Here is a 72,089-nt window from a genome sequence, read left to right as displayed (position 1 = left end):
GGAATAGTGCAAATTGGTGATATCAGTGTCACTGATACACTTACAAAGACCTCTTTACAATCCTTTTAACTTTAAATCAAAGATAAAGTTGGCTTATCAGGGATCTACAAGTTGGTCCTTGAATTTTTTTTACTCAAGTAAACTTAGCTAGTAACCTAGTATCTTCAGAGTGTTTTGAATACACCTCAATTTATGGTGACATTTTATTTAAAATCGAGTGGTGATCAGTAATGACTTATTTATTGGTGATTTATAACGTGTCTTGGTGACTCTTTATTTCCTGTGGTGATTAAGATTGGTTCAGGTTTTGGTTTATTACTTTGATTTTAATCATATCATGAAATCATCCACTAATATTAACCTTCAATCATAAACCTTATTGTTAAGACAAAAAGAAAAGGAACAATTTTGTATGCCCACACAAATTGTAACCAAGAAAGGACTGGGTGGATGCTGTCTACCAATTGGTCTATGGAATATTAACCCAATGCTAGAATACTCGATCTCCATTTTTTACTTATAATTTAACTCATTTGAATGAACTGAGTTGCAAGCCTTACCAATGAGGTTTTCTAAAAATTTTATATGTTTCAGGGACACTGATAGTATCAATTTTCACCATTCTATTTTTCAATCAGATGTCTGTGGTTCCTGCTATTCCACTAAAACTAAAGTGTTTGATGACATCATTTATTGCAAAAGTCTTATGTGATACAAGCGTATTTTGCGATATGTGACATCATAAAACACTAATATTTTGTTGAATTGCAGGAACCACAGATATCTGACTTAAAATTGGAATGATGCAAACTGATGCTATCAGTGTTCCTGATACACATGAAAAATTTAGAAAACCTCTTTACAATTCTTTTAATGTTATAAACATACAGTCATATTACATGAAGTTCAAGGTATAATGATATTTCATATTACACTCAGTGTTCAAAGGGTTGAAAGATTATGAAATTTATGGTTTTCAGATGATAGATCAGACGCCAATTAAATATTGTCAATTTTTTTAATTTATATACAGGGTTATACAAAATATCTAGCTACAAGTTTTCAGTACGCTGACGTGCGTGAACACTCTACTGTCATAACTCGCGATATTCGAGTAAGCTTAGCATGGATTCCACAGTTCAAATTTACAAACCGAATGACTTGTTCAAGGCATGTAATTTACTAAGAATGTTATACTTAACAAAGTTCTTTTATTTTTTTCCAAAGTTTTTACTAATAACAGTTAAAAAAAATTCAGTTTTATTTCAGCTAATGTGATATGGTACTATTTTTTATACCTGGTCATTTGAATTTGTTTTCAATGAATATTAACGGCAAATCAAATGAAATTTAAAATCTAAAATCAAATGTCTGTGATTCCTGTAATTATATTATAGAAATGTTTTACAGCATATGGCGTCCCTTTGGCAAAAGCTGCTAATAATGTCCAATACATAAGGGGTTTTGCCAAAGCTACATCTTAAAGCCTTTTTCTTTAAGTGGGGTTGACAGAGCAACAGACATCTTGCTGAAAATTGGAATTGATGCTATCAATGTCCGGACCCCAATATTTAGAAAAACCTCTTTAAAAAAACACATATAAGATCATCTGATTTAGGTTTAGGACATTGCCATGCTTTTTTTTTTTTTCATTTTTATATCGCCTATATATTGGATTTCAAAAAAGGTTCTGCAAAAGCTTACAAAATTTAAATATTTACATCTTTGGAACTCCTAGAATTAGACCAAACTTTCGTTCCGTGTTTTATCAGCATTTATTTTCTTTAGTTAGGGTCTAAAGGCTGGCCTCTTGAACATTTGTCAAAATAACCTTTTGACCTAACTTGATGACCCTGGTTTATCCAATCAAATTTCTGCCTTCTTGAGCGGTGGCATTTTGTGAGAAAGTTAAGGAATTTTATTTGATAAAGCAAGGGTCGTAGGTTAGGTCAAAAGGTTATTTTGACTATTGTTCCAGGGGCCAGTCTTTAGACCCAAAATGAAGTGGTTATCTTAAAAAGCGGAACAAAGTTTGTTCTTATCTCAATCAGGCTGTTGAAATCCCCAAGTAGGTATTCTTTCCCATGCATTTGCCCTATTAATTAATTTTGATGAACATTTTGTCTCATTTAAAGGAGTACATACCAGTATTATCTCGACCTCAAGTGTTAAAAAACGTTAAACAATGTAAATGGGGCAACATATACGCTGATCATCTGGTATATTACATAGATACATGTCTTTACACATAGTCTTAATCAGTGTCTAAATGGTCATATCTTTAGTTTTCTATTCTATTCTGATCTTATATCAGCCATATAGCCAGGATATTAAATAATGTAATACAACTTGAAATTTTCTTTGTCATCATCAATTTATATTATGCTAGCAGTAGATGAGCATATTTTTTTGCCTGAGTGTGATGATAAAAAATTGCCAGCGAATTTTTATGCCCGATAATTTAGGGGCACACGAAACGAATATTTTAGATCATATATCACTAGCTGGAATTTTGCCGTAGACCACATGATTGGTACACAATGGCGGAGCATCTGAACATCACATGATATCAGAATCAAGGCCGATTGGTTTAAGAAATAAGGTGCCCAGAAAATTTCGCCACGCATGGGCAGATGAGCAAATTAAATCAGTGGCATAAATAATCGCCCGAAAATATCTTAACATCTTTTATGCTGCCGATCTGTATGGCCATAAAAACTTGTCATTGACAGGATCAGGCATTTAAGAGAATTTTTTTAACGATTTTAAAATTCGTTGCAACCAGCCAATAAAATACACTCGTCTATCCCCTGCATTATGGAATATATAAAACAAAATTGAATTGATCTTGAAAAGTGAAAAATTATTCTAAATCATATGTTGAAGTTTGACGCCATAAAATCGTGTTACATTATTTGAAGTATCTGATCCTATAGACATAGCTTAATTAGTGTTAGTACTAATAATTATGAACTGTTTTGCTTAGAATGACAATGAGCTCTTTATTCTTAGATACAATTCCCTAATCACTTAATTTTAGCTACCTGTAGTGCTTTTCAGAATTGAAATGCAGCATATGATTGGTCCACAATCAGTGAAACCAAAGATTAGATATAACCAAGCTCTGTCAGCTAATAATATGAATTTTAGCACTGTACACTGTATAATTAGCATAGTCTAGATGTTTGATAGCATTGCTTGTATTTCCCAATGCTAGATAAAAGTACCATAGCTAAGCTTAATTCAGATTATAGAAATCCCAGTTTTTATTTGTGTAGAAAATTTTAATTTATGATATATTAAGATATGACCATTTTGTATCAAATTTTTCACATCTGAGTGTTGTCTATGTTAGTCTCAATATTTCACTATGTGTTACACCGCACAGTTTGTGTGAGCAACGATTGGGTGATATGGGGGGTGGGGTTTTATGTCTTGAGGGGTGAGGAAAGGATGAGGATCTAGCTGTCTCAATGCCACAATCACTCTTGGATGCACCAGTCATTCCAGTAGAATTGTCAACGAAGATGTGTTGCATATATTTAAAAACTGGCAAATAGAAATGTTGGGAGATATAATAAGAAATTTTCTGCTGTCATGTGTTTTTGTTTTGTGTGAGTAACATTTAAGATAAAAAGGAAATTTGCTAGGTAAAGAGATGATGGTTTAGAGGAAAGTTCCATCTTTCTTCTTGTTTTTGGATAAAGCCAGAGTTTGTTTTTTAGAAAGAAATTCTGGAAATGTCTTGATGCGAGCAGTTGTTTTTGAAAATTAAAACAAACAGGCTTCATTCTTCCATTCATTCATTCTACCATTCTTTCATTCATTCTTTCATTCATTCATTCATTCATTCATTCATTCATTCATTCATTCTTCCATTCATTCATTTAATGATTTTAACATTTTATAGCATGAGTATTTTTGCATGTTTTAAATTTTTTATATTTAAATGGGAGATGTGTGTAATATTTGTGAATCAATGTTTTAATTCGTTTTTTTAATTCTGTATGTTTTTTGGTGTTGTATTTTTTTATATTTTTCCAGAGTTCTCCTAGTTTAGATAATTAGAGAGTTTTTGTTTTGCACTTACACTGTTTTTACTGGTAATTTTATTGATATTTAAAGGGCCAATATCAATGAAAAAATTCTTCGCATTTCTCACACGTGTAAGATCTTTAATTGTGCAATGAATATTTTGCTTAAAAAATCTTACATGCATATTTTTAATATAGCCACTATAGTTAGGGTCTAACGACAGCCCTCTTGAATGTTCGTCAAATTGACCTTTTGACCTTACTCGACAAAGTCTGCTTTGACCAATCAAATATAGATTTTATAGCATTTTGTGATGCAGTGTTTATCAGGTACGGTCAAAAGGTTAATTTGACAAACATTTATGAGGGCTGTAGTGAGACCCAAACTGAAGTGGCTAAAAAAAATACAGAGGGAATGTTTGGACCGATCTTACATGTTTTTGGATAAAATATTATCTACTATTGTATAATAGTGCCCCTGCACCATTGACTCTGATCATAATAAATGTATATTTTGCATTAAACTATGAAAAAATAGATTAAATTTTGATTTTTTTCTTCTTATTTCATTGATATAAGGCCTTTTAAAAATCATATTTATTTTTTTTTTTTTTTTATATCTCTCTCTCTTTTTCCTTCAGATTTCAGTTAATATTGAAAATTTTAACATTATTGATGTCATAATCATAAAATATTTAAAGAGTAGATCTATTAAGAATTAACAACTTGAATATTAAGTGTTTATCAAATATACAATGATACATGAAAAAACAAAAATTAAATTACAGTGAAGTCTATTTTACCATCAGTATTTAATGGACTATTGGCTATGCTATGCTATATTTTCTAGTCTATATTATAGACAGTAATTGTATATAATTTTTATTATTATGCAGGGCCTAGGAATGATGACTACTGTAACTCTACCTGTTTATAACAAATCAGAGGGATCGGTGAGCATACATTATTTACTGTGGGTAGAGAGGTCTTCTTCTTCTACAAACAATCAAACATTGAAGAAATTCATCAAATCTACTAATTAAATGAATTTGCAATTGCCATAAGAGTTCTGTTTTAAGTATTTTGATTTAGTTGAAAGATCTGCATAGCATCATTTAGTTTCAATTCACATCATCTGAATAGTTTACTATGAATATATATATTTTTTCAGTCTAACCAAACTATATTAGGTGTAATGGGAATAGATGTGACAACTAAAGATTTAGAGAAGAAAGCCCCTAAAAATAAGGTAATCAAGAAAACTATTTTGATTAAGTAAACCATTGTCCCATTTTGTTTGTTGATAAACCAAGCAACAATGGAGACTATAGAAAAAAAATAGTAATGTAGATATGAAAAAGAAGACTATGTATGTAAGAAGATGTCATAATGATGTGTTTGGAACAGTTTTGTTTTTAGCTGAACCTTTTCCATTTGATTTGCAAGATTATACTGGAAATAAGCTAATAAAAATATTAACTCAAGTTTTATGGGTTATCCTTAAGACTAATTTTATCATGATCAGTTCATATTTCTATGTATTTTGACTTTTTGTACTTCCATTCCATTCCATTCCAGAACTGTATTTTCTCCACGTGTTATAAATGTTCAAATTAATAGATAAAAAAATAAATACAAGTTTTAATAAGCTTATGTTGAATTTTTTAGCTGGGACCAAATGGCTACGCCTTTGCTATTAATCCAAATGGTTATGTTATTTTTCATCCTAATCTTAGAGTCAGTGTAAGTAAAAACTTTTAGACAGGGGATAATTATATATTTGACAGTATTATATATTTGACAGTATTATATTTCACAGGGGATAATTATATATTTGACAGTATTGTATTTCACAAGATTTATTAATATATTTGACAGTATTATATTTAACAGGGGATGATTATTATATTTCACAGTATTATATTTGACAAGATTTTATTATATTTAACAAGAGATAATTATATAATTGATAGTATTCTATTTTATTATTTTTGACAGGAAACTTATCTAGAAGATCCACCAGATGTTGATTTATTAGAAGTAGAGATTAATAATCCAGATAAATTAAAGGTATAATAAAACATATTTTTTCCAAAATTTGTACAAACATTTTTTTTAATTAGATTATTCAAAAATTTCTGTGTTCTATAATTAACATATTGAGAAACACTTTGGAATGGACACATTTGTTATTTTAGTAAAGTTATTGGAAATGTTCTGATAAATAAATAAGCACTTTATTTACCATCTTCATGATATCAAGTTATTGCAAACAATGCAAACTCTATCTAATACCATGACATCATTGGGCACTTTTATTGTACATTTGAAATTTAGCAATGCAGTTATTTGATTGGATTGTATGCTAGCTAATCAGAGCCCTCGACGTAAAGACAATATGTTGCTGCATCGTTTGTGACAAATCCAATCAAATTGCTGCATTTAATAAATGCATGAAACCAGAAAAATGTCAAATGATGTCAAGGGAGTAGTCAGAGTTTGTGATAGGTTGACATTATGAAAATGTCTAGTTACAGTGAAAAGATTTAGATATTGTAATGTAGGGTTATTGTTATAATGTTATATATTGTAGTTAAGAAATAAGATGATAGATGAAGAAGATGATAAAATGGAAATAAGGACACTAGTTTTATCACCCAGTTTGGTAAGTATATTAAACTAATATTTATACTAGTAATTGATATTAATATTTTATTATTTGACTGAAACTGAGTGATCTTGTGAGACTGTGAACCCGTTGGTACAGGCTTGAATGTGATTTGAAACAGAAAATAGGTTGTTTTGTTATAGCAAAGATAACTGTTTTGGATTTTTATTAAGGATGCATATGATTCAAATTCTTCTTTAGAATACTTCAGAAAGAATAAAAACATAATCAGATTTGATCTTTAATTTCAGAAATATGTCAGCTGGTCAAATTTAACATATGCTTTTACCCCAATCAAAAATACATCCTTCAGGTGAGTTGAAGATTTTGTTTTCCCTTTCGAAACTTGTATTCAAGTGCTTGATGAAGGGAATGATAAAATGCAGAAGAAATTCCACTGATCTGCGATGCATGTTGGGTTATTTTGTGTCGAGACAAGTGTCTTATATTTGGGCTGCTTCAACAAGCCAAGCACTGTTTTGAAAATGAATTTTAATGGACTATGTGTCTATTTCAGTTTGGGTGTTTCTATACCAGCTTATCAATCAACTTATCCCAAGTTCTTAGGCAACATCAACTCATTCAGTAAGTCTTTTCTTCTTTTTCATTTTTACTGCACATTAACTTAATTCTGTAACACCATTCGAATAGACAATGAACAATTATAGTACAGTAAACCTCTCTCTCTTTCCATTTGTAAGTTTTATGTTAAATGTTTATATTTTGTATTATTGTAGATCAATCAGTGTTTAAAACTAACAATGATTATCAGAGGAAGATAGCTCCATGGTAAATATAACTGTATTAGTTAATTATTAATTAATTATTATAAATATTTCAATTATTAAATCAAAATTCCTGAATTTCATTAAAATCTTATAGCAAAAAATAGTATCTGCTATAGAAAAAATAATGTAATAGTAATGTAAAATTTTGACTGTGAGCTGTGAGCACTATAACTAATTGGCTAGGCTAAAATAAATCCTGTTTTTGGGTCTAAAGCATGATAGTCCCTTTAATACCATTGATGTTATTTCTGATTACAGGGATTACTATAAAAACATGAGTCTATTTGAGAATATGACACAAACTGTTGATGATATTTATAAATTATGTTTACAGAAAGATTCCAATGATGACAATTGTAAGTACTGATCAATTTTGAATTTAACCATGGCTTAAGGTCGGATTATACTCGTCTTAGCAAAAAAGAGCGAAGTGAAGAGAAGTTTTGATTCACATAGCCTTGCGATGTCAAGTATTTTAGACAAATACGTAGATGCCAGTTTGTTTTGTCTGCCTTCAATGTCTCTGATTGGTTACAAAGAGCGAAAAAATCAGATCACATCCTCTCTTGCTATGAGCCTGATATATATGTTCTTGTAATACCATTCTCTATGTGCATTATTTGTAGGGAATAAAGAGTTGTTGTATCAGTTGTACTGGGATTTAAAAGTTATAAGTAGTATTGATAAATATTATGAGACAATTGCTACTGATGCTAATACAAGGTAAGACTCTCTTCAGTTTGATATTCATGTAGAAATATTCATATTCAACTTAAGTTAACAAGATAGTTAAGATCAATTAATTCTACTTTGTTCAACCAGACTATGTGCCGCCTGTCTTTGAGGTAGTGCTCTGCCACTGCCTAGTTTTCAGGTTTCAGTTGTAGCAGGCGGCAAGGTGTCAGATGGAATAAAGTAGAATTGATCTTATCTATCTTGTTAACTCATGGTTTACCCTTTTCCTCTGTCTGTTACTTATTTATTTACTATATATATTGTTAGCCTTGCTGTATTATTCATTTCTCTTGATAACGTGTGAAACGTTGACTTAATAAATACAGAAATAGTATATCCATATATCTTGTGCTTCATAGCCTATGCCTATTTCTATATATCTTACAAACAGGATGATAATGTTTTCTGATTTTTCTGAATTTGTCAATATTTTATTCCTTTTTAGAGAGTTGACATAGATGATAATTTTTGTTTTATTTCAGAGAAGATTTGGAAGGATTGATGATTGCATTTGTAGCAACAAATGGTGGCCTTACTCAGATCTATCAACATGATAAAATGTAAGTATTGACAAAAAAAAAATATTCATTGTGCATTGAGACTTCGTTTGTTCATTATATTGTTTATTTCTGTTATGTGCCTTGTATTGCTGGATTGTGAATGTTTAAGATGGTGATTTAGGTTGACATAAGGAATTTTTAAGTAATTTCATTTTTGTCTGTTTAACTCACTTTTGATTTTTTAAATTTTACAGGGAAAATGAAACATTTGATTCAGAAGAACTTGAATTAGACACTTGGAAGGCAGATTATTATAAAAGAGCCTTGAATTCGGAAAAGTTTTTGTTTGTTCCTCCAGAACCACAAGGTAAGCAATTGGAATAAATTTAATTGCCAGAATACAAATTTAATGTCTAGTATGGTTACAAAGTTATTGTTTGCAGCTGCAACGTAAACTTTAATATTAATATATTCATATGGACATTCATTACAATGCATAATAGCTTTATTATATAACTAAAGTCAATACAAAACCGTTCTTTTTAATAGATTTATCGACTACGTGTATAGGAAATTGAAATGTAATTTCAAAACTGTTTTAAACGTTTTTGAACTTGTAATATTTTACAGATGTAACTAAGAACTACACAGACAATCCTTCTATTATGGTGGCTCATTCCATATCTCTTAGAGATTTACCTTATAGAATCAAATATAAACCAGCTGGTAAGTGAGGACTTCATCTTGGAAAGGCTCGGTTTGTTTATTTGCTGTCAAAACTGTTTTTCAATTTGTCTACGATGCAATTGGTAGTGCATAAAACTTCATTTTTCTTGTTCTACCTAAATGTAGAGACTCATTTCTACATAAGTTTCTCTGATCAATATCTATAACAAAAAAAACAATATCAATAATGATAATGAAGTCTTTATTTTACATGGTCAGAATTAGGTCTTGTACACAAAGTGACATGGCCCTGTCTCAACATTCAGCCCATGGAAGTGATGGAACAGAGTAAAATGTTCACTGGTTTTATATCTTAGATAACACATATTATTCTTTTCAGTGGCTGGAGTAAAGATATCACATCAGAAACTTCAAACAGAAATGGTGGCTATATCTGCTAAGAGAGATAAGGCATTTCCATTCGCTCTTCATTGTAATGATACAGAATCTCTGTTCTGTTATTTACTGGATGATGGAGGCTTTTTAGTCTCAACTAACCAGGAAGAACTTGTACCACAGGTTTGTTGTTTATTTGAGAAAGTCAATCCAGAACTTTTTCATGCCCTGTACCCATATCCTAGACTGATTACATTATTTTCAACTTGGTTTGTTAAGTCTATGTTTGATGTTTTTTGAATTATTTAATTCTAATTTTAGGTTGGACAGTTTTTTGGCAATGTTGATCCAAGTGTGATGCATGTCCTGTTTAATCAATCTATATATAAAAGGTAAGTCATAATACAAGATTGATTGATTGATTGATTGGTGGGTTGTTTGGGTGGTTGGGGTTGGGGTTTGGGTTGGTTGGTTGGTTGGTTGTCCTCTGCAAATGATTCTGGAGGTCAACTTTTCAAATATATGAAGAGGAATTTTTAAAATGAATTTTAACTTCCTGTGAAAAATAGGATATGCTCTCATATCTAAAGTAAAATACATTATATCTTAAAGCTTAAAGCATGGCAATGAACAGGTTCAAATATATTCATGGAGTTTGAGTCTGTGTTATTTTTATTTCAGAAACCGTTATTTTAATTATCAAGCATCCTGTATTATCAATACAGATAAAAATGTTAACGCTGGACCATCTGCTTTTAAAATTGTAAGTTGATATAACTGAATGGATTTTCTTTAAGCCTTTGTTTTGAGGAAACTTACATCTTTTATTTACACTCCAAACACTTAATAGATTGGGATTATTACAAACTATGTAAAATTACTTTGTATTAAGATGACCCACTGTATAATTATTGTTATAATTTCAGCCCTCCATTAACCTGTTTTTTGATTTTCTCTCTGTGAATTGGTGGTCCAGTAAATTTTCATGGTAAGACACTTTCTATTATATCAGTTCTAAATATAAGTTGAATATTATAAAATGTTTGTTATGAGAAGGTTCAGGTATAGGTATATGTTACATTAACACTGTTCCAGCACCATCATGTACAAGTTCTGAAGGTCTGCTTTCTTTTTTTTGAGGGTCTACTTTAATTTTTTTTTTTTTTTTTTTAGGTTATATGTAAATTTCAACATCTACAAGTAAGTAGCAATATTTGAATTATTTTCAATGGATTACACTAAATGTCTAAAAATATCTACCTTTTTTAAAAAAAAATATGAATTTCATTGATTACAACTTTGACAATGTTAGTAGAAACACGTCTTTTTTGTATAAATATTTAAGAATTAAACTTTGGTGTGTAAACACAATTATTCATGTGACAAAGTAATTGTTTAAATGTTAAAATGTTAGTATGTTATGTGTATATTGAAGATATTAATGATAGTCTCTGTGTGTTTTCCAGCTGGTTGGTTTCAGAAACAACTACCTATGGTAAGATTGATTTGCTATTTGAAATCTTTTAGTAGCACTAATCCATGTTAAAAGGAGACAAACGGGTGGTCTTGGTTGATTTAGAATACATTGAAAAAAAAGACATTAAGCTCGGTTATCAATTTTTAGAGAGGCATTGCCATATTTGTCACCATGTCGATAATCACGTGCGGATCATGCTATTGAAAGGAAAATGAATCTGATTGGATGATAATGCTCTGTCTTGCAGACGATAAAACTATCGGTGAAAAATATCAAACTGGCTTGATATTATAAATCCTGTTGGCATGAGATAATCTTCTTGTGAAGGCACAGGCACATTTTCCTCAAGATTCAAATCAGCGACAAAAATCACCGACCAAGACTGATTGTGTGCCCACACCATTAGAAATCTTTATCCATGACGTTAGATCTACCCCAAAAAAGAAACGGCATTAACTAGTACATGATGGACCATACTTAAACAAATGGTCAGTGTATGCTATCCCACAAGAAAATGTATTTGTGTAATCTCGCATTATTTATTTTTTTAAATCTACAGCGAAAGAGAAAGAAGATAAGATAGTCATTAAGAGTTGTGTTAAAATGATGTATCAGTATTATTTTGGTGAAAAAGAGAAATTCGAAGATAAATTTCACTGTGATAATTGTACAAGGTAAAGATTTGATGTTCATTTGTCAAATGATATATAAAGATTCCTGCACATTTTGGTCTAATTCAAAACACGTTTATGAGCAGTCCACCTTATTTTTATGCCATATACATAGTATTAGAAACTACACAAGCCAAAATTCTTCATTTCTGCTAATTAAAGGAAAAGATTCACCATTTCTGGGAGTTGATTTGGGTTTTGAATATATTATGTAAATAGTAAAAGACGTAATAGAAATGTACAAAAATCGCATAATTCCTTCAAAATTATCTCTAACTAGGAATTTTATTTCCTATTTCTATAGATTTTTCTAAACTATATAAGGTAGAGTTTCAAGAAAAGATGAGTCATCTTTTAACTTTCAAATGTGGATAATTTCAGACAAAAATTGATTTGAAGGCTAAAGTTTCAACAGTGACCTGTGATCATTATTACTAGTTAGCTTAGCTCTTTCTTCAGTACAATTGGTCAAACAAATAGCCAACCTGTCCCTTTGAATAACCTAGAAGTACCTTAAACTAATGTTTTATAACCTATGTGTATCAAGATTGTAATAAATAGAGATATTTGATTGATTATTGATATTATTCTAGGTCTGTACGAGCTGTAAGACTACAAGTTGGTAATTTATTATTAGTAGTAACAACACCTTCCTGTGATGAATGTCTAGATTTCTACGAACCATTACCACAACATCCTATACCTGTCACTGAGGAAAGTAAGTTCATTTTATCATGAATTACAGTATCATCTTTAATGTTATACCCACTTCAAATTTTTTGAAGGGAGCCCAACTATAGTGACTGAACAAGTCATTTAAGTCATCTAAATTCCCCCCTCCCTTGGCACCCTCTCTAGCTACGGCCCTGCCAAGACAGTAACAGTAAAAAAATAGTTTTATAGTTTCCATGTATTCCATACTAATATAAACATTATGGAATTTTGCAGTTGAAGATGAAGCTATTTGCTCACTGTCAGAAGAGCCAAGATATCGTAGACATCGGATGAATTGTTATGATGAAGATGAGAGAGTAAGTTAATTAATGGATAAAATTATCATCATCATCATCAAGGCTGGATATTGTGTGTCAGTCATCTATTTGACACCCCTCAAACTTTGAGTGAACTCTTTCACACATGATACTTCTATTTGGATGCGTGGAAGTGAACATTTGGAAAATTGGGGTTTTTTTTTTTGTTTCCTTTCAAATGATATTGAGCATTGATCAACATCATCATAATCACCGAGAAGGTGAAAAAAAAATCTTTGAGGTGATCTCAGCATTGAAATAGTATTGATTCTTAGATCAGTGATGCTAGTAAGACCAATCAACTCGATGGTTATTTTCAGTCTAGTCAAACATGCCATTTTTTTTTTTCGTTGCAGGAAGATGACACGAAATGTGGTAGTGGTTCTATATTATTATATTCTAAATCATATTTAACGATATTATCTTTAGTTTTAATTTGTCTAGGTCAGCTCTTAACGAGTTGATAATTCATTAACCAATTAATTTTTTGTTTCTAATTATTTTGAAATTCCAAATATTTTTTTTCTTCCCAAGTGCTGGAGGTTGAACTACCCATTCCTTTGTTGATCAAATCGGAGTTTAAACCTATTTCTATTAAATTGTATATTATATATTTCCTTTTGTATATTGTATATATTTGAATTGCTTTAAAAAGATTTACAACATTTAAATTTTGTAGAAGATTGAGAAATTGCGGATGAAATCAGTATGATTATTATATTTTGGACTAAGTTTTTAATGACAAAAAATGTCAAATTATTTTATAGTGAAAAAAATCATGCAAATTTATGCGAAAAAAATCATGCAAATTTATGAATTTAAATTTTCTTAAAAATGAGTAACATTTTGGAACATTTTTAGGAATTTTTGTAATAATAAAGTGACATTTTTGAATAAAAAAAATCATTTTATATCATTGATATCTGTAGAATTCTTTTTTTCTTTTTGCTATTGCTATTGCTAAGAAAATTATTGTAAATGTTTGTAAAGCAAGAAATTTTTGTAAAATATGTATATTTGTAAATAATATCAAAACCTGAACATGGTATATATGAACAAATAATTCAAATACTTTATCAAATTAATTAGTTTTAACTCTTCTTATGCATAAAAATATTGGACAGATACATCGAAATTTTGTGACTTTTACATTAAAGTTGGATTGTTGGAATAAATTTATTATCCCATCTTGTAAGACTCTAGACTAATTGGTTTTCTATTTGTTACGAAATTTAAATTTGCTACTAGTCATTTAAATATGTTTCATCAATATATCATTTTACAGAGGTGAATTTTCAGTCCAAAATGTGAACCATTTTCATTGGAAATTTTGGAGAGGGAAATGTGTTTATTTCAAATGTTAAATTTCTTTATATTTCTACAAAGACAATCTTAGGTAAATGGCATTTTATTGAAAAAGTAATATTGTAAATTAGTAAAATGAAGGATTATTTATTATAAATTTTTGATGCTGATATTTGACATGAAAAACCATGTGAGAGGTCTACAAAATACAGCCTCAGAACAAGCAGTGAAAATAATTTATTGTTTTGTATAACTTTATAACTTTTTCTTCCCAATATTGTACATAAATTCCATTTGTCAAAGTCCCTTTATATTGTAAATATTGTACATTTCAAGTTACAATTTGTACATCGGAGTGAAATATTTTTCTGTACAGCACAAAATAGTCTTTGTCAATTATTGTTAAACTTTACCCACCACCTTTCATTGGTATGTAATTTAGCCATTTATTATGAAGCATAGACTATTATATCTTGCCAGGTAAAAATATATGACCAATTTTATTACTGTTCACAGCAGCATTCATGGTTTACATTTTAACACTTTGGACCCTGAGTGTAAATGAAATATAACGTCAAGTACTCAAAGTAATAAAACTAAAAGCATATGATGTTAACATTGTATGACATCACTTAGTAACGGCTGGTATACAGGTTGCTAGGGTATATATTGCATTAGTGTGTGCCCGGTAACCCGACTGCCAGGGTTTAAAGGGCTAAGACATGTATAAGATACTTGGATTAAATCTAGCAAGGATGTGGTCTTCTCAAGTCTTGCTTCACCAGCTTATAGAGCTAAATTTCAGTTATCTGTGTCACTTTTTAGAATGATAATTTGATATCAACTTTTTTCTACAATAAATCAAAAATGCACAGCCACAGCCGAAGTTTCAGGCTGTTGACATTCTCATCTTTATTGACCGGTTTAATATCATCCATTGTTTTTCAATTTGTATACTAACATTTTTTTCATGATTTTAAGTCCTAGGAAAAAATCCTGCTTTATACCTCAGTGAATCAGTGATGGCGCTAGTCTCTCAAGACTGGGGGTACAAATAGGGGGACAACTATTGAGGCTGAGATTCAAAATGCGGCAGCTCTGAGAGCCTGAAAGACAGAATTGATTAGGTGCATTATGATTCATATGTCAAAAACGTATAAAAATCATAATAACTTAAAATTTGTTAAAAATGAATTGGGGGGTACAAACCATTTTTTAGAGGGGCAAATGCCCTACCCTGTACCACCACTGGCACTTCATTGAATTGAGTCACAGCTAAATAGGAGTTCTCACTGACAAATATAATTATATTGATAGACTTTTACATCTTTTTAAACTCTGTCAGAATTAAATGTTTTCAATATATGGTTATTATATTTAATATTTATTAATTTGTTGCATAATTTTATCATATTTATCCGTTTTGCACAATTTTCTAGATTTTATTATTCATTATTCAAGACATTTTCCTATTTAACCAAGTGCAATATTATGTGAATGTAATATAAGGTGTGTGGACTCTCTTGAAGGGATTGTAAAGAGTTTTTCTGAATTTTTAATGTGTATCAGGAACTTGTGATTAATAGTGACATCCTATAGTTTTAATGTAAATTACAGGAACAACAGACATCTGATTGGAAACTGGAATGTTGCAAATTGATGCGTCCCTATTACACATACAAAATTTATGAAACCTCTTTACCATTCCTTCAAAGGAATTTCAGTGTTGCAAACCAAACTGCTTGCAGTGGTTGATTATACTCGACTTTATTAACAATATTATTCCTTAAAGGGACAGGTGCACCAATTTTTCGACCAATCATGTTATAGTCTCAAAACGATTTTTTAACTTAGCCAATCAGTTATAGTTTTCACAGCTCACCATCGAAATTTGTGTCTTCAATTCCATGTTAAAATGAAAACTCGTCAATTTAAGATACTCTGTGATATATGGACAAGGCATATATAGAAATAGAAAGTAAAATTCCAAGTTTGAAGTATATTTAAAGGAATTATGTGATTTTGGAATATTTCTAGTACTTCTCAAGACTATTATTATATTCAGGACTCAAATCAACACCCCCCTCCACCCCTCCCTCCCCCCCACAAAAAAATTAGCACATCTGTCCCTTTCAAAAAATAAAAAGACATGACATTGTCATGCCTGTAGGTTATAATATCACTGCCATAGAAAATCACTACATCCAGCTAGCTCATTGTGTTTCCCTTTGTGATAAGAAAGTAATTGTTTTCTGTTTATGTATCTGTTTTTGTCAGCAACTGTGATATGATCAACATGTTTGCCTATTTGTCACCTTTTTATTTTTCAATAGTTGTCCTGGCAAAATTTCCCTCATAGCACGCTGCATGGCATTGTCTGTTTTCATTAGCCCAGGTGCACAAGAGTAGGATGTAAAACTCCATTCATTTCATTATTTTCTTTTCAATATTTTGTAAGACACAAAAAGGCTCATCTGTTTGTTTTCTCATATTTAATGTTGTGGGGATTTTTCAATTTATGGGAATTTTTCCCCCCCCCTAAATTTTGCACTTTTTGGAAATCTTCATTCACATGTACATACCAAAAAAATTCACATTTCATGTTTAAAGTGATCAAATTATTTTGAAGATTTTTTGAAAAAATAATTGTGGTGTATGTGGAAGGGTGTCCATTTTTATTTAGTTTGTATAGAGAATGAATTGATTCATTTTTGGTTGCACAAGAAGCTTGCTTTGCAAAATATACAAATTATGGTTATGAAGGGATTGTAAAAAGGTTTTCTAAAAAAAATTATGTGCATCGGGACACTGAAAGTTTCAATTTGGCCTACTCCAATTTTCACTGCAATTTCATTAAAACTATGCGTTTGGTGACATCACTAATAGTGTAGGACCTAATGTATTAAAGCCTATTTTGCAATAAGTGACGTCATAAACACTTAGTTCTAATGGAATTAAACTTATATTGTGTGCATTACAATGTACCCACTTCAAAATAAACTGGACTGCTCATTTACATAAATATCTTTCCTGAACTACACATAAAAAATTTCGTTATTATTGTTTTCTGGACATTCTGTCTGTTAATTTTGTAATTATTTATAATTCAGTATTTATTTATATAATTTTCTTTTGAAATGACTTTTTTTCTTGGCATTTTTTTCAAATTTTAATTTGGTTTTTTATTTTTATTAAGTAAAATTAATAAGGCCTGTTATGTGACACCCCTCTCTCTTTTATTGAACTCTTCCAACTTGAAATTTTTTAGTTAAAGAGACAGTGCACCATCAATTTAACCAATCGTACCTTAATCTCGAAAACAGAATTATTTTTATCTAAGCTATAATTAAAGCTATATTTCTTTTCTTGAAACTGGATCAGAATATAGAAAATAAAGTGAAATTCCTTTAGTTTGAGATATTTTTAAAGGAACTATAGGTTTTTTTTGTATTTTTAATCAACTCCTGAAAATGGCGAATCTATCCCTTTATACTGTAACCATATAGGCCTACTTGTAATACTAAGAACTTCAATAAGAATTCATTATTCATTAAGGACCATTCAAAGTTTTTTTTTTCACTATGAAAAGCAGATTTCTTGAAAGCTATATGGTTACTAGTAATTGTGTTTCTTCTGTTGGTCTAAATGGGTCAGAGACAATGACAATATATTTTGTGCAATAAAATAAACCAAAAATTATTATGAATTTTCCTTTTTTTTTTTTATAATATTTGTTACTAGAGTGAAAGTGAGTGTGATTTTTAATAAATATTTTATTTCATTTGAAATGATTATATTGTTGTCTGTAGTATCCCCATAAGACAATTCAATACATGTCTTTGGTCTGTAGCTTTAGATAGAGTAATAGAGTTATCCCCCCTTGACGTCGGGTACCTGCCAGAAGTAAACAAAGAAGGCGAAATTGCTGTAAAATAATTAACTTGAAAAAAGGAGCAGGATCCATGAGCGAGATGGATTCTCTTATTTGTAATTTTCCAAAGTGCAGAAAAGAGTTGGACACCTTTGCATGGGTAAGTTGAAAATGGCCAATGACGTCACTGACCTGACTCTCTACTCTAATCTCAATTTAACGTGATGATGAAGCCTACTCTAGGCCTATCCTATAATCCCAATCGATATTCGGCCCATTGTATTGTATGGATATGCTACGCTCCCTATGCTGATGGCTATACGTCTGCCTCTGAGCTTTACGCTAAGTTATAAGATAAGAGGCTTGTCCAGCTTTGCACCAGTGAGTGTCAGTGAATTAGGTAGGAACGTTTCCAGTTAAGTTAAGCTTAGGCCTACAAGGCTACATTCACATAGATAGGTACATGGTTAGGCACACAAATATTCGGCACGATTTCATTTAAGCACTGTGATTTATGCACACTCCTTTTGGGCACTAAGGCACTCCTGACCGTAGTGGTGCCTAGTCTTTTGCATTATATATTGTATGTAGGCTGCGCTACCGGTATTTGCATGAGGCACTATGGTAATAATCTGCTATCTTGGTTCTTTTTTTAATTGTAGGTTACGTCATGCTCACGTATCCTTAGAAATAAACAGCGTTAACGGACTTCTCATTCCTGAAAGTGCCCTTACGACCCCCCTGAGTAAAATCGCATCTTCGGAAACTCAGTTGAGTTATTATAGGGCATTATTCCTTAACCAGACTCAGACATATTTTGTGACGATGACGGATCAGAACAGTTCAGTAAAGCAATGAAATGTCCAGCTTGTAAGTATATATCCCATGTTAAACTAGCTACCTATGTATAACTATTCAAAACACGCTGCTTTAGATCTAGAGGGTAAGTTCTGAGAGGATACCTAAATGCACCTTCAACAATGGAACAACATTATATCTTATATATTTAAGACATTCTTCTTTAGGTGTCAACAGAAAAGATTCTTATGTGATGTTAAATAGTTTTATAGTAGATATGCAGGGCCGACGTTTCAATTTTCCATGACGAAAGAGATCGTATTGACCCCGTGATATGCTTTTTTTTCTTTTTTGAAGGTGATACAGTTGTTTCTGGAAGATTTGATATCATAAGAGTTGATTTAAAACCATCAGAACAATATAAATCGGTAAGTCGTCATTCTTCTTCTTCTGAATGGTTAAAAACGCAGATTAACGAAAATATAAAGAGAAAGATTCATCCATCAATCAGAAATCATATTTGGGAAACTTTTCCAGTTCAGCTTTCTTAATTCCAGATGGTGTTAGCGGGTTTGAAACCCGACATAGTGATGGAAATTTGTACAAGATCGCTGTCTTTCTGGACATATCAAGTAGGTTAATAATGAATGTTTCCTTCTGTGATAAATCGGATTGCTAAATATGTTCTAGAAATTGCAGTGGAACTGAAGAACAGGAGCTCCGATACAGATCATTGTCATTGCAATATTAGTGCTAAAGCCTAAACCTTGAGGAACTTTCAAAGGCTCGTTTCCGATGTTGTCATGACCACAAGATTAAAAAAACCCTCATTTTTGTCTGGAGGTCCTGAAAGCCAACGCTCTAAGAATGTGCAATTTTTAGGTTTTAATTAAATAGCACGAATCTCATTTCAACGCCCACAATACGAAGTGTTGTGGGTTTAGTTTAATATGGGTTAAGAAGACATTGTCAAATCCCGTATTCGGGATACGATGGAGTATCTCTTATTTGTTTCGTTTTCAGACACACCATGAGAAGTCGTATCAAGAATATGTGGCAAATAAAGCTAAAGAAAGATCAGTACAGCTAGAGAACTATTACGAACAGATAGTTACCAGAACACATTCAGAGCTCAATAGTAAGTAGCATTGAATTACAGAATCAATGGCGTACTACTGAGGTAGTATTTTTAGGCCAAGGCCAAAATTTGGAAGTACCGGCAGTCTTATGTGACAACAATGAAATATATTTCCTCTTATATTTTCAGGTTTGAAGTCCCAGATAGCATGTAAGTTTATTCTATTACCATGGTCAAATGAATTCAGTGCATGATCTTAAACTTTATTTTTCGACTTTTGAGCCTATCCACGGGCTACATGAATTTGATGATATTAAAAACTTAATCATCTATCTATGAAAGCTGTTATTATAGCGTCGTAGTTAGAATTTTTTTGTTGTCAATTCCCAAATTTAAGATTATGTTCGCGACGATTTGCAAAGTATTTTTTGATATTTTCAGCAGCTAAAAAAGAACTGGAAGCAGCAAAGAAGAAATATAATGAAGCTTCAGAGAAATTGATGGAAAAGAGTCGCCAAAACCAGAAGCTACAGGTATTTTGATCTTGATAGTTTTTTTTAGTCTTATTTGTATTAGTGCATGAATAATACCTTTTCAAGACCGTCAGACAGCTGGAAACCGAAAGAGAGTAGGCTCAGGCCGCTGCCCTGCCAAGATTTCTCTCATTGTGCACTGCATGGTGTTACCTAATTGTGTACAGAAGAATCAGGACGTAAAACTCCATTCATTACATTTTTAAAAATCTATTTCAGTCGATGTATGACACGTTGCGACGTAGATGTATTACACCGTGTCATAAAGGAATGGGATTGAAGAACATCACGGCAGGGGGAGATAATAACAAATCAGCACTACCCCATACAGCGTCTCATTCTTATGTTGAAGGTTCGGATTTATTAGCTTAATCATACAGTACGCTGTCCATGTGGCCCTTACCAGCCTCAGATTCATAGTGATTGTGGCAGACCCTTACAATCTCTGGTAGAAATTTTGACGGTTATCCGGATAATCGACAATGTATCTGTCAAAGACTTCTGTAAGGATCTATAATTTCAGCATAAATTTATTGATACCAGCTGTCCTGAGAGGGATTTGACATCCAAATTGAACGATGGTAAGATGCACGAATTAGATTAGTTGCGTCGCGTACAGGTAGAAAGTCCAGAGCAGCTGTGCTTTGTTTTGTCTACCTGTGAAAATGAAACGAATTGTTATTGCATTTCAGAAATTCTAAGAGATGAAAGACCCGGATCAGTTCAACGTCCGGTTGCTCCCTCGCCACCAGAACGTAAGTTCACTAAAATACCGAATATGTTTCGGGCTACTAAGACAATGGTGGAGGGTCTTGAAATTGAAGAACCATCTCATTGTTCAGATTGTTTTGCTGAAGTATTCAGTTCAAGTATTTTAAACCCAATGTTTAAGCCATAGAAATCTTTCGACTTGCTAGTTCTTGTGGGCCCTGATCCGTTGGTAATTTGAAGCATGCCACTCTGACTCTGTCACGACGAAACGCTGTTTGCAGTGAGGTCGACTAAATCAAGGCCATGATTAGATTCTGCCAGCTGCAATGTCGATCTTAGTCCACCATGCTAACAACGAAATATTAAATAATGGCCTGGTGAGTGGCGATAGATCTTTTTACCGGTTTGCATGTTGCCGCATTACAAGTAATTAACCTAGGAGATTGATCCAGTTAGAAAATAGATCACGAAGTAAAACTCCAAACTTTTATTTTATATTTCAGGAGAGTTTGTATTTCGACCCAACTCAACTCCAGTTCTAAACCACGGTTCTTCAGTATCAGATCTTCAATCTCTTCATAGTAGATTTAATATTGATCTTCATTTAGCTGAGAGATAAAAACCACAATCAACAGGGCCAATAGGAGTTAAATACCGGGACTAAGATGGTGATGAACATCCGAAATGTCTCAAAAATAGAGAAGACTAGTCTTCGAAAATTCTTTTTTTCTGGCTACGAACTTATTCTGATTTCACTTTCACCTCTGTATCTCACGATCTGTTAGCTGTAACAATGTTGATGTTTTCAAATTATTTGAATCTGCTTTAATTATGGAACACAATTTTATGGTATAATACTCCTTAGTTCGCTCCACAATGGTAAATTAAATGGTTGTAAAATCAAGTATCGGTGGGGTGTAGGTAACTGTGGTATTTCTATGAATCATAAAGAGCATTAGGTAAAAATTGTCTTGGAGACTCAAAGTCAACAGGCAATTCTTTCCCAATGTAAAATGATAGCTAATTTGAAAGTGGAGGGGGGGGGGATGGGGGCTGTAGAAACATCACTGGTGGACACTCGTCAAATGTCTTGAAATCATGAGAAAAACGTCAGCGCCGTACTATTCCCTGGCCTTCTCTTATTGGGAAAGGTTATTTTTTTTTTTGAGTGTTAATAATTTCAGTAAAAGTTAGAATTTTGGGGGTTTATGTTTATTGTTAATTATGATATTAATGTTAATTGGTGTTGAATTATTAAAATCAGTGAAAATTATAACAGCTTGTGTATTTATTCTGGATGCTGCCGATGATATAAACATGATTGGATGATATGCCACGCCCATCCACGTCGTCGAGTAAACTATGCTCCTTATCAATAAACAGATGAGACGGTGGTTCACTTTTTCCAAATAGCTTATAACGAGGTGGTGACTCATGCCAGAGGGATTACCTGTGTTCACATATTCATATACTATTCGACAATTTCGTGGATGTGTTCATATTTACAATCGATTGTTAAAAGGTTTCCCAAGCTTCTCATGCCTGTCTGGGACACTTATATAACATCTATTTGCAACATTCCAATTTTTCAATCGGAAGTCTGTGGTTCCTGCAATTTCCACTTAAACCAAGAGTTTGATGACGTCACTATTAATCGCAAGTCCGTGGCACACCTAAAAAATTCAGAGAACCTGTTAACAATCCCTTTAAGAGAGTCCACACACTCAATATTTTCATTCATATAATTCATGTTTGTTGTCATATGTTGTTAGTAAAAAAAAAACAGCTAGAAAACACCCATACAATCCCATTAAAACCTTACTGTGAAGTCGGTTGTAATAGAGAGGTTCTACTGTAAAGAATATGCAACTGGTAAATCGGAAAATGCTGTTAAGGGAAATAACTCTATTCATCAATATGGCCGACTTCGGCAATTAATAAATCAATATTTGGCAAATATTTTGTGATTTCTTCAGAATTATGACGAAAATATTTTATATTTGTCTCATTGACAGCAAAATGTGACAGAGGTAATCTTTACTCTTATTCATAGTGGATTTGTTCAAGAAATAATCTCAATTTAGGACATTTTATACGATATTTTACCAGTCCTGTGCGGTAAACATATCAATTCAGTAACAAAATCTTATTGTTTAATAATAATATTATCATTATTGCCAATGGCAATCAATTGAATTAAATTTTGGGCAAACGATTTTGAACAAAGTCGTTGAAAATTTTTGCAATCAAATTCAAACAAGCTTCTCTAATTTTGTCAATCGTAATTTTCTCCCTTCCTTAGATTTTTTATATTAAATATTTTACACCATTTTAAACCACAACAAAAGATTATAAAACAGGACCAATCACTTTGGAAAACTATGAATTTCAATCAGACAAAATTGAAGTGACTTAGATTTAAACATGGTGAGATTAAAATAGTGATTAGTGCAATAAGACTTTTTTTAGGAATTAGCTATTTTTTAATAATTTTTTTTAACTAATTTTAATGGTCTAGTGCTTCAGCTGATAAGGAGAAATTTTAACTAGTCTACTTGTACAGGGTGAGCATTACCCTTTAACTGACAAATATTTTTTCAAAGAATTGACAATTTGTGATGCAATAGGTGGTTAGTGTCATTGAATCAAATCTTCAAGGATATTTACTTGTTACCATAAGAGTTTTCTTTTTAACTTACTTTATTGCGGTATAACTTGTAATAAACTTGAAAATCAAGAATATTTGAATAGTAAAATGACACCATGATAAAATTGACGTCATTTCTACGTGTAATCAAATTTCACAATATCATTATTTAATGTTGAAATGTAGACCAAACATACATTTTTTATTGTTTACAAATTATCACAGATTGTTAAATTATATCATCACTGTCATATTTTGCCATACCGTCAACCAAAATTTTTTTTAAGTACCGGTAGCCGCAATATTGCGACAATGGCAGTTAAGGTGTTAAAGTTTTGAGGTAATGATAATAATAAATTGTTTCTTTTTCAGCTTTCTGGTTTTGAAATTTAAGTTAGGAAAACTAAAACAAGAAAGAAAATGAGTCGAGATTCATCAAAATTATCTCGCCAAATCAGAAGGGTCATTAACAGAAAATTTGGAGGTTTGTTTTGACTTTGCTTTTCTTCTATTATTACCAGACATCTAATTTACCTATATATAACACTCCTCTGATAGCTTTTTTTTAACTAAACTGGTTGTTTGTTAAATTTCCCCAACAACAATTAGTAGAAACCTGTTGGACAGCCATTTTGAATGTTGTCAATGGGTTTCTGAATGTTTAGTTGTCTTCTGCTATCTACCATGATTGCCAAAGAAGTTTTATATGAAGGCCTTTATTCTTACCTACTTGCCTGAAATTCAGGAATTTAAACCACTTTAGTTTCGTCGAGTTTTTCTCTCTACTCAAATTTTGCTGTTAAATGAACAGTTGTGCCATTTTTTTGACCAATTAAACTTTAGTGTCAGAAACACGAATTTTAGCTAAGCCAATCAGTAATAGTGTTCACAGCTCACTGTTGAAATTTGAGCCCTTAAATCCATGTGTGTCCAGAATTAGCCGTGTTTGAAAGTTAAAAAGACAAGTCGTTTATTTTTTAGACACTGCCATATATATGAAATACATCTATAGAAATAGGAAAAGAAATTCCTAGTTTGAGATATTTTTTTTTTTAGGAATTGTGCAACTTTCGTACATTACTAGTACAGATTTTACTATTTACATAATACATTCAAGACTCAATTAACCCCCCAAAATGGCACATGTTCCCTGTTTAATTACTGTCCAAGGTTAAGGAATGATGTATAATAATTTATCTATTATAGGATGGAAGAAGTTTGTGTTAGTGTTGATATGTTTATGTATATTGATATACTGTATTACCTCACTCTTCTCACATGGTAACTATACTCTTTACTCTGGAGTCAATCCAGCCAATACCTTTCACATTTTGCAATTTGGTTAACTAGTTCTATCTAGTCATTAAGCATCGTGTCCAAAACACACCCCATTCGTCATATTTCTCAGGGCAGTTGTAACACAAGTGAGAAAAATTACATATGGTATTTATAGCTACATATTGTCCAATCAAAATGGGCCCTACTGTATTGGTAGGAAATTTCAGCCAATCAAAACAAATCACTCGATCTGACATTTTGTTTGCAAACATAAACAAAACGAAAGCAGCGTGACATTACAAGTTTTGATGAATATGTACGGTACAGAATTGAGTAAGATTTTCAAAATCAAATCAAAACTTACTTTGGAATATTTACTTGGAAAGAATGTGTTCTTATCTCTTCTGGTGTTTTGTTTACATGACCTCATTGATTGGTCAGATTTAAATGCCACCAATCTCATTTCCATGCCCACAAAACGGAGTGTAGCGGTCTTAGTTTAATACAGGTTAATAAGACCACATGTGTCAAAACCCATATTTGTGATACAATGGTCATTTGGAAGGAAATTATGAGACCCCAAGGGCTGTGCATGTTATAGATCCCTTGACAGTTGGAAATTCGAAAGGATAAGCTCCTAGCAATATTTCCATCCCATTTGTCTACATTTTTCAGATGCAGAAAAGTAGGATGTACAACTCCATTTCATTTCTTCTTCATTGAAATGCTGAATGTGTATAATGCCTCATTAAGAAATGTGAATTGTGCCTCTGACAATACAGTGATACCTCCTTGATTTAATTTGAGAAATGTTTGTTTTTCAGATCGTCAGATGTGGGATGTCAATTTTAATGATTGGAATGTAACAGGTAATATAATTGAGTTTTTTTAGTTCTATATTTATGAACAATGCCTGTCTTACAACTTATGACAAATAGGCAAAGCTTATGATTATAATGAATCCAATTATTTTTATGAGAAGGGCTGGGTGATCTGGATGCAAGTGGAGATCATGATATTGATTTAAGAGCATGAAAATAACCTGTTTCAAATAATAAGATACTTATCACATATATCATGGTGATTATCATATATCACAAAATGGGGATATTTTTTTTTTTAATTGAGGTTAATAAATGAATATATTTTAGGTGATAACTGTGGGGTGACATGTAAACCAGAACAACATACTTTTTATATTAAAACTGGGGACTCCAACTTGTATGGACCTACTATTTGCTATGATGGAAAAATGTAAGTAGACAAAAATTTAGACTAGCTTATAAAGTTGTAAACCTCCAAAAGAAATGATTGTGAAACTAAGAGAATAAGAATGTAGCCTAGTTTGTTCTTTATTCTGTAACAATATAAACTATAAGTAAATTTTAATATGGACTTAAAGGGACAGTGGCACCATTTCTTGACTAATCATACCTTAGTCTCAGAAACAGGATTTTTTCAGCTTAGTTAATCAGTAATAGTGTTCACAGCTCACCGTTTAAATTTGAGCCTTCAAATCCATGTGATTTTAAAATTCTGTGTTTGAAAGTTAAAAAGATGAGTCGTCTTTTCTTGAGACACTGTCATAATATATAGAAGACATTTATTTTTCCACCTAAAAACTCCCATGATAAATCTGTGTTCTCTGTGAAGTTTGTATGAATATATTTTGTCTTATTTGTAGATATATAAGTAATGAATTAAAGAATTATGGAAGAGGTCTCAATATTTTACTCATAGATGGTATGTGTGTATTTCCTTATTATATTAGGTATTTTTTGCACACAGAAACATAAAGTGCCACACTATCAGAGACCCAGACTAACTTTGGGTCAAATAGCAGTTTAAAACACCTCATTGGATCCAACACAAGTTGACATTAGCAAATCACATTGAAAAACTGACTAACTATCAACAAGATGGCTGCAGATTCGGGGGGATTTTCAGGTCTAATTTTTGTTGGCAAGTAAAACACAAACAAGGGGCAACAAAGCATAGCATTTTTAGGCGGGGATTGATTATCTGTCCCTCCCCGCTTGGGACATAAAAAATGAAAATGTTATTCTACTTTCACTGCCAAAATCGTGTTAGATACATTCTCCGCCTTAGAATTGAACAAATTTTGCCAAATGTGGAGGATTGAAATTAGCTTAACATGTATATTGAATTTAAGCATTTTCACCCCAAAACACAACTTCATTATTCGAATTGGGTGTAGAAAAGTAGGACATAAAACTCCATTCATTTAATTTTCTCTTCAGATAAAACAAAGAAAGTTACAGACATAAGATCATTTGATACTTATGAAGACGGTAAGTTGTTTTAGTTATCAGCAAATAGACTCTCAGTTGGCTCATTTGAAATTCTAGTCATATTGGTTGCGCTTGATTGTATGTTCTGAACAGGTTACGTCTGCACTCAATCGAATATATAAAAGCGAAATGTGTCACATTCAAAATTTTCCCATCTTTTTTCTTCTGCACCATTTTGAATTCTGCCTGCACCTACATCGGGACACGTGGAATGTGTTATGAACTTAGTTAGTTGATTCCATGAATTCAGAACCTGCAGAACATGCAAAGTAAATGATATAACCTAGAAATATACTATTTTCCTTAATTCGTTTTGAATCTATTGCGTTTTCCAGAAGCTCCTCTGATACGCTTTCTGAAGAAAACTGTTCCAGAAAATGGGATTATATTGGTTGCCAGTTTTGATGATGCTTCTCAAAAGTAAGTCAATAATATTTCTTTGAAATAAAAGGTTTGATCTACCAGCTGAATCTTCAGGCTTAAGGCTAAGGAGTAGGATATTGCTGAGTTCTTGGCAATATTGACCACAATTTACACGTTTTTAGTTGCGTTTACAATCCCTTTAATAATCAGTATATTCACTCATTGGCCATCAAGAATGAGGCTGATAACGCAAACAAAGGCAACATGGTGGCACTGCAATAAAATCACCACCTCGACATCATTAAAGCCTCCTTTTTCAGTCCTAGTAACGCAAAACTAATTTGACATCATTAAAATTGGACTTGATTATGCTATTTAGGGATACTTTCAGATGAATTTTACCTTGAGACATTTTTGAGAAAGGGCAGAATAAAGCCCATTTTCTCTGTTTATCAGGCGTTCAGTGATGTCACGTAGGCTATTCATTCATATGATGTAATTTGCATTATGAACCTCGCTTTGAGTGTCTCAAAATGGAGGCGTGACTAAGATTTGCCTGTTTGTAGTTTAAAAGAAGATAGTAGAAGGTGGTTAAAGTTGTATGGTAGTAAAGCTGTAACTGATCTTAGTTATCGTGAAGGATTTGTAATGGTAGGACAACGTGGCTTGAATGAAGGACTGGCTGTTGAATTTGTAAGTTACTTATGGTTTTAAAAGATTTTGATTATTTATCAAGTTTGTTATTTGTGTCACATCTCTGTTCTAATGTTCAGAGAAGTTGGATGACTAATCATTCTGTCACAAGTAATTGATTTAGAGACCTGAGCCAAGTCTCCAAACCATCCATCTTGACAATATCGAGCTATTACAAACAGTCTTATACCTTGACATCATTAAGCAGTTTCCTTTTATCACAAAAATTTGTCTGCCATTTGTTTAATTTTAAGTAAACTTTAAAGTAATAGCATTTTCATTTTCATAAATGAACATAAGGGAACCCATCTTTAAGGCCTCTTAGACCACGCCATTGCTCCTGTGAGTTCAGATTTGTGTCTTTGAACATTTTTCTGTGTTTTGTGTAATTGCTTTTAAATTTTAGGTAGTAAAGAAAAGAAATGCAGCATTCGCCCCTTATGTAGAGAAAGCTGGTTGTTTTGATATTCCTTGTAAGTTTTTAGCACTTTATCTTCAAAGTTTCAATATTTATTAATTTATAACTGTGATATTTGGTAATATAGTTGATGAGTGGTTAGTGTCCACTGTCTTATAAATAGTTACTATATATATTAATTTATAACTTTATAACTGTGATATTTGGTAATGTAGTTGATGAGTGGTTAATGTCCACTGTCTTATAAATAGTTACTATATATATTAATTTATAACTTTATAACTGTGATATTTGATAATATAGTTGATAGAAGTGGTTAATGTCCACTGTCTTATAAATAGTTTCTATATATATTAATTTATAACTTTAATACATGTGATATTTGGTAATATAGTTGATGAGTGGTTAATGTCCATTGTTTTATAAATAGTTACTATATATATTAATTTATAACTTTATAACTGTGATATTTGGTAATATAGTTGATAGAAGTGGTTAATGTCCACTGTCTTATAAATAGTTTCTATATATATTAATTTATAACTTTATAACTGTGATATTTGGTAATGTAGTTGATGAGTGGTTAATGTCCACTGCTCTTATAAAAAGTTTCTATATATATATTAATTCTTAACGTTATAACTGTGATATTTGGTAATGTTGTTGATGGAAGTGGTTAATGTCCACTGTCTTATAAATAGTTTCTATATATATTAATTTATTACTTCATAACTGTGATATTTGGTAATGTAGTTGATGAGTGGTTAATGTCCATTGTCTTATAGATAGTTACTATATATATTAATTTATAACTTTATAACTGTGATATTTGGTAATATAGTTGATGAGTGGTTAATGTCCACTGTCTTATAAATAGTTACTATATATATTAATTTATAACTTTATAACTGTGATATTTGGTAATATAGTTGATGAGTGGTTAATGTCCATTGTTTTATAAATAGTTACTATATATATTAATTTATAACTTTATAACTGTGATATTTGGTAATATAGTTGATAGAAGTGGTTAATGTCCACTGTCTTATAAATAGTTACTATATATATTAATTTATAACGTTATAACTGTGATATTTGGTAATGTAGTTGATGAGTGGTTAATGTCCACTGTCTTATAAATAGTTACTATATGTATTAATTTATAACTTTATAACTGTGATATTTGGTAATGTTGTTGATAGAAGTGGTTAATGTCCACTGTTTTATAAATAGTTACTATATATATTAATTTATAACTTTATAACTGTGATATTTGGTAATATAGTTGATGAGTGGTTAATGTCCACTGTCTTATAAATAGTTACTATATATATTAATTTATAACTTTATAACTGTGATATTAGGTAATGTTGTTGATGGAAGTGGTTAGTGTCCACTGTCTTATAAATAGTTACTATATATATTGATTTATTACTTTATAACTGTGATATTTGGTAATATAGTTGATAGAAGTGGTTAATGTCCACTGTCTTATAAATAGTTACTATATATATTAATTTATAACTTTATAACTGTGATATTTGGTAATGTTGTTGATGAAAGTGGTTAATGTCCACTGTTTATAAATAGTTACTATATATATTAATTTATAACTTTATAACTGTGATATTTGGTAATGTTGTTGATGGAAGTGGTTAATTTCCACTGTTTATAAATAGTTACTATATATATTAATTTATAACTTTATAACTGTGATATTTGGTAATGTTGTTGATGGAAGTGGTTAATGTCCACTGTTTATAAATAGTTTCCAACAAATTCAGTCAAATCAGTAAGAAATTTGGTGATTCTGTATAAAATCTCCTCTTTTTAAGGAATAAGATGTAACATCAAGTATCGATACAGGACCTGTCGATACGATACACATATATATTACATGCCAGAACTACCCTATTGGATGAATTTATTCTATTTTCTTGTATGGCTGCTTATAAAAACTGCCACTTTTTAAGGAATAAAAAGGTATCATCAAGTATGACCTTTCAATACGATACATGTATCGTTGCATGTCGTATCACGGTACGTCGATACACTGATATATCATATCATCTGATTGTATTATATTTATATTAACAGTGGGAGAACAACACAGTGTAGAGTTATTATTACCAGATGTATTATATAAACAAGAGATTAGTATGGGTGAAGTATTATTAAACTGTGGTTACGAGGGAGTATGTCAGGCTGACAGTTTCCCTGTTCGTATTGATACAGGACAATCTGATAAAATATCATTTCAAATCTGTGTTAATGGACATGTGTAAGTATACTGTTTGACTTCAGTAACATTATGCTAAGAAACCTATGCCAAGTCTGAAATTGAGAAAAGAAAAAAAAACAACCTTTTTTACAAGCATAACAACTTCATAACAAGTTCATGATGATCATTGATTAGTTATGGCATGTCGTTTGGCAATGTAATGCTTGCATCACTAACAAGAGTGGCTTAAACAAGGGGCACAGGAACTATTTTGTCGCCGACAACGACAGACAAGGGCACACAAGAGGACAGAAAATCTCCAGTTGGCCATTTTGGGCTTATTTTTAGTTGATGGTCATGTGATAGAAGTGTCATGTGACTTTTATATTTAACCCGTAATGAAATGAATATAGAATGACTCTGATATGTTGGATGATCAAGAGTCTTGCCTCGTTCTGAGTGCGGGCATGCAAAGCAAACAAATGCCCACAAAACTAAAATCACTGACAAATATCAAACATGTTTGATGTTCAAAATTCTGTCCTCAAAGCGCTAATCATGTGGTGAAAGCGTCACCGCATGGGAGATTTTACTCCAGATTCTCCTTGGCAACAAAAAATTTTCAAGTCGTTAGTTGCACATTCATCCAAATTTTCAGAGTGTTTTTTGTGAGTGTCCTTTTTTCAAAATCTGAGCACAAATTGAAAAGCGACCTTGTAGAACAGTTTCTAATATAAATTCTGCAATGTTTCTAGAATGATGAGTGATGCGCTGAATAAAGGAGGTAGAGGTTTTAATGTATTAGTTATAGATTCTGTACATCTACAACCAACAGCTACCATTCATGTTGATACTTATAATTATGGTAAGAAACATTCTACTTAAAATACGTTACTGTTTTCTGATATTTTCTACATCATTGTAATCTAACACGTTTTCTACTACAATCCTGTTCTACTGATGTTAGTTTGAACCAATCAAAGTGTATCATGTGATGTAGAATCTTAACAATCTCTTTAAGAGACTCATAATAAAATGTCTGTTTAACAAAAGAAGTATTTGTGATAATTGACATGTCAGATTGCTCTAGATTGTTTTGTATGTAAATGGATGATGCTTATTTAATGTATGATATATTTGATGTAATTGTAGACAGTACTGATTTAGAAGTATTTTTAGAATCACTAAATAAAGGTGATATTGTGATAGCTGTAGTCAGAGACGAGGCCTCCAGAAAGTAAGATCGATATCATTGGCACTTTTCACTTAGTTATTGTGGTTCCTACATTGTCATTAAGAATATAATGATTTATTTTATTATTTTTATGAAAATAAAATCGTAGAACATTGTTTCAAACTTCTCCAAATTTTCTCAAATATTGTATTATTCTACAAAGTATTAAGCTGTCAGTGGACAGTTAATGTTTGATAACACATCAAATTGGTTTTATTGGAACATCTCATTAATAGCATTTCTTTTCCATGTGTAGATTAAGTCATCCAGCTAAAGAATTATTAAATAAACTAGGAAGCGGTCATATACAGAACCTGAAATTCCGAGATGTTTGGTATTTTATCGGTCAGAATGGAATTAATGGTTTCACAACATATGAACAGGTAATTTCCTACAGTCGTAATATTTATATGAGCATTGAGTATACACTTAAAACATCCATTTGCACTATTCTGATATCCCATTTGACTGTTCAGGGACATGAAATTCCAGAAAATCTTGCCAGATTATGGCCTCACTTTTGCTCAAATTTAAAGATGGGTTCCCTTATTTTCATTTATGAAAATGAAAATGCTAATAATTATATGAATAGGAAGTAAAGGTGTTCTAATGACTAAAAAAAATACCAGTTTGCCTCACATGTACATAATTAATTCATAATTAGCTAAATTAGAAGATGATTACCAGCAGAATTCCAATGAGTTACCGATCAAAAAGTCTTTTTTGTTTATCCAGACTGTGCATACATGGACATTTATGATTGGTTAAAACTCTCAATTATATGCAATAAGAACATACATGATAATTCATCAGAAACACCAATTAATCAAATAGATTAATTTGATACTAAAAAAACAAGGAAACCCATCTTTAACAAGTCCAGTTTAGGGTAAAATGTTCCCTACACACAGCATATATGCCCTATAACCCCAATGTGTTCTATTTTACATTTAACTAATCTTTTTATTTGTAGATAAGCTATGCTGGTGTAGATGGAGAATGGCCAAAAGCTTTAGAGAATTCCTTTTGTGTACCAAAGAAAAGTAAGATTATTTTATTTTTCTTTTATCGATAAATTTTTCAAATCTTTAAATATAATGAATGAATAAAATGCAGCACTCAGACAACATTGCATTACTTTTTGGGGAAGGGAGGGTGTGATTCTCCCTAATGGATAGGCCTAGGATGAATTATATAGATAAAACAATAATGCTTCAAGTCCATGCAAGCAAAGGAAAGATTCTCCACCGTAAGACATGGCAAAAAGAGTGTTCTAATAGTATTTTGCTGGCAAAATGTTCCTTATTAAGAATGGATGGAGTTTGCCATCTCCCATTGCCCCACAAACAATGTCAAGCTATTACTGTTTCTAATTCCTTAACATCATTAGATACTATTCTTGTATCACTGAATGGAGCGATTTGATTGAATTGTACGCAGATATAGCCAATCAGAATCCTCAACAGTAAACATTATGGCTGATTGTTTAGGTTGGGGGCACTGATTGGCTGTATTCGCTTGTGTACAATCCAATCAAATTCTTACAAACTTCAGTCCTGCAAGAAAAGTGCGAAAAGATGTCAAGGTAGTAAGCACATCTTGAATGATTATCAGTATAATTTGGTACCGATTCTACCCCCCTGTAGTAACTGGAAGACAGATTATTCCTGATCCTGAAGTCCATAGAAATGATGAAAGAAGAGGATTCTGTAAAAAATATAAAGGATATTATGAACTCTGTGATCGTAAGTTAGCTCAGTCTTTTTTGTCAAGTCTTTTTTGTCTAGTCTTTTTTTGTCAAGTCAAAGTCTTTTTATGTCAAATCTTTTTTGTCAAGTCTTTTTTGTCTAGTCTTTTTTGTCAAGTCTTTTTAAGTCAAATCTTTTTTTGTCATGTCTTTTTTTGTCAAGTCTTTTTTGTCAAGTCAATTTTATCAAGTCTTTTTTTGTCAAGTTGTCATTTGAGAGCAGACTTTAGTTGAGAATCATTTTCTGTAGTAACCTTTGTTTCTGTGCACAAATGGCAACAATTTTAGGATAGCATTTAGAATGTTTGAAAAACTTTTATCTTGTATGTCGTGCTGAAATATATTATGGGTTTTTTGCTAACTTTATCTGACCACTGAAGGAAAATACATTAGTAATTCATGCAATATCTTGGCTTGATAAACCGACTCAAATTTGAAGCATTTTAAGACTGGTATAATTTGAATTTAAAATTTTCAAATCAATTTAAATGTTAATTAATTAATTCGCATCTCAGTATATAGCAATTAAGTAATTGATATATTTTGATTTGATTTGTGATGTTGATTACAGTCTATCTCATGGACATTTTTTTATATTTTGATATGATATGTTCCAGCGGCCCATGTTGATGATATTATCACCCCAGTAAAGATACTGAGTCAGCAATTAGAGACTAATAAAATATACTCTACCCCTATACTTATTATACCAGGTAGGTAATGTATAATTATTTCTTCTTAAAGGGACAGGTGCCCCATTTTTTTTACCAATTGTACCTTAGTCTCAGAAACTGGAATTTTTTAGCTAAGCCAAAAAGTAATAGTCTTCACAACTGACTATCGAAATTTGAGCCTTCAAATCCATGTGTGTCCAGAAGTATCCACGATTGAATGTTAAAATGAGACTCTTCCTTTGAATCCACATTCACCTCTTTATCAATGTATAAACTAATAATATTACAGGTATGAATCACAATGCTCTAGTTAGAACTCTACAAACAACATTGATGCAACCAGGTATCAATACAGACTTTGTCACGGTAAGACTATATTATAATTATTCATTATAGGATGGATTTCACCATTGCAGATATTCTTTTGTCAGTAATCAGATATTCTGATTGTATTTGTTGTTGAGCTCATATTGAATAAAGTACTTGGGCCTAGACTGAAAGTAATATCACTGCTTAAAATGAACAATTTCAGTAAGTATTCATCAGTTGGACTTACCAGGTGCCGTGATTAAAGAAAAGAATATCTATATAAGACAATATATCCATTGAACTAAGTAGTTACTGAAAAACACCACTAAGTTTAATGGATTATAACTTAGTTTTATAGATTTATTGGATTATAGAGGGATTCTGTCGTATAGTTTTGAAACCAGGTAAATCCCCTGATGAACAAAGACTCATTTTGGCCAAATTCTATTTTTTGTCATCCCAGGAGGTGACATACCCTGAAGAAGAGGCAGCTGCCTTCCCAATTTTCTTCGAAACGCATAACACACATTCGTTTTGTGAATTTCAAGGATTTTGCATCATGTACTTCTCAACTTCAGGTTTTCAATGTGGGCCTTAGTCCAATACCTTGATTGCTACCTAATCTACATTATTGAATATTGCATTTTTGCAGATATTTTGGGATGAAAAGTTTCCAGAGTATGGGGAACTGGCTGGATTGTTCAAATTTCAAAACCAGTCTATACCTGGTAGTCTTCGTTATCAAGGTAATATATACAATAAACATCGTTCCATATCTGGTAGTCTTGAATACCCAGAAATATAACATATCTTAAATTATCAATCCTCACAATTGGTTAGCTTGACACATTTGGGATTTATGGAATCAACAGAACATTCAATAAAATAAATTGGAACAAAGTTCAGAACGCATTTCACTTTTGCTGAAAAAATGGTAGGTGCAGACAGAATTCAAAATGGCGGAGAAGGATATAAATGGGCAAATTTTGAGTGTGACATGATTTGGAACAGAGATTTGGAACAGACTGAATCTCTTCAGAACTCTCCAATAAAGTGACGGAAAATGGCACTTGCCTTATTGAAGAAGTATTTGCTCCTTCTAATAAAAATAATATTTTTTTGTAGATCAAGTGATGAAAGCTATTTCAGCTGGTTTAAGATTATTCCCTGAGAAGGTACATGTTATTATAATTGTTCTTCCTCTGTGGTTGATTTGGACACATTTAATTCCTTGTTAGATAAGCTAAACGTAGCTCTTTACAAAATGACATTCTGGCAAAGGATTAAAGTAGATTAATGGAAGCAGAGTGTTTTTTTCTGAATTTTTTGTGAAATTGAAGAAAGATGTCTGAAGAACATACTGATTATGTCTTATCTGACTTCATTCTGAAAAATGATAAGGGTGGCGCTCGATTGGTGAGCAATAAAACACGTTGAACGTTGCATCCCTTATGGGCCAAAAAAATAGTAAGCACAGACAGAATTCAAAATGGCGGGGAAGGTAACTGATGGTAAAATTTTTAATGTAACATATTCATCTTCCATACCCATTCAATTGAGGGCAGAAGTGAAACAGATCCAATAGAACTCTCCAATAGAATGCCAGCGAGGTAACAGAAGTAGCATTTAGATCTTTAAAGAATCAGGGCAAAAAAAACGAAGGATATCAACTCTGTGGCAAGCCTCTTGGTAATATATATGATTATGATTTTTCAGGTTAATTAGTTGACTGGAATAATGGCTTATCTAAGATCATTAGATTTCCTAACAGCTGCTTCTTAGCATTGATCTTTACCAGATTATTCCAACCCATTTGCTGCCTATTTTAGTGGAATAATGATGAAATTGTAGATTTCTAAACTTGTACAGAAATTAAATGTTTTTTAAACTTAATTTATTTCAGGATTATTTTATAGTGTTAGAAGAAGATTTATTACTGACAGCAGATTTCTTGAATTTTATGTCCCAATGTGTAGAAACTTTAGGAATGGATGAATCTCTTATTGGAGTCTCAGCCTGGAATATCAATGGTAAGTGTTTCATTTCTTTATTTCTATCTTTTGTATGATGATTTCATGCTATTGAATCTGACTACATCTCTATTCATGATGTGTTCACATCAATAATTATAACTAAACCAATAGAATGAACAAAACTTTAAAATTCTCAAACTTGGCCAGTATATTCAATATTCATCAGTGGACTTACCTATACATCAGAATACCTCTAAAATCTGATAATTCTTAACCAAATAATTATAAAACTACAGGTAATTATTCATAGAACCACAAGTAAATATTCATAAAACTACAGGTAACTATTCATAAGCTAAAAGTTGTTTTTCATTAAACTACAGATAATTATTCATAAAAGTACAAGTAATTATTCATCAAACTAAAAGTAATTATTCATAAAACTACAAGTTATTATTTATAAAACTAAAGGTTATTATTTATAAAATTCATAAAAGTACAAGTAATTATTCATAAAACTACAAGTTATTATTTATAAAACTAAAAGTAATTATTCATAAATTTACAAGTAAATATTCAAAAAACTACAGGTAACTATTCATATGCTGAAAGTTGTTTTTCATAAAACCATTAGTAATTATTTATAAAACTACAAGACTATTATTGAAAAACTGTTATAATTTTTGAAGCGTTTTCAATAATAACTTAGTTTTATGATTATACAGTGATGCTTTTGTATATTTATGACACCACAGATTCAAAAATATACATCACAGTGAACATGCTTCCAAAAAATCCTCAAAATTTGAGGCCAATGAAAAACTTATATCACTGTATATATTTTCTTCAGGATATGATGAGTTAAGTGGGAACAACTCTTTAATGTATCGAGTAGAAGAATTTCCAGGTCTGGGCTTCATGATGAAAAGATCAGCTTTAAAATTATTGATAGAGCCACAAAACTTCAAAACATGTTGTACACACAGGTATTTATTCATTCATTCATTCATTCATTCATTCATTCATTCATTCATTCATTCATTCATTCATTCATTCATTTAATTTTTTATTTATTTATTTATTTATATATTTATTTTATTATTTATTTATCTATCTATCTATCTATCTATCTATCTATCTATCTCTATCTCTATCTCTCTATCTATCTATCTATCTATCTATCTATCTATTGCACTATTGCACTATTGCACTATTGCTCCTCCAGTCTAATTCAGGCAGAAATGAAGAATAATAATGGTGTCCAGGATATACATAAAAAATCTGAAAACCTCTTTACAATCCCTTAAAAGGATATATTCAAATTTCAATTATAGCCTAATTTGGCATTCATTCATTCATTTATTTCTTCATTGTTTTATCACTTTCTTCTTCCAATACTGTAATCTTATTCATTTATTATTCAATGATTACGTTCTTTCCATCCATTCATTTACTGCTTAAAAATTCACTAACACATTCATTCATTCATTCAAATTTTTCATTCATTCATTTGTCCATTCTTTTGTTCCAGAGTATGGATAGGTTGGAATGTTAAACCTGAACTAGAAGGAGAGATGTTGGTACCTGATGTATCGCGAGTATTTAGACAGGCTATTCAAGGTGCAGGAAATACAGATGAATATATACAAGCAATATTTAACAGACCAAGAGTAGCTAATTTGTAAGTTTTAATTCCTTCAAAAATATCTCAAACTAGACAGTTCACTTTCTATTTTTATAGATGTCTTTTCTATATAGAAGAGACTCAAGAAAAGACGAGTCGTCTTTTTAACTTTCTAACGCCGATAATTCGTGACATACATTGAAGGCTGAAATTTGGATGATGAGCTGTGAACACTATTACTGATTGGCTTAGCTTAAAAATTACTGCTTCTGAGACTATGGCACGATTGATTGAAAATGGGGAATCTAAAACAGTCATTTAAAACAGTGGTTTTCAACCTGTTTTTGTATGTGTCCACAAATAGAATCAGCATGAATATTGCTTACCAGGCACATTCTCACATAGTTTGATAATGTTAATTCTCTGAGTACTCTTAGACTATGTTAATTTAGACTGTGTATAGTGTAGTCATCATATGAGATGTTATATATATTGTAGTTGGAGAGTTTTTATTTTTCACAGTCTATGACTGGCTGTGACACATCAAATGTCCCCAAAGAAAAGTGCAAATGTCTCCACCTTGTGCGATTGTCCCTGTGGTTAAAAACCTAGGCCTTAAAGGAAAGTAACAAATTATTTTTCTTAAATGAAATATGAATATAATTACAGACAAAGTGATGTTTTATTAACCGGGATGAATAAATTAACTAACACAGCGTATGAAGAATTAATAGTAGATGATTTAAAACAATCAATTGTTGTTTTACCTGGTGAAATTACACTGTGTTATCAATCTGGAGGGTTCATTAAAGAATTCAACCAATCTTCACAAGGGTAAGTATAAAGACATTAGCTTTTAATATTAGCTTTTATTTTTAATATAGCCACTTCAGTTAGGGTCTTACAACAGCTCTCTTGAATTTTCGTCAAATTAACCTTTTGACCTACCTCATAAACTCCACATCACAAAATGCCAGCGCTGGAGAGGGTAGAAATTTGATTATTTAAAGCGGAGTTAGGTCAGAAGAGGACGAATGTCCTTAGAATGGGCTGTCCTTAGACCCTATCTGAAGTAACTGGGTTTTATTCTGGAAAACTAATCCAAATTAGAAATACAGTAATCTGATTGGATAATAAAACTAATTTATATTGAATTTTAGTAATTGACCAATCAAATAACTAAAAAACTAAAATCATCTTACAGGGGCAGTATGCAAAATTTTCACTATCAAAAATCGTTGTAAATTATATCCGAAAATATTTCTAAAATATGCTATTTATATCTATGTATCTAATTGATCAAACTGAATTTGTTTTAAAAAAGGGTTAATTAAAAAGTCAGCATACTAGTTGTTAATTAAGCTTTATTCCATATATGTTGATATTTTTTTAAAACCCTGTATTTTTCAGTACACCAATCTCAGTATTTTACAAACAAGATCATACCCATGATTACACCTTATTGAATAAATTAATTAAATGTTTTGGTTTTTATGTCCCAGACAAATATCCACCTAGAAATTTACATAAAGGTTTGTTTAGGTGAGTACCAATAATCTTTTTAAAAAAACAGTTTATTGACTTCAGAGACAGTTTAGTCATTTTGAAAGTAATGAGTATTATCCTCTACTGGTTCAGTGAGTTACTGACTCTTACTTGCTAACCTGAAGGTCTAGGGTTCAACCTAGAACCTAGAGCTGTGGTGGCTCAGTGGGTTAGAGGCATGCTCGCCAACCTGAAGGTCCCGGGTTCAATCCTGGCACAGGTCGAGATTATAACTTCAGATTTTTCAACCTGGTTTCCCCCTGTCAGTGATTTAGGTAAGAGGGGCTGACATAGAAAAAGTGCCTAGTCGTTCGAGGCCATGTGTGCTACAGGCTGTGCACATTAAAGATCCCTTGACAGTTGGAAATCGAAAACGAGCAGGCTAATGCCGCTGTCCTAGCAAAATTTCCCTCATTGCACCCTGCATGGCGTAACCAATCTTCATTAACCCATATGGTGCAGAAAAGTAGGACGTAAAACTCCATAAATTTCTAATTTTGTATTTTTCAGGTATTATTTTATGAAAAGAAATATATATTTAGTTGGTTCAGAGACAATTTATTATCCATATTTACCCCAGGATAAGATCAGTGAGGTCAATCCAGGCACTGGTGGAGGTTGAAACCTCACGTGACATTCCCAAATGACGCTACTTTTACTCACTCTATCAGAGAATAACTTATAGTTATAAACTATTCTTAATCCAGACAGTGTTCCATTTAAACTATGCCATCATCAAAAATGGAATAGGAGTATAACTTATAAACTATTCTTAATCTGTGTTCCATTTAAACTATGCCCTCATCAAAAATGGAATAGGAGTATAACTTATAAACTATTCTTAATCTGTGTTCCATTTAAACTATGCCATCATCAAAAATAGAATAGGAGTATAACTTATAAACCAATCTTAATCTGTTTTCCATTTAACCTATGCCATCATCAAAAATGGTATAAGAGTAAAACTTATAAACTATTCTCAATCCAGACAGTATTCCATTTAAACTATGCCATCATCAAAAATGGAATAGGAGTATAACTTTTAAACTATGTCATCATTCAAAACGGAATAAGAGTATAACTTATAAACTATGCCACCATCCAAACTGAAATAGGAGTATAACTTATAAACTATGCTATCATTCTAAAGGGAATAGGAGTTTAACTTATAAACTATGCCATCGTTCAAAATGGAATAAGAGTATAACTTATTAACTATGCCATCATTCAAAATGGAATATGGAGTATAACTTACAAACTATGCCATCATTCAAAATGGAATATGGAGTATAACTTATAAACTATGCCATCATTCAAAATGGAATAGGAGTTTAACTTATAAACTATGCCATCGTTCAAAATGGAATAAGAGTATAACTTATTAACTATGTCATCATTCAAAATGGAATATGGAGTATAACTTACAAACTATGCCATCATTCAAAATGAAATATGGAGTATAACTTATAAACTATGCCATCATTCAAAATGGAATAGGAGTTTAACTTATAAACTATGCTATCATTCAAAATGGAATTGCAGTATAACTTTCCTTAATCTGGACAGTATTCTCATTTAAACTATGCTATCCTCCAAAATAGTCTATGTCTGCAGCCAAAAAAGGTGCTGGAAAGTAGAGAGTAAAACTCCATTCCATTCTGTTACTATTGAGAGACAATATAAGAAATGATTATGATGGATTGTCCAGTGCTGTCATGGGACAGGATTGTGTTTCACAACATATAAAACCATAACAGTATTTTCCAGAAACTATTCTCAAGCCCTATTTAAGCTATTTTATGTACTTCGTATTTTGAAGGCATTATTCCTGTAGAAATTTAAACTTTTACTGACTTACTGTTTTTCCTTGGAATTCTCTATCTTTTGTGAATGTTAAAATTCCATGATCAAAATGCCTGTGATGTACATTCTTGCAAAGATATTTGTGCATATCTAGTGGCCGCTCGATTGATGAGGTCTGCATTTGCGGGATTTATGGAATCAACAGAATGTTCAATAAAACAAGATTCAGATCGCATTCCACTTTGCCGGAAAAATAGTAGGTGCAGACAGAATTAGAAATGGCGGAGATGGGCAAATTTTGAATGTGATATACCTGCTTTCATACCATACCCTGGTACTGTTCCAAACACAAACACCAACAGTCCATTTAGTTTGAGGTAGAGAAAATGACAATCAAAACTTATAATGTGTTCATAACTACTTAAACTACCTTGAAATAAAGTGGACTGTGTCTGTGTGTGTTTTGAACTATCCCTGCATGTGCACAAATAAATTAATGACTATACATCATTTTGTTGTACATATATTTTGTGTGAAAATGACAAACGTATTGTAAAATTCAAAGGATTCTGGAGAGATTATCATTCTTTTTGTGGTTCAAATCAATTGATATTGGCATTTTTCTTTTAAAATCAAACTATGTAGCACTTTAGCAATTCCAAACAATGAAAGTGGCACTTGAGCTTATTAATTGAGAAACCCTGTTCTAGAACATATGTCTGAGCTTCAATTCTTGATTTAAATTTCAATTTTAAAAGCAATTACTAATATAACATGAAAGATGGCCAAAATGTTACTTTTTATTTATTTATTTTAAAACCATATATTCTTAACCCTTGGTACTCTGAGTGTATAAAATATCATATACCCTGATGTAATGTAACTTAATGTTATGTAACATAACATGGTAACAGCCGCTTTACCAGCTGCTCTGGTATAAATAGTGTAATTTACCGGCTGCTCTGGTATAAATTGTGTAATTTACCGGCTGCTCTGGTATAAATTGTGTAATTTACTGGCTGCTCTGGTATAAATTGTGTAATTTACCAGCTGCTCTGGTATAAATTGTGTAATTTACCGGCCGCTCTGGTATAAATTATGTAATTTACCGGCCGCTCTGGCATAAATTGTGTAATTTACTGGCTGCTCTGGTATAAATAGTGTAATTTACCGGCTGCTCTGGTATAAATTGTGTAATTTACCGGCTGCTCTGGTATAAATTGTGTAATTTACTGGCTGCTCTGGTATAAATTGTGTAATTTACCAGCTGCTCTGGTATAAATTGTGTAATTTACCGGACGCTCTGGTATAAATTATGTAATTTACCGGCCGCTCTGGTATAAATTGTGTAATTTACTGGCTGCTCTGGTATAAATAGTGTAATTTACCGGCTGCTCTGGTATAAATTGTGTAATTTACCGGCTGCTCTGGTATAAATTGTGTAATTTACCAACTGCTCTGGTATAAATTGTGTAATTTACCGGTCACTCTGGTATAAATAGTGGAATTTACCGGCTGCTCTGGTATAAATTGTGTAATTTACTGGCAGCTCTGGTATAAATTTTGTAATTTACTGGCTGCTCTGGTATAAATTGTGTAATTTACTGGCTGCTCTGGTATAAATTGTGTAATTTTGTAATTGTGTAAATTTCTATTTTTTTTTTAAGTATTAGGATGATTTAAATGAAGTTTTCATATTGCTAAGGTTTACAGCATAATTATTTTTTTGATCTCAGAGTAGTTTAGGAATAGAATGGAATATTTGATGAATATTTGGAACTTTTAATACTTGTGTTAGTTAAAGGGATATGTTCGCCATTTTCGGACGATGATTTGGGTCCTGTTTATATGTAAATAGTCTTCAGAAGTACTAGAAATGTACAAAAATTTCATAATTCCTTCACAGATATATCTCAAATAAGGAATTTTACTGACTATTTCTAAATATATATTATTTATATATCACAGAGTATTTTAAATTGATGAGTTGGCATCTTAACTTTCAAACACGGATAGTTCTGGAAACACATAGATTTGAACACTCAACACTGAGCTTTGAACACTATAACTGATTGGCTTAGTTAGAAAGTACCCATTTCTGAGAGTAAGGTACGATTGGTCTAGTGAATGGTGCACCTGTCCCTTTAATATTTAACTGGCATGGCATGTATGAGTATGGCAAGTGTTATGAAATATTATATTATATTTAAGTGTTACCAACCAAGTTAGCCAACATCATAGTGTTATCAACTGAAAATATGATAAAAATGTTGTCAAGTGATATTTAACATGATGTTATAACACTGTTTATTTCATAGTGTTATCAACTGAAAATATTATAAACATGTTGTCAAGTGATATTAAACATGATGTTATAACACTGTTTATTTCATAGTGTTATCAACTGAAAATATTATAAACATGTTGTCAAGTGATATATAACATGATGTTATAACACTGTTTATTTCATAGTGTTATCAACTGAAAATATTATAAACATGTTGTCAAGTGATATTAAACATGATGTTATAACACTGTTTATTTCATAGTGTTATCAACTGAAAATATTATAAACATGTTGTCAAGTGATATTAAACATGATGTTATAACACTGTTTATTTCATAGTGTTATCAACTGAAAATATTATAAACATGTTGTCAAGTGATATATAACATGATGTTATAACACTGTTTATTTCATAGTGTTATCAACTGAAAATATTATAAACATGTTGTCAAGTGATATTAAACATGATGTTATAACACTGTTTATTTCATAGTGTTATCAACTGAAAATATTATAAACATGTTGTCAAGTGATATATAACATGATGTTATAACACTGTTTATTTCATAGTGTTATCAACTGAAAATATTATAAACATGTTGTCAAGTGATATTAAACATGATGTTATAACACTGTTTATTTCATAGTGTTATCAACTGAAAATATTATAAACATGTTGTCAAGTGATATATAACATGATGTTATAACACTGTTTATTTCATAGTGTTATCAACTGAAAATATTATAAACATGTTGTCAAGTAATATTAAACATGATGTTATAACACTGTTTATTTCATAGTGTTATCAACTGAAAATATTATAAACATGTTGTCAAGTGATATATAACATGATGTTATAACACTGTTTATTTCATAGTGTTATCAACTGAAAATATTATAAACATGTTGTCAGGTGATATTAAACATGATGTTATAACACTGTTTATTTCATAGTGTTATCAACTGAAAATATTATAAACATGTTGTCAAGTGATATATAACATGATGTTATAACACTGTTTATTTCATAGTGTTATCAACTGAAAATATTATAAACATGTTGTCAAGTGATATATAACATGATGTTATAACACTGTTTATTTAATTTAGTATTATTGATTGAGAATATTTTAAACATCTGGTCAAGTGTTATTATGTTATTTATTATAAACTGATATCAACATGTATTTTATAGCCAAGTGTTATCCAATATAACACTTATTTATTATATATGTTACCCAGTTACCATTATTTATATTATCAAGTGTTGTACACTTATTGCAATAACAATAAAGATGTTTTAAGAGTTATGTGCAATGTTAAACACTTAGTTATGTTATGATAATGGTATCTTATCTGGTGGATAGTGTTATTAAAACACTGATTTTATGCATCTTTTTTCAAGTTTTAGAGTATGATATATTTGTTTTATTTTATAGTAAAGTCAAGATTGAAGATGGCTGTAGTACAATTTGATTTTGATGCTGTATTCTTATGTTCTTATTGCATATAATTAAGAGTTTTAACCAATCATAAATGTCCATGTATGTACAGTCTGGATAAACAAAAAAATACTTTTTGACCATTCTTGATAGGCCACTAATTGAATTTCTGCTCGTAATTCTCTTCAATTTAGCTAATTATGAATCATTTCTGTACATGTGAGACAAACTGGTATTTTTTCAAGTCATTAGAACACCCCTACTTTCTATTCAGAAGTATAAGTATTTTCATTTCATAAATGAAAATAAGGGAACCCCATCTTTAAACAAATTTACTCTGTTCTTGATAATCAGCTTGCTATATTATTGCCTTGGTCTCAAGACATACAAAATAGGCACAGATAAAGAAGAATGCATACAAGATAATTCTCAATTGTTTAACTCAACATTTCATATACTCCAGTTTTGTTGAAGGAATCAAGTTCTCTTTGTTATGTTGTAAATATTGTCTGTATGAGTATGTGAAATATATAGAATAAGTGTATTTATATATCTAGTGTTTCTTTATAGTGTTTTAGTTTTAGTGTTTACAAATCAAAGTTATAATAAGATGTTTTAGTTTTTCCTTTTTACATTCCTTGTGTATTTTATAAAGTAGATGGAAAGGGATAACATCTAAATATTTGCTTCACAAGCTGATAGAGCTCAATTTCAGCCATTAATATTTAATTTCTCAACAATATCAAGGTATTAGACAGAGTTCATAATACCATAACATTGTGAAGTTGAATTACAGCTGTATGTATCTCTTATCAAAAATAAAATTCAATGTTCAGTTCTTCTGAAATTGAAGAAAAATGTGCCTCAAGTAATTGTTGTACTTTGCCTTGCTTCTTGTTAATTCCTTTATTGTAACTTTGATTGCTGAAATATTTCTAATAACAAAGTAAGAGGCTAAGAATTGATGTTTGATTTAAACAATATTTCTTTACAGGCTTATGTAAATCTGTACCCATAGGCTTAGCATTGTATTTTTAATTCTGCAAATTTATTCTGTGAATTTTGATATTAAAAGATCTTCCATTGTCTGTATAAATATATTTTATATTGTGACACAGTTGTTTTTACGTCCATGTAAGTTTCTTCTTTGTCCATTTTAAAATGTTGAACTTCCATCTAAATAATGTATCATTACTTTACATATAGTATATTGTTGAATGAAAAAAAATAAAAAAAGGTAAAATTATTTCACGGACACACGAGTCGGTCATTTCCACCATGTCGAGAATCACGTGCGGACAGCTAGTCTGTCTTGCAGAAGATAAAACTATCGTAGACAGTTATCAAACATGCTTGATATTATATATCCAGTCGGGGACGCGATAATCTTGTCGTGGAAGCACGGGCGACAAAAATCTCCGACCAAGACCGCTCATGTGCACGCAACTAGTAGATGGTTGCGAAAAAATAACTAAAGACAAACATGCCGCTTTTCTAGCGTTCCCTGATATTGGTGGATTTTTTTTAAAAAAAAGAGCAAGAGACGACAAGGCAAACGAGCATTTCATTTTGCGTGAAATTAACAGGTTGATTATATCTGTTGTTGGTGTTTATGACCATCTACGTGAATGACTTTCATCAAATTTATTTTTTCTAGAAAAATTGCTGCCGCTTTAGTTAAACTGCAAGAATCATAGACGCAGTGACAGAGTCAAAGGGGGCGCAGAGGGGGGCAGTTGCTCCCCTCCCCCCTCCCGGCCTCGAATGTAAGTTTTTTCGGGCATAACTCTCATAACTAGGTTAGAAATTCGGGCAACCTTAGATATTCGCCCCCTCGGACATCAACCTGGCTCCGCAACTGCATAGACGTGTACCCGATATACATGTAATATTGATAACCTCTTTAAAATCCCTTTTAAATGATAGTATACCTCTTTACAAATCCAGAATCGTGTCAAACCAGTTAAATAAGGAATATAAGGTGGGCCCATTGTATACTTTCCTTCTGAATATTTACTATAGAATTATTTCAATAGACGATTAGTGCAAATATACATATAGTGATTTAACGTTCGAGTGTTTGGAAAATATTGAAATTCTGTACATAGTCGTTTCATTATTTGCCTTACCAGTCGATAAAGCTTGAGTTCAGCTTCTATCCAGAATAGAAACCCAATGACTTGTTAATCTATAAAGATACTTTGAACTGCTTTGACCTTTGATAGGACCTGTATGAAAGGGGGTCGGGGGATCAACTGCATTTTCAACGAGGCTGCTAGTATCCATGGGAGTCTGATCATTAGCTGGATTCGACTTAAACAAACATACCTAAGAACGCCGTTGTCTCTAGTTACTATATATTCTGCTTTCTTGCAATAGTTGAATCTGTCCGTTCGTGGCTGTCACCCCCCCACCCCCCCAAAAAAAAATAGGGTTGGACCATAGAGTTATAAATATAACTATATGCATGGAACTCTTTTGGCTTGTCTGACTCCTTAAGTCAAATGCTTGGTGATATCAGTCCCTTTGACAATTCTTGACTCTACTGGACACCTAACATATTCTCTTCTGAATAGGGGTGAAGGCTTCCTAGAAGTGACACCCCTTGGGTATGGTTCAACCAGTCTCTGTGTGCCATGTTGGTTGGGTAACTGATGAGTACAGTGGCAGAGTTAGGTTTACGTCCTAGGAAGCGACATATCTGAGATTCCCCCATTTCTAACCTAGTTATGAGATTTTATCCCGAAAAACTTGCTTTCGGGTCTGCGAGGAGGGGCTGCTCCCCCCCCCCCCCCCTCCCTTTCGTTCCACCTTGGCTCCGCCATTGGATGAGCATTCTCTGTCGCGGGTGCAGTAATCTTATTGGGCCTTCTGTAAGATTTTATCACGCACTTTGTTTCGAGACGTATCCATCTTTATGATAAGGTAATGATTTATACAACAGTCGATAAAAAAAACTTTACTTAAAACTTGTTCTAAAACTGGTCTTACATCACGTGATTTCATTCAATGTAAAAATTGTATTTTATTTCAATACATTGACCATTGTTATATTTTATGTACGTCATAGACTCGAATAACATACAGCAGATTTGGGTGGGAGGTTTTTAGACCTGGATAAGGGGAAAGATTATTCATATTATTGAAATAGATACAGGGTGGTACAGGATATTGTCATTGAAGAGGTGACAACTTTTTGTGGACTTTTGATGATTTGGCAAATTATACTCCAAACCCCCAAAATACCTATCTGCTTTCACTTTGTATGGCTGGTGTTTGCCTTTGATCTTAAAAGGAATCTTCCTGGAGAGATTCGCCATGTTGGTGGGTCGGTTTGGGTCTTGAATGTAGGTATATAGTCTTCAGAAATATGCCTATCAGAAATGTGCGACAATCGCACAATTCCTTCAAAAAAAACCATCTTAGGAATTTCACTTTCTATTTTTCAAGAAAAGACGAGTCGTCTCTTTAACTTTTAAACGCGGATAATTCTGGACACACATGGATTTGAAGGCTCAAATTCTAACAGTGAACAGTAAACGCTATTACTGACTAGCTCGGCTAAAAAAAATTCCCATTTCCAAGACTAAGACTAAGATTGGTCAAACGGATGGCGAACCTATCCCTTAAGGACTTAATCATATTTTTTCTGCATCCCTGAAATGAATTCTGCATCCCTGAAATGAAATATCCAATTTTCTATCAAGGGCAAGCGACTTTTATAGACTCCTGTCCCACTCTGAAAGGACACATTTTATGTCGTGTATGGACTTACACCACAAGTTCCTTGTTTAGATAAAATAGATAAGATACATGATCGGTAATTAAAAACCTTTCCGCTTGACAAATCACGCTGCAATGAAACATAATATTATTTTTTACATATTTCAAACAGTTGTGTGGGTTGAGAGAAATACAGGACATACTCAGCTTTCAGAAACACCTGCACTACAACTGTGTCATTTTCAGCAGCAGGGGGTTGGGGATTGCAAACTACATGATTGACCGACCTCAGAAATGCGGGTGACTCGGCCTTGCAACCTTCCACACCTTCCCCCCTCCATGTGGCGGTACCAGTGGGATGCATAGAAGCGCCACTGGCACGTTTTATCGAATTTCACTTTATGAAAGATTTATAACTTATAGATATTTATAATACAGATGAATCTTAAAAAATATGTCCTCAAATCTCAAACTGTCATCACTTTCAATTCTGTCATGTTTCGATGTTTAAGGTTAAATCATGTCTTTCAAGGTTAAACAGTGAACCATTTTTTTGTGAAGATTTAAGGAATGTTTATAGACAGTGACAATGAAGTTAACTTTATAGAACCGTAAGTGTTCGAAAATATATATACAGAGAATTTTTTATCGAAAAATATTATAAAGTGCCCAGCCTACTCGGTTATTCGTTGCCTTCATTTTTATTGCCCAGTCTCCTTTTGAAATGTATAGCAGGTTTAAGTTTTACTTTTCGACATAAATATGCCCTATATGTAGATTAAATTGCGATGTTTGCATCATTTAAATGAAACCGTTTGAAATACGACGTATATGCATCAGTGACAATCCATTTTTAAAACGGATATTTTCACATGTCCCACACCCGCCTGGCATATTTCAAAATTTCTATTATGTTATTAACTTCCTCGTATGTCAAACTGTCATCGAAATCGACTTATTTCCAACATTTTGTAAATAATATGGAATAACGGACAGTGACAGAATGTCGAGTGACTTAAAACCTAATTTGGAGAAATTTATTACCCACTGTCAAGATTTGAAGCAAGAAGACGATCCGAGTGGAGATGGCTTCACAAGAGAATTCAGGGTGAGTTGATATACTTGTTCATGTATGATTTAATGTTTAAAGATGTTCTGGATATCATTTTGAACAGTTGCTACTTTATATATGTGGTATAACGGGATGTGCAGGGCATTACATGATAGGCATGGGGCACTGTGACGTTTATATGAATAGATTGTATGTGGAGGGGGCACAAAATTTTCAGAGGAAGAAGGGGGGGGGGGGGTCATTGCACCAGGCATTTAAGAACTCAATGTTAAGGAAAGTAAGAGGGCTGGGGGCTTTCCCCACCTTCCTGGTCCCCTGTACAAATACAATACTGATGGAGTATTCAGCAGTGATATATTACTAAAAGATTTAATGATACACATGATATAATCCTTACATTGTTATACATATATAATCCTTATATACAAATAATAATCTTCTTTCAAGTGGCACAAACCCTTAATTATCTAAAAGATAAAAAGATTTGTAGAAGTAATAATATTCAATAGAAAGCACTGGCACAGGATTAAAGCAGTATTCATTAAATGTTAAGGTCCTACTTTTCTGCACCATGTGGGCTATTGAAGACGGGCAAAGCCTTGCAGGGTGCAATGAGGGAAATTTTGCCAGGACAGCGGTATTGGCCTGCTCTTTTCTGATTTCCAACTGTCGAGGGATCTCGACACAGCCTGTAACACACAGGGCCTCTGTCTAGAACCACTGGGCAATTTTTCCATGTCAGCCCCTCTGACCTGCATCACTGACAGATGAACATTCGTAGAAATTTTTAAATAAACTCAAAAATTAAGTGAAGAAATGAAAGGATTTTTTCTAACCATTTATGTATATCAAGAACACTAAACCTGCAGATTTGCACCATTCCAATTTCATTCAGATATCTGTGCTTCTTTCAAATGTAAATTGATTCTATGGATGTCCCAGATTCTCATAAAAAGTAAAGAAAACCTCTTAACAATCCCTTTAAGACTAAAATTGTATCAGATATGGACAAAAATACTGGAATGGCAATATTCCTTGATTGTTTATACACTATATCTATATTACAGAACAAACTTCCTAAATTACTTTGACTGAGTTACAATGTCTACCCCAGTAGCAATAGTATAGTATTATTACACAAACAAATTCTCATAGGGCTGTAGGCAGGTTGTAAGAGGGGGGTAGAGAGGATTGGAGGGGGGGGGGGGGTGTTATAGTTAGTACAGAGCTACGACTGAAGCATTCAAATTGAAGGGGATATGATACAGTTATCTAGAAAATGGCTGCATTGATAAGATATGGAAGTAAAACACTATAGTCAGTTTTATAACTTGACACAATTATATGGATAACAATTACTTTAATAATAGCAATCATTACTTGATAAAAACAAAAGCATCACCGTCGAAACGTGTCAAGTTATTTATTAAAGTAATTGTTATCCATATAATTGTGTCCAGTTATTTATACCCCAGTTACTAAATGCCACTCAAGGAAGTTATATAGCCATTTGATTGTTTGATTGTAAAGAGGTTTTCTAAAAAAAAAAATTATGTGTATCGGAGACACTGATAGCATCAATATTCACCATTCCATTTTTCAATCAGAAGTCTGTGGTTCTTGAAATTCCACTAAAAAATGTCACTAATGACCGACTGTGCTATAGAACTCAAACAATTTATTTTGACATGAATAATTTCCAATTCACTAAATGTTTAATTATGGGTTTTATAGGGAATATTAGTAAAATATAAAACTAAGAACCAATTGGTTTTATTAAACAACATGAACATTATTTTATGATATGTTTAGTTGCCTTCACCTTCACTTCCTTACGATTTTTGACAAGGAACAAGAACAAGTAACAAAAAATTTGCCTTAGCAACTTGAAAAGTTATGATTTAGACGACCCAATTCAGTTTGATTTATGAAATTTGTGACATTACCATCCAAAAAGAGTTTTCTCAATTTTATATGTGTATTGGGGACACTGGTAGCATCAATTTGCACCAATTTTCAGTCAGACATCTGTGGTTCCTGCAATTCCACTAAAACTAATATAGGTGTTTGATGATACACTAATTGATAAATATGCTTGTATCACATAAGGCCCTTCACAATAAGTGACATCATCAAACACTTTTTTTAAACCTCCTTTATAATCCCTTTAAAGCTTTCTCAGCTGTGTTTCTAGGCTGAGTTTTTAGGCTGGGTTTTTATAGTGGTGTGATTTTACAACAGAAAGATAAACTACCTCCCACTTGTTAACACCATATAATTATCAATTGAAATTATGATGCGAGATATGAAATAGTATTTTAAATCTGTAAAGATTTCAATTAGCGAATGAAAACAGAATACAAACTTTCTGGACTTCAATTAATAACTGTACAGCTGTATAAAAGTTTCTATTTTATCTGATAACTGTATAAAAATTTCTATTTTAACTGATAACTGTATAAAAGTTTCTATTTTAACTGATAACTATATAAAAGTGTCAATTTTAACTGATAACTGTATAAAAGTGTCAATTTTAACTGATAACTGTATAAAAGTTTCTATTTTAACTGATTGCTGTATAAAAGTTTCTATTTTAACTGATAACTGTATAAAAGTTTCTATTTTAACTGATAGCTGTATAAAAGTTTCAATTTTAACTGATAACTGTATAAAAGTTTCAATTTTAACTGATAACTGTATATTTTAAACTGATTGCTGTATAAAAGTTTCTATTTTAATTGATAACTGTATAAAAGTGTCTATTTTAACTGATAACTGTATATTTTAAACTGATTGCTTTATAAAAGTTTCTATTTTAATTGATAACTGTATAAAAGTTTCTATTTTAACTGATAACTGTATAAAAGGTTATATTCTAATTGATAACTGTATAAAAGTTTCAATTTTAACTGATAACTGTATAAAAGTTTCAATTTTAACTGATAACTGTATAAAAGTTTCAATTTTAACTGATAACTGTATAAAAGTTTCAATTTTAACTGATAACTGTATAAAAGTTTCTATTTTAACTGATAACTGTATAAAAGTGTCTATTTTAACTGATAACTGTATAAAAGTTTCTATTTTAACTGATTGCTGTATAAAAGTTTCTATTTTAACTGATAACTGTATAAAAGTTTCAAATGTAACTGATAACTGTATATTTTAAACTGATTGCTGTATAAAAGTTTCTATTCTAACTGATAGCGGTATATTTTATCTGATAACTGTATAAAAGTATCTGTTTTAACTGATAACTGTATAAAAGTTTCTATTTTAACTGATAACTGTATAAAAGTTCAATTTTAACTGATAACTGTATATTTTAAACTGATTGCTGTATAAAAGTTTCAATTTTAACTGATAGCTGTATATTTTAAACTGATTGCTGTATAAAAGTTTCAATTTTAACTGATAGCTGTATATTTTAACTGATTGCTGTATAAAAGTTTCAATTTTAACTGATAGCTGTATATTTTAACTGATAGCTGTATATTTTATCTGATAACTGTATAAAAGTTTCTATTTTAACTGATAACTGTATAAAAGTTTCTATTTTAACTGATAACTGTATAAAAGTTTCAATTTTAACTGATAATTGTATATTTTAAACTGATTGCTGTATAAAAGTTTCAATTTTAACTGATAGCTGTATAAAAGTTTCTATTTTAACTGATAACTGTATAAAAGTTTCGATTTTAACTGATAACTGTATATGTTAAACTGATTGCTGTATAAAAGTTTCTATTTTAATTGATAACTGTATAAAAGTTTCTATTTTAACTGATAACTGTATAAAAGGTTATATTTTAATTGATAACTGTCTAAAAGTTTCAATTTTAACTGATAACTGTATAAAAGTTTCAATTTTAACTGATAACTGTATAAAAGTTTCTATTTTAACTGATAACTGTATAAAAGTGTGTATTTTAACTGATAACTGTATAAAAGTTTCTATTTTAACTGATTGCTGTATAAAAGTTTCTATTTTAACTGATAACTGTATAAAAGTGTCAATTTTAACTGATAACTGTATAAAAGTGTGTATTTTAACTGATAACTGTATAAAAGTTTCTATTTTAACTGATAACTGTATAAAAGTTTCTATTTTAACTGATAACTGTATAAAAGTGTGTATTTTAACTGATAACTGTATAAAAGTTTCTATTTTAACTGATTGCTGTATAAAAGTTTATATTTTAACTGATAACTGTATAAAAGTGTCAATTTTAACTGATAACTGTATATTTTAAACTGATTGCTGTATAAAAGTTTCTATTTTAACTGATAGCTGTAAATTTTATCTGATAACTGTATAAAAGTTTCTATTTTTAACTGATAGCTGTATAAAAGTTTCAAATGTAACTGATAACTGTATATTTTAAACTGATTGTTGTATAAAAGTTTCAATTTTAACTGATAGCTGTATATTTTATCTGATAACTCTATAAAAGTTTCTATTTTTAACTGATAGCTGTATAAAAGTTTCAAATGTAACTGATAACTGTATATTTTAAACTGATAGCTGTATACAAGTTTATATTTTAACTGATAGCTGTATATTTTAACTGATAACTGTATATTTTAACTGACAGCTGTATAAAAGGTTATATTTTAACTGATAACTGTATAAAAGTGTCAGTTTTAACTGATAACTGTATAAAAGTGTCAATTTTAATTGATAACTGTATAAAAGGTTATATTTTAATTGATAACTGTATAAAAGTTTCTATTTTAACTGATAACTGTATAAAAGTTTATATTTTAACTGATAGCTGTATAAAAGTTTCTATTTTAATTGATAACTGTATAAAAGTTTATAATTTAATTGATAGCTGTATAAAAGTTTCAATTTTATCTGATAACTGTATAAAAGTTTATAATTTAATTGATAGCTGTATAAAAGTTTATATTTTATATTAATATAACTTCAAATTTAACTTTAATTAAGATTAAGGTCAAAGTATTTCACAATAAAGCCAATAAACCTTGCACATTCGCTTTAATAAAACTATACACAATCATGGTTAAAAAAAAACTATTAGAAATCACGTAGGCTAAACTACATGACATGAATAGTACATAGATTTCATTTGTTATTTTGAACTCTATAGACTAAATTTACCTCCTTTCTTTTTATTGTGAATGTTATTTTTACTTTTAATTCATGTTTTTCTAGATTGAGTCATAAAGGGAACTTGCAAATCATAGTGTATGGACGCTACCTTATGCGCACTAGTTGCCAAATAACACTTATTCCCTTATAATTGCTATGTTACCAAGAATATTTTGTTTAACTGTTATGCAAGATATGTCATTTAGTATAATATGACTCATATCGGGTGTCCCAAAAAAAACCCATCCCAAAGTTCAACAGTTAGTATCTCAGCTGTTGGTAAACTGATCTCTTTCAAAATTCTCTAAGATATACTTCAAGATGTTGTTGTCCAACCCTGAAAATATGACAGTCATGAAATTAAAATTGTACAAGTAAGCTACTGCCCTGAACAAAATAGCATAAATATATCCCAGAGTTGGTATGGAAAGAAATCTGATTGGCTCTCATTGTCATCAAACTGATGAATGCTCAAGAGGCCCGTCTTTAGACACTAAAAAAAAATGGATGAATGAAAAATAAAAGCTTGTAAACGGAACAAAAATTTGGTCTAATTGGACTAGTTTTGAGCGAAATCTAAAATATTAAGGAGAAATATTGTTGATTTTCAGGATTTGCGAGAAAAACAAGTGAGAGAAAAGGAAGAAAATAAATTTCCTGCTGACGAAGGAAAGAAACCTGTAAATATTAAAAAGAACAGATATAAGGATATTTTACCTTGTAAGTAATGTTGTGTTTGATACCTCTCATGATAACCGTGTTCACAGGACAAAAAAAATTCTGTTTGAAACCTTCTTTAGTTCAGCAGAGATTGATTCATTTACAGTACAAAATCAAAAAGATATAGATTTTGATATGTTTTTGGCACTTCAAAATTGTCAGAAATGAGTTCTGTGGTCTTGTAATACCTCATATTTTCTGAATACAAAATCTGAGCTCCCCAGCCAGCACCAATTCATTCCTGGCGATGAGGCTGTGAAGATTATTGTCATTGTTATTTACAGTTGATGAATCTCGAGTGATCCTAGATGGGAAGGAAAAAGGAGAAGAATTTATCAATGCCAGCTATATTAAGGTACAGTTGTAACGGAATGTAGACATTTTCATCTGTTTGATAGAGACTATCAAGCTCTTGAGTCCTGTTGGAAGTGTTACTAGTGAAACGGTGCATGCTAACCGATCTAGAAAAGCACCTATCTCTTTATGACTGGATTTGTCAACTCAGATCCCAGTTTGGAGAATCCACGCAGCTAATAACCTTCATAAAATTTTGATATATAGATTTTAATTTAAAAATTCTTAAAGTCATACTATGTCTCAGAATTAACATAAAATTTAAGAACTTGGCGAATAAGAGCCAGTAGATATACCTGGTGTCATAAATAACATAATAGGATCCTTATATAATCCGATAAATCCAAAAAACTTAATAATTATCCATAGATATGCAATTAACTATTTAATAAAAAGCTTAATATCAAGATTAAGCGTTTTTTCAATATTTACTTAGGTTATGAATTTTCCAATTTAACAGGGATTCTGTTGTAACTTTATGACACCAGGTAAGTTCACTGATGAATATATACTCATATTGACCATATCGAGAACTTAAGTTTTATGTTCATTCTAAGATGTAGTATCACTTTAATGATTGCCCATGATTTTCACCCGGATCATGCTTTTGTTTGAAGAATCATAATTAGAAAGCTGATCTCTTGGTTTATTTCCATCTTATTTATATTCTCAAATATACAGTATTGGGTCAGCAATGTAACCACGTAAACAATCTTCTTCAGTAGGGGTACGGTCAGTTATTCATTGGACAAATGCTTACTGGACAACTGCTCACTAGACATCTACTTACCGAATGTGAAATATAGTAAATTTGCTATAAAGGATTACAAAAGAACTCTTTGATTTTCTAATCTATTCTCTAGCTATAGCAATAATTCTATTTTTAGGGTCCAAATGGAGAAAAGAATTATATTGCCAGCCAAGGTCCTTTGCCCCATACTGTTAATGATTTTATACGAATGTTATGGGAGCTGAAGATAGAAATAGTATTTATGTCTTGTCGTCTGGAAGAAGGTGAACCAAAGAAGGTAAAAATCTTATTTCACAAGCACTGGCTGTGACGCTAGAATTAGAATTGACATGAATTGATCTGGTTGTATCTCATGATTTTGACCATTATAGTAGTGGCAGTCGTCACTGGTGAAGCAGATCATGCTTACTCTTTTTGAATCACCTGATGGCACTTCTCTTGGAAAAGTCCACTACTATACAACTTTTATTCTTTTTTTTACCGTTTTTGGACAAGATTTTTGATTGACGGAATTGTCTTGCTTACACAGCATTTAATTGTGTAGTTAATTATTGGTTCCTGTAGTTATAGAAATGATGAACCATTTATGACATCAGTATCTCTAATTGCTGCTGATAATATCTGAAGGCCTTCTGCGATAGCTTTACCATAAAATGCTTTTTTTTAGTGATTAGGGTATATTTTTAGTGGAATTTCAAGAACCACAGACGTTTGATTGAAAATTGTAATGGTGCAAATTGATGCTATCAGTGTCCCTGATACACATAAAAAGATTAAACACTTCTTTACAATCCATATAAAGGAAGAATTCACTTTATACGTTCATCGAAGACACTAATAAAATGACTATCACAAATTTCAACCAAACCAACAAGTTTTTTGCAACAATGGTGCTGAGTCGAAATTTGGTAAAATTTTCACTAATACAAATATATATTGGTTGGAAAACAGAATTTTGAATATCTTTAGATCACATTATAAAACAAACCATTATCAAATAGTATACGCCCAATTTTTTTCAAAATTTGTTTAAATGCTTGAGAAATCATATTGATTGATATACATACAATAGATGTAAAAACACAGATATAATCATCTCTTTATTACACTTGTTATATCTGATGATACACCTACTTGATTATTATTTAACTTAGAAATACACCTACTTGATTATTATTTAACATACAAATACACCTACTTGATTATTGTTTAACTTAGAAATACACCTACTTGATTATTATTTAACATACAAATACACCTACTTGATTATTAATTTACTTAGAAACACACCTACTTGATTATTAATTTACTTAGAAATACACCTACTTGATTATTAATTTACTTAGAAATACACCTACTTGATTATTATTTAACTTAGAAATACACCTACTTGATTATTAATTTACTTAGAAATACACCTACTTGATTATTAATTTACTTAGAAATACACCTACATGATTAGTATTTTACTTAGAAATAAACCTGCTTGATTATTATTTAACATAGAAATAAACCTACATGATTATTATTTTACTTAGAAATAAACCTGCTTGATTATTAATTTACTTAGAAATACACCTACAAGATTATTATTTTACTTAGAAATAAACCTGCCTGATTATTATTTTACTTAGAAATAAACCTACTTGATTATTATTTTACTTAGAAATAAACCTGCTTGATTATTATTTTACTTAGAAATACACCTACTTGATTATTAATTTAGAAATACACCTACTTGATTATTAATTTACTTAGAAATACACCTACATGATTAGTATTTTACTTAGAAATAAACCTGCTTGATTATTATTTAACATAGAAATAAACCTACATGATTATTATTTTACTTAGAAATAAACCTGCTTGATTATTAATTTACTTAGAAATACACCTACAAGATTATTATTTTACTTAGAAATAAACCTGCCTGATTATTATTTTACTTAGAAATAAACCTACTTGATTATTATTTTACTTAGAAATAAACCTGCTTGATTATTATTTTACTTAGAAATAAACCTGCTTGATTATTATTTTACATTTTATCTTTCTTTTTCTATTTATATCTTTTCTTTATATGACAGAGTCTTGTGAAAAGACAAGTCATCTTTTTCACATTCAAAAGAGGAGAATTCTGGATACACATGGATTTGAAATTTCAATTTTTACATTGAATTGTGATCATTATGAGTGATTATCTTAACTCAAAAATTTATCTTTTCATTTCTGAGACTATAATGTACAATTGGTCACACGAATGGTTAAATGCATCTCCACTGTATCTAGTTAGGATTAGAAATAAGAGTACAGTAGAGTACTGTATATGAAATATGTAATGGTATATTTTATAGGTTTATAATACCAATAGAGCTCTACATGTATATCCTAGTAAGCACAGTGATATAATCAATATAATAGATGGTTGACTGAACTTCAAAATAAAATATAATTAAAGGAATACTACTTCTTAGAATGAACATCAAATTTATAGTGTCAAACTTAGTCAATAAGAGTATATTATTATATTTATCAGTTGAACTTACCAGGTACCATGACTAAAGAATAGAATCTCTATATAAGACGATATATCCATTAAACTAAATTATTATTGAAAAATTTGGCCAAGTTGAAAAATTTCAATTTTTTGGTCATCCTAAGAGGTAGTATACCTTTAAAGATAGACTCCCACTGTTGTTTTGATTGTAGTGATCTATTCAATTATTCATTGTATTATGATAATAAACATAATTTCACGTGGGTTAAAATAAGGCCTTTGTTCCCATTGAAGTCCATTGTTAAAATAAAGCCCATACAAGGAAATAGAATAAAAAACGATCCATGAGGGTAGGGTTGGCACGGTGAATCGATGTATTGCATTACGACATGCAGCGATACGCGCATCATATTGTATGGTCGTGTATCAACAATTGACGATACCTTTCATTCCAATGACATTTTTTTAATTTGGTGAATGGAATCACAAATTTTTCTTACCGACTTGACTGAAATTGTTCGAAACTATTTATAAGAAAATGAACACTAACCACTTCTATCAACTATATTACCAAATATCACAGTTATAAAGTTATAAATTAATATATATAGTAACTATTTATAAGACAGTGGACATTAACCACTCATCAACTATATTACCAAATATCACCGTTATAAAGTTATAAATTAATATATATAGTAACTATTTATAAGACAGTGGACACTAACCACTTCTATCAACTATATTACCAAATATCACAGTTATAAAGTTATAAATTAATATATATAGTAACTATTTATAAGACAGTGGACACTAACCACTCATCAACTATATTACCAAATATCACAGTTATAAAGTTATAAATTAATATATATAGAAACTATTTATAAGACAGTGGACATTAACCACTCATCAACAACATTACCAAATATCACAGTTATAAAGTTATAAATTAATATATATAGTAACTATTTATAAGACAGTGGACACTAACCACTTCTATCAACAACATTACCAAATATCACAGTTATAAAGTTATAAATTAATATATATAGTAACTATTTATAAGACAGTGGACATTAACCACTTCTATCAACTATATTACCAAATATCACAGTTATAAAGTTATAAATTAATATATATAGTAACTATTTATAAGACAGTGGACATTAACCACTCATCAACTATATTACCAAATATCACAGTTATAAAGTTATAAATTAATATATATAGTAACTATTTTCAAGACAGTGGACACTAACCACTTCTATCAACAACATTACCAAATATCACAGTTATAAAGTTATAGATTAATACATATAGTAACTATTTATAAGACAGTGGACACTAACCACTCATCAACTATATTACCAAATATCACAGTTATAAAGTTATAAATTAATATATATAGTTACTATTTATAAGACAATAGACATTAACCACTCATCAACTATATTACCTAATATCACAGTTATAAAGTTATAAATTAATGTATATAGTAACTATTTATAAGACAGTGGACATTAACCACTTCTATTAACTATATTGGCACAATTCTTGATGGATTTTACAGTATGAGTGTTTGTTATCACCCAAGGATAAACCCTACTGAAAATCAGAAAAATCGAAAAATGATTATTATGAGTTATTGCCCTTGCTATTGAAAACACGTTCAATTTTAGCTCGTAATCACTCTAGAAGGCACAATTCTTGAAAATCAGAAGAAATATAGCTTTTGACAAAACTTGGTTTTATTATTCAGTCCCGCACTGAAGATTGAATATTTGCCTTCTAGAGTTTTCACGAGCTAAAAATTGAACACTTTTTCAAGAACAAGGGCAATAACTCATACTCAATATTATTTAGTATCATCCTAAAGAGTTCAAAAGAAGTGTATGACTGAAGGTTGAATATTTCATACTGGTGATTGTTACTGTACTGCTAAATATCTTTATTCAAAATCAAAGCTGCCAGTGGGCATATTTTACCTTGCCTGGCAAGCTATTTTTCAGTTTATCGATGTATAAACAGAAAAAAACCTATGTACACTTATGTATAAACTGCTACACAGATTTATACAGTGTACACAGGTTTATTCTGTTTATACATCCATAAACTGAAAAAATGTTTCAATAATTTCGAAATAAGTCCATAAATCATGATTTTGTTTATTTTTTGAGAGTGCACATTCGAGGGAATTTGGAAAACACTGTAATCTTTCAGTGAAGTGTAGATTTCGGCTCTGGTGACGTTCGAAGGAAAGGCATCGACGCTGTGTAGTGGCCACGTCAATCAGACTCAATGATTAAAGTAGTCTGTTAAGGGGCAGAGCTTATATTTACATTCTGTTTACACAGATATAAACTGAATTCGCGTGACCGCTGTTATCCAATCAAATTGCGTGATACCATGTAAACAGAATCGTGATTTAATTATATGAATTAATTTGAGAAAATCGTTAAGGGTGCATCCTGTTCATGATACGGTGATATTTTGGTATTCTAAGATGAGGAAATATTACTTAAGATATAAATTCCTATACTGGTAAAACATTCTCTAAATTTTACATATCTGAACCTAAAGTTAAAGATGGGTTTCCTTATTTTTTAGTGTCAAATTAAGCAAATTATTTGATTAATTGGTGTTCTAATGAATTATCATATGTTCTTAATAATATCATTATGTTCTTATTGCATATAATTAAAAGTTTTAACCAATCATAAATGTCCATGTATGTACAATCTGGATAAACAAAAAAATACTTTTTGACCTTTCTTGATCGGTCATTCATTGGAATTCCGCTGGTAATTCTCTTCTAATTTAGCTAATTATGAATTAATTATGTACATGTGAGATAAACTGGTATTTTTCCAAGTTATTAGAACACACCTTCTTTCTATTCATATAAGTATTATCATTTTCATTTTCATAAATATAAATAAGGGAACCCATCTTTAATAAAAGAAGCCATATGTAAGTATTTGTACTATTGCAATGAAATAGTTTCAAGGATTATTTGGTCTAGTAGGTTGTATACATGATGGTATATGAAATCAAGATGGGTTTAAGAATATTGTTACAGTATGTAAAAATGATATATGATCAGGTTTTGAAATTTTTAAAGATCTCAAAAATGCAGTGTGCAGATTTGACCTGGTTGTTTGGTGATCTGAACAGAAATAATGCTAGAATTACAAGGATGTAAAATATATTTCACAATAGTGTGATACTTATTTGAATTAACCCACTTTAAGCAGATTGAAATGAAATGAATGGAGTTTTACATCCTATGTTTCTACACTGTGTGGGCTAATGAAGACGGGATAAACAGATTGAAATCTACACATTCAAATGTTAGAATGAAATGTCCACAATGAAATATGTGCTTGATATTGATTTGAATGGCTTCAAGACAGGACACATTTTGATGTCTTGGCCGGTGCTTGCCATAGTCCATCAGCCCAATCTTGGCTCTTTCAATCCTGCTGTATAAATGAACTAATATTTTCTAGATAGTTTGAAAAACAGAATTACCCTTGCTTCTCAGAAATATTACCAAAACTTTCATAGATATATTGCCTCTTTCTTTTTGTCTATGATTGAATCTAAATTACGATTTCTGGTTTTGAATTAAGTTTTATTATCCAATCAGATTACTGTATTTCTTAAAATCTGGATTTTTTACCAGTAAGTTGAGTTTGGAAAATAAGGCCCCACGCCTTCTAAAGCTTTAGGGCTATTGTAAGTTTATGAAGCACCAGCACAATGTGGCATTCCTGTCATAGTATTCTGGGATAGTCTTAATATTTGTTTATTTTTCAGAAAAAATGTGAGAAATATTGGACAGATTCAGGTGAATCAAAAGAATTTGGAAAAATAACAGTTACAACTGTAAGTTATGAATTCACTAATCGCGAAGTCCTTATGTGATAAAGCATAATTATTTTGCGATTAGTGACGTTATCAAACATTTAAGTTTATTGGAATTGCAGAAACCACAGACGTCTGGTTGAATATTGGAATGATGCAAAATGATGCTACACATACAAATTTTAGAAAACCTCTATACAATACCTTTTAGAGAAAGTTAAAAACATATGTCACATTCAAAACTTTCCCATCTGTCTCTTTCTCCGCCATTTTGAATTCTGCCTACACTTACTATGTATTAAACAGATATGGAATGCGTTTTGAACTCTGTTCCAACTTGTTTTATTGAACTTCTGTTTGATTCTATGAATTCTGAACGGCAGATCAAGTGAACCCTCAATGAATCATTAGTGGGTTTTTTTAAAAGCAGTCCTAATGTTTATCCTTATTATTATTATTATGTCCATATTTAACGTGAAAAGTAATGAGAGTCAACATAGAAATAGTTGTTTAAGTCATCAGTATGTGTGATCAAAGGTTGCATGTCAAAGACGCTTAACTACCTTTGTAAATCACGATGGTGTGAAAATATATTATTTTTAGGAAGAAGAAACACTACCAATGAAAGATTTTTATAGGCGTAGAATACATTTATCATGTGACGGCTCCCATCATAGAGTGACACAATTTCATTATATTGGTTGGCCAGATCACGGTATACCTGATCACCCATCACTACTCAATATTATGATAAATCACATGAGAGTTGAACGTAAACGACATGATATTCCTTTAGTTGTACATTGTAGGTAAGTATTGCACTGGGAGTTACTTCCCTTACAAACTGGTTACTGACATTCGAGATACTAGAGACAAGCAATGGTGGGCCTAAATTTTGTCCGTTGGTGAATTTGCTAGGACAGTGGTGTCAACTTTTTTGCTCAACTTTGTAATCCAGTTTTTAAGAGATTTTGACTTGTACATCAAAGGAATTGTATTTCCTTGTTTTCTGTGTTTGATTGGGGTTACAAAAGAAGGATATGCCATATAGCATGCATATCAGTACCTCTGACTACATCACTGACTGTTAGGAAACGATGGTACATCTCTCTTGTTGTGCTTTGAGTGACCTAGGCACTTTCAGTCAAATTACTTGGCTTCAAGAGTATGTAACCTGAAAGAGAGTGAAAAACTGGACCATAAGGGAAACAACCTTCATTCTATTGATCACTTAGCACACCATGGCAGCTTTAATTGTATTCTAACTATATTCCATATTTCAGTGCTGGTTGTGGAAGAACTGGTACAATATGTGCTATAGATTATGCTTGGACATTATTAAATGAAGGGGTAGGTTGTCTTTGTTAGGTCTACCTTACTTTCTCACAAAATATTACAGTGAAAGACCTCATCTTTAAAGGGCCATTCCCTCTAGACAATCGTTTTTGAAAATTCCTTGCCAAATCACTATAATTGTAGATTGACAGGTTTAGAAGCCAGGAGAAATTTGGTCAACAAACATGGTACCAATTACGGAGTGCAGGATCTTTGTAGAGATTTGCATTTGGTCCCTGGGGCCTCAAAATGAGACACAAAAGCACTCTAGGTGGTAGTCCGAAACATCTGCCTCTGATGGATATTTTGACAGTTGTCAGCTGGAGTAGAGTCTGTTAAATGGGGATTTTCCACACCTCCGAAGATGCGTTTTTTCTAACATGATATTAAATTACCTTTACAAAAGTTCTAAATTAATGTTGGGCATCACTGTAATTTTTGGTTCTATTAAGTGACACTGTGACCTTCGCACGCAGTTTTAAATGGCCGATGCTAGTTCAGTTTTGTTAAAATAAAATTTGATGGAACAGGAGACGTGACATAAATGGTGTAGGGAGAAAATGATGGTATGACTGAACAACAAAAATATCCCAAATTTAATATCGCCTATTTTTTCTGTCTCTACACCAGCTGACATCTGTCCGAATAGCTATCAGAGGCTGGAATAGAGACAGATGTTTTGGTCCATCTAGATGGTTGCTCATAAATCAAAATCATAAATATTATTGTAAAGGGAGCGAACTACAGATATCAGATTATCAGAAATAACTCTGTTTGATTAACATATTCTCCTCTAACCTGGCAATCCCCCTGAATGGGTGTTTTCCATATATAACTTGTGTTATCTAAACCAATCATTGATGGAGATCGATATAGTCACATTTTTTTCATGGACTAATGGAAATAGGCATTAAGTATGCAGAGGAAAAATCATAATGATGTTCTTTAAACATTCCAATGAAATTAGAGCATCAAATTTTGTGACTGTGAAAATGGTAGTGTTTTTCTATTTCAAAACTCTGCAATTTAATAATCATTCTTTACCTGTTAAAATTACAGAAAATTGGAAAAGATTTTAGTTTGTATGATATTATATTAAAAATGAGAGAACAGAGACAATCCATGGTTCAAACACCAGTAAGTTTTGGTACAATATTTTGAATTTTGAGGAGAGTGTCAGGACAACTAGCTGTCTGCAATCATACAATCATACAATTTTGTTTGCTTAAAAATAACATCATTGGAACGGGACTGTGGTAGAAAACTTGTTAGATTACAATCGAGACACAAAAATATAAAATAAAAAACACAAAAGGAAAATTGTTGTCTGATTTGTTCAATAAGGGCAGATTCTCATGAAAAATGCAAATAATTGTAGATACACATGGATTTGAAGGCTCAAATTTCGACTGTGAGCTGTGAACACTATAACTGATTAGCTCAGCTAAAAAATTCCAGTTTCTGAGACTAAGGTACGATTGGTCAAATGCATGGTGAACTTCAGAGTTCTGACTATAAAACTGTTTCACTTCAGGATCAGTATGAATTAGTACATTTGGTAATGGAGAATTTATTTACAGAATGGATTAAAAATTACGAAATGAACAATGATGTAGATACAGAACAGGTAGATATATTATATATGTATATATGCCTTGTATGGTACGAGGGGGTGAAAATCTAGATGGATCCTCTAAAGCTCTGGCAGTGCCATTTTTTTTTCCATGAGGAGGATAGAACCCAAATCCTTATAGCCCAGAAGATGACAATCCAACTCCCAACTAACTGAGCTATCCACTGCCACGTGTTATAGGTCTGACTGAGTACAGTATTAGAAAGGATCTGTGGAATGTTTGAAGAGGGAAAGGTTTAAATCTTATGTAAATCTTATGGCTTGTAAAATCTGAAGATTGAGGAAAGGAACCCAATCTCTTGCTTTGATATAAATATTAACATAAGCACACATTATGTCTTCAAACTTTGCTTTTACAGAGGCCCATTTTCAGCCATAATTTGTGACTTTTTGGGGTTGAAATTGCTGCTAGGGAAATGAGTTTCTTTGTAATGTAAACTTACAAAAGATTATATTTTTATCAATGCAAAGACATTCTAAGACTATCATTATTATTTTGAGACTGATATTCCAATTCTTTTAAAAAATATTGAAAAAAATTCAAAAAACTTTTTAATTTGCTCAGACAATAGGATGCGATATTAATTTCTTTTTTTAAATTTTCAAAAATTGTCTTTCATAGTTGGTCTTCTTATATTTAAAATCTCAATTCTCAGGGTAAACCATCAGCCCTGTGGCCTCATGAATTGGCGTTGTTGGGGCTCAGATTTTGTACTCACATAATTTGCAGAATTAAAGACCCAGAGAACTCCTTTCTGACAATTTTGAGGTTTCTAAAACATATAAATATCCTTATCTTTTTAATTTGTTACAAAGATACTATAAATGAATCAATCTCTGCTGAACTGAAGAAGGTTTTCTTGGGCTTAATTCTAATTTGCTGGGGCCCTGCCCCGACTGACCCCACTCTAACGACAGGATTGTAAAACATTATAATACCTAATATTGTTTACTATTTCAGTTATACTATAATGTTGATTTAGGTAAGAAATTGTCTTTTGTCTTTAATTAATCCTTAAGCTTCTGAATAGTGTGTACTCTCAAAATCTTACACATATTAGAAAAAGGTATCGTCTCAACAACCTATGCCGGGATTGAACTCTAGACCTTCAGGTTAGTGAGCTAGCGTCAAACTCACTGAGTCACTGCACTCCCTGATTCAAACAAACAAATCATCCAATCAACAGCCTTTCTTCTTCACAACGTCACAAAATTTATAAAATAACTGTTAGGGTTATAGAAATTTGAAGCAACCCATGCTCATAGCGTTATAGAAAATTCAAAACTACCCAAAGTATTTTAGAAATTCCAAAACTTCCCCTAGTGTTATAGCAAATCCAAAACTACCCATAGTGTTTTAGAAAATTAGAAACAATCCATAGTGTTATAGAAAATTAGAAACAACCCATAGTGTTAAATTATAGAATATTCAAAACTACCTATAGTGTTATAGAAAATCCAAAACTACCCATTGTGTTATAGAAAATTAAAAACAACCCATAGAAAATACAAAACTACCTAAAGTGTTACAGTCCCTCAGTTCTATAGAAAATAAGAGACAACCAACAGTTCTATAGAAAACTGAAAACAACTCACAGATCTATAGAAAATTTAAAACAACCTACAGTGCTAAGGAAAATAAGAAACAACACAGTGCCATAGAAAATTAAAAACGACCCACAGTTCTATAGAAAATTCGAAACAACCAACAGTTCTATAGAAAATTAGAAACAACATAGTGCTATAGAAAATTAAAAACAACCCACAGTTCTAAAGAAAATTGAAAACAACTGACAGATCTATAGAAAATTTAAAACAACCTACAGATCTATAGAAAATTTAAAACAACCTACAGTGCTATAGAAAATTGAAAACAACTGATAGATCTATAGAAAATTTAAAGCAACCTACAGTGCTATAGAAAATAAGAAACAACACAGTGCTATATAAAATTGAAAAAGGACCCACAGTTCTATAGGAAATTCGAAACATCACCGTGCTATAGAAAATTAAAAACAACCCACATTTCTATAAAAAATTAGAAACAACATAGTGCTATAGAAAATTAAAAACAACCCACAGTCCTATAGAAAATTGAGAACAACTGACAGATCTATAGAAAATTTAAAACAACCTACAGATCTATAGAAAATTGAAAACAACCTACAGTGCTATAGAAAATTGAAAACAACTGACAGATCTATAGAAAATTGAAAACAACTGACAGATCTATAGAAAATTTAAAACAACCTACAGATCTATAGAAAATTGGTATAGAAAATAAGAAACAACACAGTGCTATATAAAATTGAAAAAGGACCCACAGTTCTATAGGAAATTCGAAACATCACCGTGCTATAGAAAATTAAAAACAACCCACATTTCTATAAAAAATTAGAAACAACATAGTGCTATAGAAAATTAAAAACAACCCACAGTTCTATAGAAAATTATAAACAACCCACATTTCTATAGAAAAATAACAACAACCAACAGTTCTATAGAAAATTAGAAACAACCAACAGTTCTATAGAAAATTATAAACAACCTACATTTCTATAGAAAAATAACAACAACCAACAGTTCTATAGAAAATTAGAAACAACCAACAGTTCTATAGAAAATTAGAAACAACATAGTGCTATAGAAAATTGAAAACAACCCACAGTTCTATAGAAAATAAGAAACAACCAACAGTTCTAAAAACTGAAAACAACTCACAGATCTATAGGAAATTTTAAACAACCTACAGTGCTATAGAAAATAAGAAACAACGAACAGTTCAATAGAAAATTAGAAACAACATAGTGCTATAGAAAATTAGAAACAACCCACAGTTCTATAGAAAATTAGAAACAACCCACAGTTCTATAGAAAATTAGAAACAACATAGTGCTATAGAAAAAAAGAAACAACCCAAAGTGCTATTAGAAAATAAGAAACAACCAACAAAAAAGAAAAGTAATAAATAAGTGATTAACATCTGACAAAAGCATAGAGCATAGACAATTTAAAATAACCCACTTAGTTTGGTGTTGAAACCTTTAGAATACATAGTAGACTTATTTCTCTGCAATTAGGAGTTTATTTTACTCAAATCAGTACAGTAGTTTTCTAACAGCTTGCAAAATGCATAATGAACTTAAAAATATCTTTTGGGTTGAAAAATTAAAGGCTGGATATTTTTAGTTAACAAGCCTTAACTCCAGATTGTCATTATAGCCAGTGCTTCAACAATATAAGATAATACATACCTTTAATACCACACTATTTATTTCAGTGGATATTTACAAATCCTATGAAGTATTTCATAATCGATGCAAAACTGCACCTCGAACGTCAGAATATGAAAATTATATGCCTGCCAGCAGACATCATTATGAAAATCTTTCATTACCTGTTTTAGTGCGAGATCCAGAATCTAGTAAGAAGCTTGCTTAATTTAGACATATACTGCATGTATTAATTAGACAGTGTAGGCTGGAAAGGGAAAGCTTTTCATATACTATCAAATCTTACAGTCTTTGACGACCCCCATGTTGTTATTGTATGTTGCCAATGTTTCTGCTTCCCTGTGGATATGACATTCAACACCAAACATATTTGTATTTGTCCTTCATTTGTCCTTCATGCTGCTTTGTTTCATAGCGTTGGCTTTTATTATTCATGTAATATATGTCATACTATTAGCTTATTTTTATATAATAGAATTCTCAGTTAGTATCTTGAAATCAGTAGAAATTGTCAAGGGGAATACAATTTTTAAGACTAAGATGTTTTTATCTGTAATGTAGATACTGAGCAATCGATATACTAAATTATAATTTTCAGTCAAGGATTTATGATGTCACTATTGCAAAAGCTGCAATTAAAGGGATTGTAAAGAGTTTTTCTAAATTTTGTATGTGTATCTGAAACACTGAGAGCATCAATTTACACCATTCCAATTGTCAATCTGGCGTCTGTGGTTCCAGTAATTTCACTAATACTAAGTGTCTAGTACACGTAAAAAATGTCAATCCCTTTAAGTTTTTTTTGGTATGGTAACCACTAGTTTTTGTACAAATCAATACTATCAATGCATATAGTATGTTTTAGTGAAGATATTATTAACTGCTAGTGGTAGAAAATACACATTATATTATGTAAATAAGTTCATCTTTATGGATTATGAAACGAATTCTTCATTTTTTTATCACTTTTTCTTTTTTTTTTAATTTTTACATTGTTTTTATTATGGTATATATTTCATTAGAATTTCACGTAAAACTTTTTTTGGCAATATCCAATTTTTCGGTCCAATTTAAGAGATATAGTTTCACAATTTGAGAGTCAAAATTGCTATCCAATTTTTCCAAAAACTTTTTCAAATGTAAAATAGATTGATCGATTATGATCTATTTATTTATAGTAACATTTTCCTGATAATACCAGAGTAGATATTCACAATGTTAAGCTATACCTTGACTACAATAACCACTGTTCTTGTATCACAAAAGTTTGTAAATGCAGCAGTTTGATTGGATTGTATGTAGCTAATAGGCCTACAGCCAATCAGAGCTCTCGACAAAAAATCTGTAAGAATAAGTCATAATGTTGTCAGTCTCTCTTTCGAGGGCTCTGTATCTGCAGGTGTACAATCCAATCAAATTGCTGCATTCAAGAATGATGGTTATTTTAGTCAAGGCATAAGACATTAGCTTGACATTCTGAAGATGAATATTTTCATTTGGCCACCAAATTGTTATGCAGTGGTGTAAATCAAAATTCGAACCGAAGTGCCAACGTGAAAATTAATGCAACCAATTAAAAATTTTCAAATGTTTCAAACAAAATTTTTGTCGCAGAAGATGGGTCTGAAAATGAAGACGATATCTACGTGAATGAAGATCTCGTGAATGAAGATCTCGATACAGATGAAAATATCTACACAGAGTGTGATGATAGCAATGACCAGAATTTTCCCAAACCGATTGTAGTTCCAACCAATCATTACTATAAGAATGTGGATCTGAAGGAAACCAACCAACCAACTGCTCAGACTACCAGGAGTTCGAGCCATGTGTATGACAATTTTGAATTGTCCAGAGAAAGAACTAATAGTTCCTGTAGTTCCCTGAATGAATCCACAGTAGTGGGTGAAATGTATTCTATGGTAGATGTCCATAAAAAAGGTAAGATATTA

General features: G+C 31.2%; 5 protein-coding genes across 5 annotated transcripts in view; 4 read left to right on the top strand and 1 right to left on the bottom strand.

Moving 5' to 3' along the window:
• LOTGIDRAFT_238600 (hypothetical protein) overlaps positions 1-13,430 on the top strand; it is a gene marked incomplete at both ends in the record, with an annotated part of 30,313 nt that extends 16,883 nt beyond the window's left edge. Inside the window, 25 exons of the mRNA XM_009050749.1 lie at positions 1,034-1,114; positions 2,136-2,219; positions 4,931-4,987; positions 5,206-5,283; positions 5,703-5,777; positions 6,033-6,104; positions 6,628-6,699; positions 6,954-7,015; positions 7,220-7,287; positions 7,440-7,491; positions 7,749-7,846; positions 8,117-8,213; positions 8,708-8,785; positions 8,980-9,092; positions 9,356-9,451; positions 9,792-9,970; positions 10,109-10,179; positions 10,469-10,550; positions 10,714-10,775; positions 10,961-10,987; positions 11,254-11,282; positions 11,824-11,938; positions 12,529-12,653; positions 12,884-12,966; positions 13,323-13,430. Of these exons, the coding sequence (XP_009048997.1) occupies positions 1,034-1,114; positions 2,136-2,219; positions 4,931-4,987; positions 5,206-5,283; positions 5,703-5,777; positions 6,033-6,104; positions 6,628-6,699; positions 6,954-7,015; positions 7,220-7,287; positions 7,440-7,491; positions 7,749-7,846; positions 8,117-8,213; positions 8,708-8,785; positions 8,980-9,092; positions 9,356-9,451; positions 9,792-9,970; positions 10,109-10,179; positions 10,469-10,550; positions 10,714-10,775; positions 10,961-10,987; positions 11,254-11,282; positions 11,824-11,938; positions 12,529-12,653; positions 12,884-12,966; positions 13,323-13,430 (2,064 nt within the window). The remainder of the gene's footprint in view (positions 1-1,033; positions 1,115-2,135; positions 2,220-4,930; positions 4,988-5,205; positions 5,284-5,702; positions 5,778-6,032; positions 6,105-6,627; positions 6,700-6,953; positions 7,016-7,219; positions 7,288-7,439; positions 7,492-7,748; positions 7,847-8,116; positions 8,214-8,707; positions 8,786-8,979; positions 9,093-9,355; positions 9,452-9,791; positions 9,971-10,108; positions 10,180-10,468; positions 10,551-10,713; positions 10,776-10,960; positions 10,988-11,253; positions 11,283-11,823; positions 11,939-12,528; positions 12,654-12,883; positions 12,967-13,322) is intronic.
• A 4,812-nt stretch (positions 13,431-18,242) lies between these two features.
• On the top strand, positions 18,243-20,560 carry LOTGIDRAFT_140959 (hypothetical protein; the record flags this gene model as incomplete). Its single annotated transcript, XM_009050748.1, has 8 exons — positions 18,243-18,302; positions 18,805-18,820; positions 18,953-19,012; positions 19,298-19,368; positions 19,498-19,572; positions 19,964-20,050; positions 20,100-20,207; positions 20,441-20,560. The coding sequence occupies 8 exons, from the start codon at positions 18,243-18,245 to the stop codon at positions 20,558-20,560; spliced, it is 597 nt and encodes a 198-aa protein (XP_009048996.1).
• Positions 20,561-25,045: 4,485 nt separating this feature from the next.
• Positions 25,046-40,922, top strand: LOTGIDRAFT_173279 (hypothetical protein; the record flags this gene model as incomplete). Its single annotated transcript, XM_009050747.1, has 25 exons — positions 25,046-25,079; positions 25,116-25,190; positions 26,012-26,056; positions 26,339-26,441; positions 26,872-26,930; positions 27,449-27,499; positions 27,835-27,919; positions 28,429-28,555; positions 28,962-29,028; positions 31,071-31,254; positions 31,950-32,059; positions 32,347-32,431; positions 32,685-32,811; positions 33,402-33,471; positions 34,075-34,173; positions 34,793-34,888; positions 35,139-35,215; positions 35,811-35,904; positions 36,284-36,333; positions 37,062-37,188; positions 37,982-38,117; positions 38,663-38,812; positions 39,425-39,589; positions 40,166-40,297; positions 40,811-40,922. The coding sequence occupies 25 exons, from the start codon at positions 25,046-25,048 to the stop codon at positions 40,920-40,922; spliced, it is 2,460 nt and encodes an 819-aa protein (XP_009048995.1).
• A 12,574-nt stretch (positions 40,923-53,496) lies between these two features.
• Positions 53,497-54,763, bottom strand: LOTGIDRAFT_140995 (hypothetical protein; the record flags this gene model as incomplete). The annotated part of the gene is made up of 2 exons (XM_009050746.1): positions 53,497-53,754; positions 54,473-54,763. Coding segments are annotated over 2 exons (549 nt in total), but the record flags the coding sequence as incomplete, so codon positions are not given.
• A 1,649-nt stretch (positions 54,764-56,412) lies between these two features.
• On the top strand, positions 56,413-66,432 carry LOTGIDRAFT_140954 (hypothetical protein; the record flags this gene model as incomplete). The annotated part of the gene is made up of 7 exons (XM_009050745.1): positions 56,413-56,464; positions 56,749-56,819; positions 57,706-57,846; positions 63,889-63,992; positions 64,575-64,745; positions 65,220-65,286; positions 66,331-66,432. Coding segments are annotated over 7 exons (708 nt in total), but the record flags the coding sequence as incomplete, so codon positions are not given.
• Positions 66,433-72,089: the final 5,657 nt, after the last annotated feature.

This window comes from Lottia gigantea, assembly GCF_000327385.1.
Source record: "Lottia gigantea unplaced genomic scaffold LOTGIsca_154, whole genome shotgun sequence".
Taxonomy (NCBI): domain Eukaryota; kingdom Metazoa; phylum Mollusca; class Gastropoda; family Lottiidae; genus Lottia; species Lottia gigantea.
The sequence above is the reverse complement of the archived record's forward strand: the minus strand, read 5'-3'. Positions and strand labels throughout refer to the sequence as shown.